At 55.2% G+C, this 68,790-nt stretch overlaps 1 protein-coding gene and 1 long non-coding RNA gene across 2 annotated transcripts; both read left to right on the plus strand.

The window, feature by feature from the left end:
* Nucleotides 1–22,809: 22,809 nt before the first annotated feature.
* Nucleotides 22,810–24,790, plus strand: LOC129737528 (uncharacterized). Its single transcript, XR_008735460.1, has 3 exons — nucleotides 22,810–23,782; nucleotides 24,026–24,178; nucleotides 24,690–24,790. It is a non-coding gene; the product is annotated as an uncharacterized LOC129737528 (long non-coding RNA).
* Nucleotides 24,791–36,075: 11,285 nt separating this feature from the next.
* On the plus strand, nucleotides 36,076–57,659 carry LOC106631255 (hydrocephalus-inducing protein-like). The gene is made up of 10 exons (XM_055728618.1): nucleotides 36,076–36,220; nucleotides 36,662–36,886; nucleotides 38,834–38,900; nucleotides 40,874–41,109; nucleotides 41,910–42,010; nucleotides 43,264–43,399; nucleotides 43,855–44,019; nucleotides 47,276–47,428; nucleotides 55,461–55,699; nucleotides 57,345–57,659. Exons 6-10 carry the CDS (start codon nucleotides 43,343–43,345, stop codon nucleotides 57,397–57,399), a joined length of 669 nt encoding a protein of 222 aa, XP_055584593.1. The 5' UTR covers nucleotides 36,076–36,220; nucleotides 36,662–36,886; nucleotides 38,834–38,900; nucleotides 40,874–41,109; nucleotides 41,910–42,010; nucleotides 43,264–43,342; the 3' UTR covers nucleotides 57,400–57,659.
* Nucleotides 57,660–68,790: the final 11,131 nt, after the last annotated feature.

Below are 68,790 nucleotides of genomic sequence, written 5' to 3' on the forward strand. Positions count from 1 at the left end.
TCTTTCGTGCCCTTCCATTTTACGATAAAAACTTTCGTGACCCCTTTTCCCGTTCAGGCACTGTTGCTAGTGTTTTTATAAGGGGGGAAAAAAAAAGCGTAAGCCTGGTCTCTCGAGTGATTTTTTTTTTTATTTTTTTTTTTTTTTTTTCTTTTTCGCTAGACTAGTGGAATCGAGAATGTTCGCTGCCAGAACTTCATCCACCGAGATGGGAAGCCAGGCAACCTCCTAACGGGCCGTGGGCAGAGTTCCCCTCTTGATGCCGTGCCTATATAATAAAGTGTGCAGTCCGTTAGCTAGACGGGCTGCAGTACCCAATTTTTTTCGCCAGGCGGCAGCACCGCGCCCCCCCCCGGCGGAGTAAGGGCAGCGCATGCGCAGACGCGGCTTGACGCCGAAGGGGGCGTGGCTTGCGGGCACGTCGCGGGCCGATGACGCAATCCGGCTTCGGCGCATGCGCAGAAGGGGTTTCTGGCAAAGTAAGGGCAGCGCATGCGCAGACGCGGCTTGACGCCGAAGGGGGCGGGGCTTCCGGCTTCGTCGCAGCCCGATGACGCAACACGCCTCGGCGCATGCGCAGAAGGGCTTTCTGGCAAACTAAGGGCAGCGCATGCGCAGACGCGGCTTGACGCCGAAGGGGCGGGGCTTCCGGCCTCGGGCGTACGGGCAGATGACGCAATCCCGCTTTGGCGCATGCGCAGAAGCCTTTCTGGCCGACGGAGGGCGGCGCATGCGCAGAAGCGGCTTTGACCCCCCCCTCCCAGGGGCGGGGCTTCCGGCCTCGTGCGTAGGGGCAGATGGCGCATCCGGCCCGGGAAAGGCGGGTTCACTCCCGGCCCGCGCGGCGCGCTGGAGCGGCCGTGGAGGTACGGAGCCTTCGCCGGGAGCCCGGAAGACTTTCGGGCCGGGACGTGCGGCGGCGCGCTCGGGCTGAAGGGCGGCCGGGGGCCGGCGGGCAGCGGCCCGGTCGGGGGGGGGATGTGGCGGCCCGGCGCTCGGCCGCGGCAGGGAGCGCCTGGTGCCGGCGGCGGGCGGGCTGAGGCAGGCGGGCGGCCCGGCCCGGGACCGGCGGGGCTGCCGCCGGTTCTCGTCTCCCCGGCAGGGACGGTGGTCAGCGGGCTCCTCACGGGGCTGCCCTTTTCTGGGTGGGTGGTTTTTTGTTTGTTTGGGTTTTTTTGTTTGTTTTTTTTTTTTTTTCTCTCGGAGCCGCGCCGCTACCTCGGCGAGGAGCGGCGGCGGGGCGGCCCCGGTGCTCGCTCGTGGCGGCGGCGCCCGGGAGAGGGGTCGGCCCGCGCCGCCCCGCCGCCCACCCGCCGCCGCCTGCGGGCTGCCCGGGCAGCCGCCGCAGCCCTGCGCGGGGCTTTGTCTTTCCCCCAGCCGCTGGCCTGAGCCGTGGCAGCCGGCTGGGGCCGCCGGCCCCCGCGGGCCGCAGAGAGGCTGCCTCGGGGCCTGCGGTAACGCTGTCGCGGGGGGGGGGTGGGGGGGGGGGGGGGGTGGGGGGGGCGGGTGTGTGTGGCTCAGGAGCCTCTTCCCGCCCCTGCGAGCGGGCCAGAGCAAGAAAAGGCAGCCGGCAGCGGAATCCCCAGCCGTCGCCCCCGACTGCTGCTTTCTCCGCAAGCCTTTTAACTGCCGGGGAGGGCTGGGAGGCAGCGGCAGCTCAGGTGTCTGGCTGATCTTGTGTCGTGACAGTCAGCTCCGGGGCCGGAGCAGCCGAGGGGAAGAGGCCTTTTGGTTTGCTTCCCCGCGAAACCGGGGCCTTTTGTTTTCCCTTTGTCCCTAGGTTCGTCCGGAAGCGTCCGTCGACAAGTCAAGGGGAGCGGAACCGAAGGTCGCTCGAGATGTTACTTCGCCACGCGTGCCTCGTGCTTGCGAGTCGGACTGCTGACTACGGAGGGATCCCTTTTGTAGCCGCCGAGGGCCCGCGAGGCTCCGTGTGCCCGCCGCTGCCGAGTGCTGCGCTGCGGCTCGGGCAACGGCCGGGGAGGAATTGTCGGTCCCTCGTGGTAACGCAGCCGGGCCTGCTAGGCGCTTAGAGCAGCGCGTCCGGCCGGGCAGTATTGTTTCCCGAGGCTGTAAAGGAGCCCGAGGTATAAACCCGCTTGACGTTTCCGTACGGCGGTGCGCTTTGTCGGAGAGCTGGGCCCTACTGACGGAGCTGGCACAGGGTTCCCGCGGGACTCCGGCTTTGCCCGTCTCGTGGAAAGGCTCCAGAGCCTGCTTGGGAAGCCGCTTGACAAGGCACGGTTTTGCCGTGATTTTTACGCCGGAATTCCGACGGTAACGCCAATGCCACGTGTTAGCCTTTCTCCAGCAGCTCCTCAAAGCAGAGTGAGCCTTAAGAATCGGATTGCCTTTTAACGAAATTCGAAACAAAGCGGCGGGGTGAAGCGGCTGGAAGCGTCCTGCCAGTCTGCCGTGGGTATCGCTGCCGTGCGTGTTACCTGCCTGTCTGCCGATCGCTCCTGCCTCTTGTGGTGCCCCGGTAATTCCTCTGGGGAAGGCGTTGGGCTCTGACCGCAGCGCACCCCGACTCCCTCCTGACCCCGGCGAGACGTGATCGGTGTTTGCCTTCCTCCCCTTTCACAGGGCCTCGGCTGTTGCGTGCAGAGAAGCTGTCAGCCTTGTGAGAGAGCACGCCGCCGGCAAGCGCATCGTGGTGCTTCGGTACCGAGCTGAGGCCGCAGGCGTCCGTCTTTTGTTTGCGAAAAGGGATCGCGAGGAAAGGTGCTGGCCTCGGAGGGGGAGAGGTGGCGGGGGAACAGGTAGGAGGCAGCTCTTTCAGCCCGTTTTAGGCTTAACTCCTGGGTGCCTGAGCACGGTTCTGGGCTTCGGGGGGGTTGGCTTTCGGCTTTTCGCCTTCAGCGCGTCCTCCGTCACCGCTGTCGGCGCGCGCTGAGCTGCGGCTCAGGGGACTGCGGCGATACAGGCCGTGTGCGTGCCAGCCGTCCTCGAGGCTAGAGCTGTATTCTGCTTGTTACCCTGATGAAAGCGTTTCTTTTTTTCTAGGGGGCGTTCCCACAAGGCAGTGGTGTGGAGCCGAAGGGGACTGCGATGGAACGGTGACGGAGCCGTTTGGACCGAGTCTTGAAGATAGATCGCTCGGGTTTTTGTCCGAGGAAACTTCGTCTCGAGACGGTCCTATCGCTCGCTGGCAACGTGGTAGGAAACTGCTTTGTTGATCTTGACGGCGCAGTGTGTTGGGAGTATTAAGATTCCTCGAGAGATCAGAAGCGAGTAGGTTGTTTCTCTAAGGGAAAGGGGAATAGGCCTGTATCGTTAAAGGAAAGACTCAGAGTGGGTTTTGTTTCTCTCAAGTACAAAGCGCCCCATCTCAAGGGATTGCAAAGTCTGAAACGATGGTTCAAAAGCAGACTTGTGCTGTTTGCAAAGCGTCTGTTGCACTGCTCAAAGACAAAAGACGCTCACCCGAGAAAGTTTTTGGAAACCGATGTCCGAGAGGCACGGGGAAAGAGCTGCAGAGGTTTACGTATCGTCTGTCGAATTCTGTTCTCTTTCGTGCCCTTCCATTTTACGATAAAAACTTTCGTGACCCCTTTTCCCGTTCAGGCACTGTTGCTAGTGTTTTTATAAGGGGGGAAAAAAAAGCGTAAGCCTGGTCTCTCGAGTGATTTTTTTTTTTATTTTTTTTTTTTTTTTTTCTTTTTCGCTAGACTAGTGGAATCGAGAATGTTCGCTGCCAGAACTTCATCCACCGAGATGGGAAGCCAGGCAACCTCCTAACGGGCCGTGGGCAGAGTTCCCCTCTTGATGCCGTGCCTATATAATAAAGTGTGCAGTCCGTTAGCTAGACGGGCTGCAGTACCCAATTTTTTTCGCCAGGCGGCAGCACCGCGCCCCCCCCCGGCGGAGTAAGGGCAGCGCATGCGCAGACGCGGCTTGACGCCGAAGGGGGCGTGGCTTGCGGGCACGTCGCGGGCCGATGACGCAATCCGGCTTCGGCGCATGCGCAGAAGGGGTTTCTGGCAAAGTAAGGGCAGCGCATGCGCAGACGCGGCTTGACGCCGAAGGGGGCGGGGCTTCCGGCCTCGTCGCAGCCCGATGACGCAACACGCCTCGGCGCATGCGCAGAAGGGCTTTCTGGCAAACTAAGGGCAGCGCATGCGCAGACGCGGCTTGACGCCGAAGGGGCGGGGCTTCCGGCCTCGGGCGTACGGGCAGATGACGCAATCCCGCTTTGGCGCATGCGCAGAAGCCTTTCTGGCCGACCGAGGGCGGCGCATGCGCAGAAGCGGCTTTGACCCCCCCCCCTAGGGGCGGGGCTTCCGGCCTCGTGCGTAGGGGCAGATGGCGCATCCGGCCCGGGAAAGGCGGGTTCACTCCCGGCCCGCGCGGCGCGCTGGAGCGGCCGTGGAGGTACGGAGCCTTCGCCGGGAGCCCGGAAGACTTTCGGGCCGGGACGTGCGGCGGCGCGCTCGGGCTGAAGGGCGGCCGGGGGCCGGCGGGCAGCGGCCCGGTCGGGGGGGGGATGTGGCGGCCCGGCGCTCGGCCGCGGCAGGGAGCGCCTGGTGCCGGCGGCGGGCGGGCTGAGGCAGGCGGGCGGCCCGGCGCGGGACCGGCGGGGCTGCCGCCGGTTCTCGTCTCCCCGGCAGGGACGGTGGTCAGCGGGCTCCTCACGGGGCTGCCCTTTTCTGGGTGGGTGGTTTTTTGTTTGTTTGGGTTTTTTTGTTTGTTTTTTTTTTTTTTTTCTCTCGGAGCCGCGCCGCTACCTCGGCGAGGAGCGGCGGCGGGGCGGCCCCGGTGCTCGCTCGTGGCGGCGGCGCCCGGGAGAGGGGTCGGCCCGCGCCGCCCCGCCGCCCACCCGCCGCCGCCTGCGGGCTGCCCGGGCAGCCGCCGCAGCCCTGCGCGGGGCTTTGTCTTTCCCCCAGCCGCTGGCCTGAGCCGTGGCAGCCGGCTGGGGCCGCCGGCCCCCGCGGGCCGCAGAGAGGCTGCCTCGGGGCCTGCGGTAACGCTGTCGCGGGGGGGGGGTGGGGGGGGGGGGGGTGGGGGGGGCGGGTGTGTGTGGCTCAGGAGCCTCTTCCCGCCCCTGCGAGCGGGCCAGAGCAAGAAAAGGCAGCCGGCAGCGGAATCCCCAGCCGTCGCCCCCGACTGCTGCTTTCTCCGCAAGCCTTTTAACTGCCGGGGAGGGCTGGGAGGCAGCGGCAGCTCAGGTGTCTGGCTGATCTTGTGTCGTGACAGTCAGCTCCGGGGCCGGAGCAGCCGAGGGGAAGAGGCCTTTTGGTTTGCTTCCCCGCGAAACCGGGGCCTTTTGTTTTCCCTTTGTCCCTAGGTTCGTCCGGAAGCGTCCGTCGACAAGTCAAGGGGAGCGGAACCGAAGGTCGCTCGAGATGTTACTTCGCCACGCGTGCCTCGTGCTTGCGAGTCGGACTGCTGACTACGGAGGGATCCCTTTTGTAGCCGCCGAGGGCCCGCGAGGCTCCGTGTGCCCGCCGCTGCCGAGTGCTGCGCTGCGGCTCGGGCAACGGCCGGGGAGGAATTGTCGGTCCCTCGTGGTAACGCAGCCGGGCCTGCTAGGCGCTTAGAGCAGCGCGTCCGGCCGGGCAGTATTGTTTCCCGAGGCTGTAAAGGAGCCCGAGGTATAAACCCGCTTGACGTTTCCGTACGGCGGTGCGCTTTGTCGGAGAGCTGGGCCCTACTGACGGAGCTGGCACAGGGTTCCCGCGGGACTCCGGCTTTGCCCGTCTCGTGGAAAGGCTCCAGAGCCTGCTTGGGAAGCCGCTTGACAAGGCACGGTTTTGCCGTGATTTTTACGCCGGAATTCCGACGGTAACGCCAATGCCACGTGTTAGCCTTTCTCCAGCAGCTCCTCAAAGCAGAGTGAGCCTTAAGAATCGGATTGCCTTTTAACGAAATTCGAAACAAAGCGGCGGGGTGAAGCGGCTGGAAGCGTCCTGCCAGTCTGCCGTGGGTATCGCTGCCGTGCGTGTTACCTGCCTGTCTGCCGATCGCTCCTGCCTCTTGTGGTGCCCCGGTAATTCCTCTGGGGAAGGCGTTGGGCTCTGACCGCAGCGCACCCCGACTCCCTCCTGACCCCGGCGAGACGTGATCGGTGTTTGCCTTCCTCCCCTTTCACAGGGCCTCGGCTGTTGCGTGCAGAGAAGCTGTCAGCCTTGTGAGAGAGCACGCCGCCGGCAAGCGCATCGTGGTGCTTCGGTACCGAGCTGAGGCCGCAGGCGTCCGTCTTTTGTTTGCGAAAAGGGATCGCGAGGAAAGGTGCTGGCCTCGGAGGGGGAGAGGTGGCGGGGGAACAGGTAGGAGGCAGCTCTTTCAGCCCGTTTTAGGCTTAACTCCTGGGTGCCTGAGCACGGTTCTGGGCTTCGGGGGGGTTGGCTTTCGGCTTTTCGCCTTCAGCGCGTCCTCCGTCACCGCTGTCGGCGCGCGCTGAGCTGCGGCTCAGGGGACTGCGGCGATACAGGCCGTGTGCGTGCCAGCCGTCCTCGAGGCTAGAGCTGTATTCTGCTTGTTACCCTGATGAAAGCGTTTCTTTTTTTCTAGGGGGCGTTCCCACAAGGCAGTGGTGTGGAGCCGAAGGGGACTGCGATGGAACGGTGACGGAGCCGTTTGGACCGAGTCTTGAAGATAGATCGCTCGGGTTTTTGTCCGAGGAAACTTCGTCTCGAGACGGTCCTATCGCTCGCTGGCAACGTGGTAGGAAACTGCTTTGTTGATCTTGACGGCGCAGTGTGTTGGGAGTATTAAGATTCCTCGAGAGATCAGAAGCGAGTAGGTTGTTTCTCTAAGGGAAAGGGGAATAGGCCTGTATCGTTAAAGGAAAGACTCAGAGTGGGTTTTGTTTCTCTCAAGTACAAAGCGCCCCATCTCAAGGGATTGCAAAGTCTGAAACGATGGTTCAAAAGCAGACTTGTGCTGTTTGCAAAGCGTCTGTTGCACTGCTCAAAGACAAAAGACGCTCACCCGAGAAAGTTTTTGGAAACCGATGTCCGAGAGGCACGGGGAAAGAGCTGCAGAGGTTTACGTATCGTCTGTCGAATTCTGTTCTCTTTCGTGCCCTTCCATTTTACGATAAAAACTTTCGTGACCCCTTTTCCCGTTCAGGCACTGTTGCTAGTGTTTTTATAAGGGGGGAAAAAAAAGCGTAAGCCTGGTCTCTCGAGTGATTTTTTTTTTTTTTTTTTTTTTTTTTTTTTCTTTTTCGCTAGACTAGTGGAATCGAGAATGTTCGCTGCCAGAACTTCATCCACCGAGATGGGAAGCCAGGCAACTTCCTAACGGGCCGTGGGCAGAGTTCCCCTCTTGATGCCGTGCCTATATAATAAAGTGTGCAGTCCGTTAGCTAGACGGGCTGCAGTACCCAATTTTTTTCGCCAGGCGGCAGCACCGCGCCCCCCCCCGGCGGAGTAAGGGCAGCGCATGCGCAGACGCGGCTTGACGCCGAAGGGGGCGTGGCTTGCGGGCACGTCGCGGGCCGATGACGCAATCCGGCTTCGGCGCATGCGCAGAAGGGGTTTCTGGCAAAGTAAGGGCAGCGCATGCGCAGACGCGGCTTGACGCCGAAGGGGGCGGGGCTTCCGGCCTCGTCGCAGCCCGATGACGCAACACGCCTCGGCGCATGCGCAGAAGGGCTTTCTGGCAAACTAAGGGCAGCGCATGCGCAGACGCGGCTTGACGCCGAAGGGGCGGGGCTTCCGGCCTCGGGCGTACGGGCAGATGACGCAATCCCGCTTTGGCGCATGCGCAGAAGCCTTTCTGGCCGACCGAGGGCGGCGCATGCGCAGAAGCGGCTTTGACCCCCCCCCCTAGGGGCGGGGCTTCCGGCCTCGTGCGTAGGGGCAGATGGCGCATCCGGCCCGGGAAAGGCGGGTTCACTCCCGGCCCGCGCGGCGCGCTGGAGCGGCCGTGGAGGTACGGAGCCTTCGCCGGGAGCCCGGAAGACTTTCGGGCCGGGACGTGCGGCGGCGCGCTCGGGCTGAAGGGCGGCCGGGGGCCGGCGGGCAGCGGCCCGGTCGGGGGGGGGATGTGGCGGCCCGGCGCTCGGCCGCGGCAGGGAGCGCCTGGTGCCGGCGGCGGGCGGGCTGAGGCAGGCGGGCGGCCCGGCGCGGGACCGGCGGGGCTGCCGCCGGTTCTCGTCTCCCCGGCAGGGACGGTGGTCAGCGGGCTCCTCACGGGGCTGCCCTTTTCTGGGTGGGTGGTTTTTTGTTTGTTTGGGTTTTTTTGTTTGTTTTTTTTTTTTTTTCTCTCGGAGCCGCGCCGCTACCTCGGCGAGGAGCGGCGGCGGGGCGGCCCCGGTGCTCGCTCGTGGCGGCGGCGCCCGGGAGAGGGGTCGGCCCGCGCCGCCCCGCCGCCCACCCGCCGCCGCCTGCGGGCTGCCCGGGCAGCCGCCGCAGCCCTGCGCGGGGCTTTGTCTTTCCCCCAGCCGCTGGCCTGAGCCGTGGCAGCCGGCTGGGGCCGCCGGCCCCCGCGGGCCGCAGAGAGGCTGCCTCGGGGCCTGCGGTAACGCTGTCGCGGGGGGGGGGGTGGGGGGGGGGGGGTGGGGGGGGCGGGTGTGTGTGGCTCAGGAGCCTCTTCCCGCCCCTGCGAGCGGGCCAGAGCAAGAAAAGGCAGCCGGCAGCGGAATCCCCAGCCGTCGCCCCCGACTGCTGCTTTCTCCGCAAGCCTTTTAACTGCCGGGGAGGGCTGGGAGGCAGCGGCAGCTCAGGTGTCTGGCTGATCTTGTGTCGTGACAGTCAGCTCCGGGGCCGGAGCAGCCGAGGGGAAGAGGCCTTTTGGTTTGCTTCCCCGCGAAACCGGGGCCTTTTGTTTTCCCTTTGTCCCTAGGTTCGTCCGGAAGCGTCCGTCGACAAGTCAAGGGGAGCGGAACCGAAGGTCGCTCGAGATGTTACTTCGCCACGCGTGCCTCGTGCTTGCGAGTCGGACTGCTGACTACGGAGGGATCCCTTTTGTAGCCGCCGAGGGCCCGCGAGGCTCCGTGTGCCCGCCGCTGCCGAGTGCTGCGCTGCGGCTCGGGCAACGGCCGGGGAGGAATTGTCGGTCCCTCGTGGTAACGCAGCCGGGCCTGCTAGGCGCTTAGAGCAGCGCGTCCGGCCGGGCAGTATTGTTTCCCGAGGCTGTAAAGGAGCCCGAGGTATAAACCCGCTTGACGTTTCCGTACGGCGGTGCGCTTTGTCGGAGAGCTGGGCCCTACTGACGGAGCTGGCACAGGGTTCCCGCGGGACTCCGGCTTTGCCCGTCTCGTGGAAAGGCTCCAGAGCCTGCTTGGGAAGCCGCTTGACAAGGCACGGTTTTGCCGTGATTTTTACGCCGGAATTCCGACGGTAACGCCAATGCCACGTGTTAGCCTTTCTCCAGCAGCTCCTCAAAGCAGAGTGAGCCTTAAGAATCGGATTGCCTTTTAACGAAATTCGAAACAAAGCGGCGGGGTGAAGCGGCTGGAAGCGTCCTGCCAGTCTGCCGTGGGTATCGCTGCCGTGCGTGTTACCTGCCTGTCTGCCGATCGCTCCTGCCTCTTGTGGTGCCCCGGTAATTCCTCTGGGGAAGGCGTTGGGCTCTGACCGCAGCGCACCCCGACTCCCTCCTGACCCCGGCGAGACGTGATCGGTGTTTGCCTTCCTCCCCTTTCACAGGGCCTCGGCTGTTGCGTGCAGAGAAGCTGTCAGCCTTGTGAGAGAGCACGCCGCCGGCAAGCGCATCGTGGTGCTTCGGTACCGAGCTGAGGCCGCAGGCGTCCGTCTTTTGTTTGCGAAAAGGGATCGCGAGGAAAGGTGCTGGCCTCGGAGGGGGAGAGGTGGCGGGGGAACAGGTAGGAGGCAGCTCTTTCAGCCCGTTTTAGGCTTAACTCCTGGGTGCCTGAGCACGGTTCTGGGCTTCGGGGGGGTTGGCTTTCGGCTTTTCGCCTTCAGCGCGTCCTCCGTCACCGCTGTCGGCGCGCGCTGAGCTGCGGCTCAGGGGACTGCGGCGATACAGGCCGTGTGCGTGCCAGCCGTCCTCGAGGCTAGAGCTGTATTCTGCTTGTTACCCTGATGAAAGCGTTTCTTTTTTTCTAGGGGGCGTTCCCACAAGGCAGTGGTGTGGAGCCGAAGGGGACTGCGATGGAACGGTGACGGAGCCGTTTGGACCGAGTCTTGAAGATAGATCGCTCGGGTTTTTGTCCGAGGAAACTTCGTCTCGAGACGGTCCTATCGCTCGCTGGCAACGTGGTAGGAAACTGCTTTGTTGATCTTGACGGCGCAGTGTGTTGGGAGTATTAAGATTCCTCGAGAGATCAGAAGCGAGTAGGTTGTTTCTCTAAGGGAAAGGGGAATAGGCCTGTATCGTTAAAGGAAAGACTCAGAGTGGGTTTTGTTTCTCTCAAGTACAAAGCGCCCCATCTCAAGGGATTGCAAAGTCTGAAACGATGGTTCAAAAGCAGACTTGTGCTGTTTGCAAAGCGTCTGTTGCACTGCTCAAAGACAAAAGACGCTCACCCGAGAAAGTTTTTGGAAACCGATGTCCGAGAGGCACGGGGAAAGAGCTGCAGAGGTTTACGTATCGTCTGTCGAATTCTGTTCTCTTTCGTGCCCTTCCATTTTACGATAAAAACTTTCGTGACCCCTTTTCCCGTTCAGGCACTGTTGCTAGTGTTTTTATAAGGGGGGAAAAAAAAGCGTAAGCCTGGTCTCTCGAGTGATTTTTTTTTTTTTTTTTTTTTTTTTTTTTTCTTTTTCGCTAGACTAGTGGAATCGAGAATGTTCGCTGCCAGAACTTCATCCACCGAGATGGGAAGCCAGGCAACTTCCTAACGGGCCGTGGGCAGAGTTCCCCTCTTGATGCCGTGCCTATATAATAAAGTGTGCAGTCCGTTAGCTAGACGGGCTGCAGTACCCAATTTTTTTCGCCAGGCGGCAGCACCGCGCCCCCCCCCCGGCGGAGTAAGGGCAGCGCATGCGCAGACGCGGCTTGACGCCGAAGGGGGCGTGGCTTGCGGGCACGTCGCGGGCCGATGACGCAATCCGGCTTCGGCGCATGCGCAGAAGGGGTTTCTGGCAAAGTAAGGGCAGCGCATGCGCAGACGCGGCTTGACGCCGAAGGGGGCGGGGCTTCCGGCTTCGTCGCAGCCCGATGACGCAACACGCCTCGGCGCATGCGCAGAAGGGCTTTCTGGCAAACTAAGGGCAGCGCATGCGCAGACGCGGCTTGACGCCGAAGGGGCGGGGCTTCCGGCCTCGGGCGTACGGGCAGATGACGCAATCCCGCTTTGGCGCATGCGCAGAAGCCTTTCTGGCCGACCGAGGGCGGCGCATGCGCAGAAGCGGCTTTGACCCCCTAGGGGCGGGGCTTCCGGCCTCGTGCGTAGGGGCAGATGGCGCATCCGGCCCGGGAAAGGCGGGTTCACTCCCGGCCCGCGCGGCGCGCTGGAGCGGCCGTGGAGGTACGGAGCCTTCGCCGGGAGCCCGGAAGACTTTCGGGCCGGGACGTGCGGCGGCGCGCTCGGGCTGAAGGGCGGCCGGGGGCCGGCGGGCAGCGGCCCGGTCGGGGGGGGGATGTGGCGGCCCGGCGCTCGGCCGCGGCAGGGAGCGCCTGGTGCCGGCGGCGGGCGGGCTGAGGCAGGCGGGCGGCCCGGCCCGGGACCGGCGGGGCTGCCGCCGGTTCTCGTCTCCCCGGCAGGGACGGTGGTCAGCGGGCTCCTCACGGGGCTGCCCTTTTCTGGGTGGGTGGTTTTTTGTTTGTTTGGGTTTTTTTGTTTGTTTTTTTTTTTTTTTTCTCTCGGAGCCGCGCCGCTACCTCGGCGAGGAGCGGCGGCGGGGCGGCCCCGGTGCTCGCTCGTGGCGGCGGCGCCCGGGAGAGGGGTCGGCCCGCGCCGCCCCGCCGCCCACCCGCCGCCGCCTGCGGGCTGCCCGGGCAGCCGCCGCAGCCCTGCGCGGGGCTTTGTCTTTCCCCCAGCCGCTGGCCTGAGCCGTGGCAGCCGGCTGGGGCCGCCGGCCCCCGCGGGCCGCAGAGAGGCTGCCTCGGGGCCTGCGGTAACGCTGTCGCGGGGGGGGGGGTGGGGGGGGGGGGGTGGGGGGGGGCGGGTGTGTGTGGCTCAGGAGCCTCTTCCCGCCCCTGCGAGCGGGCCAGAGCAAGAAAAGGCAGCCGGCAGCGGAATCCCCAGCCGTCGCCCCCGACTGCTGCTTTCTCCGCAAGCCTTTTAACTGCCGGGGAGGGCTGGGAGGCAGCGGCAGCTCAGGTGTCTGGCTGATCTTGTGTCGTGACAGTCAGCTCCGGGGCCGGAGCAGCCGAGGGGAAGAGGCCTTTTGGTTTGCTTCCCCGCGAAACCGGGGCCTTTTGTTTTCCCTTTGTCCCTAGGTTCGTCCGGAAGCGTCCGTCGACAAGTCAAGGGGAGCGGAACCGAAGGTCGCTCGAGATGTTACTTCGCCACGCGTGCCTCGTGCTTGCGAGTCGGACTGCTGACTACGGAGGGATCCCTTTTGTAGCCGCCGAGGGCCCGCGAGGCTCCGTGTGCCCGCCGCTGCCGAGTGCTGCGCTGCGGCTCGGGCAACGGCCGGGGAGGAATTGTCGGTCCCTCGTGGTAACGCAGCCGGGCCTGCTAGGCGCTTAGAGCAGCGCGTCCGGCCGGGCAGTATTGTTTCCCGAGGCTGTAAAGGAGCCCGAGGTATAAACCCGCTTGACGTTTCCGTACGGCGGTGCGCTTTGTCGGAGAGCTGGGCCCTACTGACGGAGCTGGCACAGGGTTCCCGCGGGACTCCGGCTTTGCCCGTCTCGTGGAAAGGCTCCAGAGCCTGCTTGGGAAGCCGCTTGACAAGGCACGGCTTTGCCGTGATTTTTACGCCGGAATTCCGACGGTAACGCCAATGCCACGTGTTAGCCTTTCTCCAGCAGCTCCTCAAAGCAGAGTGAGCCTTAAGAATCGGATTGCCTTTTAACGAAATTCGAAACAAAGCGGCGGGGTGAAGCGGCTGGAAGCGTCCTGCCAGTCTGCCGTGGGTATCGCTGCCGTGCGTGTTACCTGCCTGTCTGCCGATCGCTCCTGCCTCTTGTGGTGCCCCGGTAATTCCTCTGGGGAAGGCGTTGGGCTCTGACCGCAGCGCACCCCGACTCCCTCCTGACCCCGGCGAGACGTGATCGGTGTTTGCCTTCCTCCCCTTTCACAGGGCCTCGGCTGTTGCGTGCAGAGAAGCTGTCAGCCTTGTGAGAGAGCACGCCGCCGGCAAGCGCATCGTGGTGCTTCGGTACCGAGCTGAGGCCGCAGGCGTCCGTCTTTTGTTTGCGAAAAGGGATCGCGAGGAAAGGTGCTGGCCTCGGAGGGGGAGAGGTGGCGGGGGAACAGGTAGGAGGCAGCTCTTTCAGCCCGTTTTAGGCTTAACTCCTGGGTGCCTGAGCACGGTTCTGGGCTTCGGGGGGGTTGGCTTTCGGCTTTTCGCCTTCAGCGCGTCCTCCGTCACCGCTGTCGGCGCGCGCTGAGCTGCGGCTCAGGGGACTGCGGCGATACAGGCCGTGTGCGTGCCAGCCGTCCTCGAGGCTAGAGCTGTATTCTGCTTGTTACCCTGATGAAAGCGTTTCTTTTTTTCTAGGGGGCGTTCCCACAAGGCAGTGGTGTGGAGCCGAAGGGGACTGCGATGGAACGGTGACGGAGCCGTTTGGACCGAGTCTTGAAGATAGATCGCTCGGGTTTTTGTCCGAGGAAACTTCGTCTCGAGACGGTCCTATCGCTCGCTGGCAACGTGGTAGGAAACTGCTTTGTTGATCTTGACGGCGCAGTGTGTTGGGAGTATTAAGATTCCTCGAGAGATCAGAAGCGAGTAGGTTGTTTCTCTAAGGGAAAGGGGAATAGGCCTGTATCGTTAAAGGAAAGACTCAGAGTGGGTTTTGTTTCTCTCAAGTACAAAGCGCCCCATCTCAAGGGATTGCAAAGTCTGAAACGATGGTTCAAAAGCAGACTTGTGCTGTTTGCAAAGCGTCTGTTGCACTGCTCAAAGACAAAAGACGCTCACCCGAGAAAGTTTTTGGAAACCGATGTCCGAGAGGCACGGGGAAAGAGCTGCAGAGGTTTACGTATCGTCTGTCGAATTCTGTTCTCTTTCGTGCCCTTCCATTTTACGATAAAAACTTTCGTGACCCCTTTTCCCGTTCAGGCACTGTTGCTAGTGTTTTTATAAGGGGGGAAAAAAAAGCGTAAGCCTGGTCTCTCGAGTGATTTTTTTTTTTTTTTTTTTTTTTTTTTTTTCTTTTTCGCTAGACTAGTGGAATCGAGAATGTTCGCTGCCAGAACTTCATCCACCGAGATGGGAAGCCAGGCAACTTCCTAACGGGCCGTGGGCAGAGTTCCCCTCTTGATGCCGTGCCTATATAATAAAGTGTGCAGTCCGTTAGCTAGACGGGCTGCAGTACCCAATTTTTTTCGCCAGGCGGCAGCACCGCGCCCCCCCCCCGGCGGAGTAAGGGCAGCGCATGCGCAGACGCGGCTTGACGCCGAAGGGGGCGTGGCTTCCGGGCACGTCGCGGGCCGATGACGCAATCCGGCTTCGGCGCATGCGCAGAAGGGGTTTCTGGCAAAGTAAGGGCAGCGCATGCGCAGACGCGGCTTGACGCCGAAGGGGGCGGGGCTTCCGGCTTCGTCGCAGCCCGATGACGCAACACGCCTCGGCGCATGCGCAGAAGGGCTTTCTGGCAAACTAAGGGCAGCGCATGCGCAGACGCGGCTTGACGCCGAAGGGGCGGGGCTTCCGGCCTCGGGCGTACGGGCAGATGACGCAATCCCGCTTTGGCGCATGCGCAGAAGCCTTTCTGGCCGACCGAGGGCGGCGCATGCGCAGAAGCGGCTTTGACCCCCTAGGGGCGGGGCTTCCGGCCTCGTGCGTAGGGGCAGATGGCGCATCCGGCCCGGGAAAGGCGGGTTCACTCCCGGCCCGCGCGGCGCGCTGGAGCGGCCGTGGAGGTACGGAGCCTTCGCCGGGAGCCCGGAAGACTTTCGGGCCGGGACGTGCGGCGGCGCGCTCGGGCTGAAGGGCGGCCGGGGGCCGGCGGGCAGCGGCCCGGTCGGGGGGGGGATGTGGCGGCCCGGCGCTCGGCCGCGGCAGGGAGCGCCTGGTGCCGGCGGCGGGCGGGCTGAGGCAGGCGGGCGGCCCGGCCCGGGACCGGCGGGGCTGCCGCCGGTTCTCGTCTCCCCGGCAGGGACGGTGGTCAGCGGGCTCCTCACGGGGCTGCCCTTTTCTGGGTGGGTGGTTTTTTGTTTGTTTGGGTTTTTTTGTTTGTTTTTTTTTTTTTTTTCTCTCGGAGCCGCGCCGCTACCTCGGCGAGGAGCGGCGGCGGGGCGGCCCCGGTGCTCGCTCGTGGCGGCGGCGCCCGGGAGAGGGGTCGGCCCGCGCCGCCCCGCCGCCCACCCGCCGCCGCCTGCGGGCTGCCCGGGCAGCCGCCGCAGCCCTGCGCGGGGCTTTGTCTTTCCCCCAGCCGCTGGCCTGAGCCGTGGCAGCCGGCTGGGGCCGCCGGCCCCCGCGGGCCGCAGAGAGGCTGCCTCGGGGCCTGCGGTAACGCTGTCGCGGGGGGGGGGGTGGGGGGGGGGGGGGTGGGGGGGGCGGGTGTGTGTGGCTCAGGAGCCTCTTCCCGCCCCTGCGAGCGGGCCAGAGCAAGAAAAGGCAGCCGGCAGCGGAATCCCCAGCCGTCGCCCCCGACTGCTGCTTTCTCCGCAAGCCTTTTAACTGCCGGGGAGGGCTGGGAGGCAGCGGCAGCTCAGGTGTCTGGCTGATCTTGTGTCGTGACAGTCAGCTCCGGGGCCGGAGCAGCCGAGGGGAAGAGGCCTTTTGGTTTGCTTCCCCGCGAAACCGGGGCCTTTTGTTTTCCCTTTGTCCCTAGGTTCGTCCGGAAGCGTCCGTCGACAAGTCAAGGGGAGCGGAACCGAAGGTCGCTCGAGATGTTACTTCGCCACGCGTGCCTCGTGCTTGCGAGTCGGACTGCTGACTACGGAGGGATCCCTTTTGTAGCCGCCGAGGGCCCGCGAGGCTCCGTGTGCCCGCCGCTGCCGAGTGCTGCGCTGCGGCTCGGGCAACGGCCGGGGAGGAATTGTCGGTCCCTCGTGGTAACGCAGCCGGGCCTGCTAGGCGCTTAGAGCAGCGCGTCCGGCCGGGCAGTATTGTTTCCCGAGGCTGTAAAGGAGCCCGAGGTATAAACCCGCTTGACGTTTCCGTACGGCGGTGCGCTTTGTCGGAGAGCTGGGCCCTACTGACGGAGCTGGCACAGGGTTCCCGCGGGACTCCGGCTTTGCCCGTCTCGTGGAAAGGCTCCAGAGCCTGCTTGGGAAGCCGCTTGACAAGGCACGGCTTTGCCGTGATTTTTACGCCGGAATTCCGACGGTAACGCCAATGCCACGTGTTAGCCTTTCTCCAGCAGCTCCTCAAAGCAGAGTGAGCCTTAAGAATCGGATTGCCTTTTAACGAAATTCGAAACAAAGCGGCGGGGTGAAGCGGCTGGAAGCGTCCTGCCAGTCTGCCGTGGGTATCGCTGCCGTGCGTGTTACCTGCCTGTCTGCCGATCGCTCCTGCCTCTTGTGGTGCCCCGGTAATTCCTCTGGGGAAGGCGTTGGGCTCTGACCGCAGCGCACCCCGACTCCCTCCTGACCCCGGCGAGACGTGATCGGTGTTTGCCTTCCTCCCCTTTCACAGGGCCTCGGCTGTTGCGTGCAGAGAAGCTGTCAGCCTTGTGAGAGAGCACGCCGCCGGCAAGCGCATCGTGGTGCTTCGGTACCGAGCTGAGGCCGCAGGCGTCTGTCTTTTGTTTGCGAAAAGGGATCGCGAGGAAAGGTGCTGGCCTCGGAGGGGGAGAGGTGGCGGGGGAACAGGTAGGAGGCAGCTCTTTCAGCCCGTTTTAGGCTTAACTCCTGGGTGCCTGAGCACGGTTCTGGGCTTCGGGGGGGTTGGCTTTCGGCTTTTCGCCTTCAGCGCGTCCTCCGTCACCGCTGTCGGCGCGCGCTGAGCTGCGGCTCAGGGGACTGCGGCGATACAGGCCGTGTGCGTGCCAGCCGTCCTCGAGGCTAGAGCTGTATTCTGCTTGTTACCCTGATGAAAGCGTTTCTTTTTTTCTAGGGGGCGTTCCCACAAGGCAGTGGTGTGGAGCCGAAGGGGACTGCGATGGAACGGTGACGGAGCCGTTTGGACCGAGTCTTGAAGATAGATCGCTCGGGTTTTTGTCCGAGGAAACTTCGTCTCGAGACGGTCCTATCGCTCGCTGGCAACGTGGTAGGAAACTGCTTTGTTGATCTTGACGGCGCAGTGTGTTGGGAGTATTAAGATTCCTCGAGAGATCAGAAGCGAGTAGGTTGTTTCTCTAAGGGAAAGGGGAATAGGCCTGTATCGTTAAAGGAAAGACTCAGAGTGGGTTTTGTTTCTCTCAAGTACAAAGCGCCCCATCTCAAGGGATTGCAAAGTCTGAAACGATGGTTCAAAAGCAGACTTGTGCTGTTTGCAAAGCGTCTGTTGCACTGCTCAAAGACAAAAGACGCTCACCCGAGAAAGTTTTTGGAAACCGATGTCCGAGAGGCACGGGGAAAGAGCTGCAGAGGTTTACGTATCGTCTGTCGAATTCTGTTCTCTTTCGTGCCCTTCCATTTTACGATAAAAACTTTCGTGACCCCTTTTCCCGTTCAGGCACTGTTGCTAGTGTTTTTATAAGGGGGGAAAAAAAAGCGTAAGCCTGGTCTCTCGAGTGATTTTTTTTTTTTTTTTTTTTTTTTTTTTTTTCTTTTTCGCTAGACTAGTGGAATCGAGAATGTTCGCTGCCAGAACTTCATCCACCGAGATGGGAAGCCAGGCAACTTCCTAACGGGCCGTGGGCAGAGTTCCCCTCTTGATGCCGTGCCTATATAATAAAGTGTGCAGTCCGTTAGCTAGACGGGCTGCAGTACCCAATTTTTTTCGCCAGGCGGCAGCACCGCGCCCCCCCCCCGGCGGAGTAAGGGCAGCGCATGCGCAGACGCGGCTTGACGCCGAAGGGGGCGTGGCTTCCGGGCACGTCGCGGGCCGATGACGCAATCCGGCTTCGGCGCATGCGCAGAAGGGGTTTCTGGCAAACTAAGGGCAGCGCATGCGCAGACGCGGCTTGACGCCGAAGGGGGCGGGGCTTCCGGCTTCGTCGCAGCCCGATGACGCAACACGCCTCGGCGCATGCGCAGAAGGGCTTTCTGGCAAACTAAGGGCAGCGCATGCGCAGACGCGGCTTGACGCCGAAGGGGCGGGGCTTCCGGCCTCGGGCGTACGGGCAGATGACGCAATCCCGCTTTGGCGCATGCGCAGAAGCCTTTCTGGCCGACCGAGGGCGGCGCATGCGCAGAAGCGGCTTTGACCCCCTAGGGGCGGGGCTTCCGGCCTCGTGCGTAGGGGCAGATGGCGCATCCGGCCCGGGAAAGGCGGGTTCACTCCCGGCCCGCGCGGCGCGCTGGAGCGGCCGTGGAGGTACGGAGCCTTCGCCGGGAGCCCGGAAGACTTTCGGGCCGGGACGTGCGGCGGCGCGCTCGGGCTGAAGGGCGGCCGGGGGCCGGCGGGCAGCGGCCCGGTCGGGGGGGGGATGTGGCGGCCCGGCGCTCGGCCGCGGCAGGGAGCGCCTGGTGCCGGCGGCGGGCGGGCTGAGGCAGGCGGGCGGCCCGGCCCGGGACCGGCGGGGCTGCCGCCGGTTCTCGTCTCCCCGGCAGGGACGGTGGTCAGCGGGCTCCTCACGGGGCTGCCCTTTTCTGGGTGGGTGGTTTTTTGTTTGTTTGGGTTTTTTTGTTTGTTTTTTTTTTTTTTTCTCTCGGAGCCGCGCCGCTACCTCGGCGAGGAGCGGCGGCGGGGCGGCCCCGGTGCTCGCTCGTGGCGGCGGCGCCCGGGAGAGGGGTCGGCCCGCGCCGCCCCGCCGCCCACCCGCCGCCGCCTGCGGGCTGCCCGGGCAGCCGCCGCAGCCCTGCGCGGGGCTTTGTCTTTCCCCCAGCCGCTGGCCTGAGCCGTGGCAGCCGGCTGGGGCCGCCGGCCCCCGCGGGCCGCAGAGAGGCTGCCTCGGGGCCTGCGGTAACGCTGTCGCGGGGGGGGGGGTGGGGGGGGGGGGGTGGGGGGGGGCGGGTGTGTGTGGCTCAGGAGCCTCTTCCCGCCCCTGCGAGCGGGCCAGAGCAAGAAAAGGCAGCCGGCAGCGGAATCCCCAGCCGTCGCCCCCGACTGCTGCTTTCTCCGCAAGCCTTTTAACTGCCGGGGAGGGCTGGGAGGCAGCGGCAGCTCAGGTGTCTGGCTGATCTTGTGTCGTGACAGTCAGCTCCGGGGCCGGAGCAGCCGAGGGGAAGAGGCCTTTTGGTTTGCTTCCCCGCGAAACCGGGGCCTTTTGTTTTCCCTTTGTCCCTAGGTTCGTCCGGAAGCGTCCGTCGACAAGTCAAGGGGAGCGGAACCGAAGGTCGCTCGAGATGTTACTTCGCCACGCGTGCCTCGTGCTTGCGAGTCGGACTGCTGACTACGGAGGGATCCCTTTTGTAGCCGCCGAGGGCCCGCGAGGCTCCGTGTGCCCGCCGCTGCCGAGTGCTGCGCTGCGGCTCGGGCAACGGCCGGGGAGGAATTGTCGGTCCCTCGTGGTAACGCAGCCGGGCCTGCTAGGCGCTTAGAGCAGCGCGTCCGGCCGGGCAGTATTGTTTCCCGAGGCTGTAAAGGAGCCCGAGGTATAAACCCGCTTGACGTTTCCGTACGGCGGTGCGCTTTGTCGGAGAGCTGGGCCCTACTGACGGAGCTGGCACAGGGTTCCCGCGGGACTCCGGCTTTGCCCGTCTCGTGGAAAGGCTCCAGAGCCTGCTTGGGAAGCCGCTTGACAAGGCACGGCTTTGCCGTGATTTTTACGCCGGAATTCCGACGGTAACGCCAATGCCACGTGTTAGCCTTTCTCCAGCAGCTCCTCAAAGCAGAGTGAGCCTTAAGAATCGGATTGCCTTTTAACGAAATTCGAAACAAAGCGGCGGGGTGAAGCGGCTGGAAGCGTCCTGCCAGTCTGCCGTGGGTATCGCTGCCGTGCGTGTTACCTGCCTGTCTGCCGATCGCTCCTGCCTCTTGTGGTGCCCCGGTAATTCCTCTGGGGAAGGCGTTGGGCTCTGACCGCAGCGCACCCCGACTCCCTCCTGACCCCGGCGAGACGTGATGGGTGTTTGCCTTCCTCCCCTTTCACAGGGCCTCGGCTGTTGCGTGCAGAGAAGCTGTCAGCCTTGTGAGAGAGCACGCCGCCGGCAAGCGCATCGTGGTGCTTCGGTACCGAGCTGAGGCCGCAGGCGTCCGTCTTTTGTTTGCGAAAAGGGATCGCGAGGAAAGGTGCTGGCCTCGGAGGGGGAGAGGTGGCGGGGGAACAGGTAGGAGGCAGCTCTTTCAGCCGGTTTTAGGCTTAACTCCTGGGTGCCTGAGCACGGTTCTGGGCTTCGGGGGGTTGGCTTTCGGCTTTTCGCCTTCAGCGCGTCCTCCGTCACCGCTGTCGGCGCGCGCTGAGCTGCGGCTCAGGGGACTGCGGCGATACAGGCCGTGTGCGTGCCAGCCGTCCTCGAGGCTAGAGCTGTATTCTGCTTGTTACCCTGATGAAAGCGTTTCTTTTTTTCTAGGGGGCGTTCCCACAAGGCAGTGGTGTGGAGCCGAAGGGGACTGCGACGGAACGGTGACGGAGCCGTTTGGACCGAGTCTTGAAGATAGATCGCTCTGTTTTTTGTCCGAGGAAACTTCGTCTCGAGACGGTCCTATCGCTCGCTGGCAACGTGGTAGGAAACTGCTTTGTTGATCTTGACGGCGCAGTGTGTTGGGAGTATTAAGATTCCTCGAGAGATCAGAAGCGAGTAGGTTGTTTCTCTAAGGGAAAGGGGAATAGGCCTGTATCGTTAAAGGAAAGACTCAGAGTGGGTTTTGTTTCTCTCAAGTACAAAGCGCCCCATCTCGAGGGATTGCAAAGTCTGAAACGATGGTTCAAAAGCAGACTTGTGCTGTTTGCAAAGCGTCTGTTGCACTGCTCAAAGACAAAAGACGCTCACCCGAGAAAGTTTTTGGAAACCGATGTCCGAGAGGCACGGGGAAAGAGCTGCAGAGGTTTACGTATCGTCTGTCGAATTCTGTTCTCTTTCGTGCCCTTCCATTTTACGATAAAAACTTTCGTGACCCCTTTTCCCGTTCAGGCACTGTTGCTAGTGTTTTTATAAGGGGGGGGAAAAAAAGCGTAAGCCTGGTCTCTCGAGTGATTTTTTTTTTTTTTTTTTTTTTTTTTTTCTTTTTCGCTAGACTAGTGGAATCGAGAATGTTCGCTGCCAGAACTTCATCCACCGAGATGGGACGCCAGGCAACTTCCTAACGGGCCGTGGGCAGAGTTCCCCTCTTGATGCCGTGCCTATATAATAAACTGTGCAGTCCGTTAGCTAGACGGGCTGCAGTACCCAATTTTTTTCGCCAGGCGGCAGCACCGCGCCCCCCCCCGGCAGAGTAAGGGCAGCGCATGCGCAGACGCGGCTTGACGCCGAAGGGGGCGTGGCTTCCGGGCACGTCGCGGGCCGATGACGCAATCCGGCTTCGGCGCATGCGCAGAAGGGGTTTCTGGCAAACTAAGGGCAGCGCATGCGCAGACGCGGCTTGACGCCGAAGGGGGCGGGGCTTCCGGCTTCGTCGCAGCCCGATGACGCAACACGCCTCGGCGCATGCGCAGAAGGGCTTTCTGGCAAACTAAGGGCAGCGCATGCGCAGACGCGGCTTGACGCCGAAGGGGCGGGGCTTCCGGCCTCGGGCGTACGGGCAGATGACGCAATCCCGCTTTGGCGCATGCGCAGAAGCCTTTCTGGCCGACCGAGGGCGGCGCATGCGCAGAAGCGGCTTTGACCCCCCCCCCCCCTAGGGGCGGGGCTTCCGGCCTCGTGCGTAGGGGCAGATGGCGCATCCGGCCCGGGAAAGGCGGGTTCACTCCCGGCCCGCGCGGCGCGCTGGAGCGGCCGTGGAGGTACGGAGCCTTCGCCGGGAGCCCGGAAGACTTTCGGGCCGGGACGTGCGGCGGCGCGCTCGGGCTGAAGGGCGGCCGGGGGCCGGCGGGCAGCGGCCCGGTCGGGGGGGGGATGTGGCGGCCCGGCGCTCGGCCGCGGCAGGGAGCGCCTGGTGCCGGCGGCGGGCGGGCTGAGGCAGGCGGGCGGCCCGGCCCGGGACCGGCGGGGCTGCCGCCGGTTCTCGTCTCCCCGGCAGGGACGGTGGTCAGCGGGCTCCTCACGGGGCTGCCCTTTTCTGGGTGGGTGGTTTTTTGTTTGTTTGGTTTTTTTTGTTTGTTTTTTTTTTTTTTTTCTCTCGGAGCCGCGCCGCTACCTCGGCGAGGAGCGGCGGCGGGGCGGCCCCGGTGCTCGCTCGTGGCGGCGGCGCCCGGGAGAGGGGTCGGCCCGCGCCGCCCCGCCGCCCACCCGCCGCCGCCGGCGGGCTGCCCGGGCAGCCGCCGCAGCCCTGCGCGGGGCTTTGTCTTTCCCCCAGCCGCTGGCCTGAGCCGTGGCAGCCGGCTGGGGCTGCCGGCCCCCGCGGGCCGCAGAGAGGCTGCCTCGGGGCCTGCGGTAACGCTGTCGCGGGGTGGGGGGGGGTGGGGGGGGGTGTGTGTGGCTCAGGAGCCTCTTCCCGCCCCTGCGAGCGGGCCAGAGCAAGAAAAGGCAGCCGGCAGCGGAATCCCCAGCCGTCGCCCCCGACTGCTGCTTTCTCCGCAAGCCTTTTTAACTGCCGGGGAGGGCTGGGAGGCAGCGGCAGCTCAGGTGTCTGGCTGATCTTGTGTCGTGACAGTCAGCTCCGGGGCCGGAGCAGCCGAGGGGAAGAGGCCTTTTGGTTTGCTTCCCCGCGAAACCGGGGCCTTTTGTTTTCCCTTTGTCCCTAGGTTCGTCCGGAAGCGTCCGTCGACAAGTCAAGGGGAGCGGAACCGAAGGTCGCTCGAGATGTTACTTCGCCACGCGTGCCTCGTGCTTGCGAGTCGGACTGCTGACTACGGAGGGATCCCTTTTGTAGCCGCCGAGGGCCCGCGAGGCTCCGTGTGCCCGCCGCTTCCGAGTGCTGCGCTGCGGCTCGGGCAACGGCCGGGGAGGAATTGTCGGTCCCTCGTGGTAACGCAGCCGGGCCTGCTAGGCGCTTAGAGCCGCGCGTCCGGCCGGGCAGTATTGTTTTCCGAGGCTGTAAAGGAGCCCGAGGTATAAACCCGCTTGACGTTTCCGTACGGCGGTGCGCTTTGTCGGAGAGCTGGGCCCTACTGACGGAGCTGGCACAGGGTTCCCGCGGGACTCCGGCTTTGCCCGTCTCGTGGAAAGGCTCCAGAGCCTGCTTGGGAAGCCGCTTGACAAGGCACGGCTTTGCCGTGATTTTTACGCCGGAATTCCGACGGTAACGCCAATGCCACGTGTTAGCCTTTCTCCAGCAGCTCCTCAAAGCAGAGTGAGCCTTAAGAATCGGATTGCCTTTTAACGAAATTCGAAACAAAGCGGCGGGGTGAAGCGGCTGGAAGCGTCCTGCCAGTCTGCCGTGGGTATCGCTGCCGTGCGTGTTACCTGCCTGTCTGCCGATCGCTCCTGCCTCTTGTGGTGCCCCGGTAATTCCTCTGGGGAAGGCGTTGGGCTCTGACCGCAGCGCACCCCGACTCCCTCCTGACCCCGGCGAGACGTGATGGGTGTTTGCCTTCCTCCCCTTTCACAGGGCCTCGGCTGTTGCGTGCAGAGAAGCTGTCAGCCTTGTGAGAGAGCACGCCGCCGGCAAGCGCATCGTGGTGCTTCGGTACCGAGCTGAGGCCGCAGGCGTCCGTCTTTTGTTTGCGAAAAGGGATCGCGAGGAAAGGTGCTGGCCTCGGAGGGGGAGAGGTGGCGGGGGAACAGGTAGGAGGCAGCTCTTTCAGCCGGTTTTAGGCTTAACTCCTGGGTGCCTGAGCACGGTTCTGGGCTTCGGGGGGTTGGCTTTCGGCTTTTCGCCTTCAGCGCGTCCTCCGTCACCGCTGTCGGCGCGCGCTGAGCTGCGGCTCAGGGGACTGCGGCGATACAGGCCGTGTGCGTGCCAGCCGTCCTCGAGGCTAGAGCTGTATTCTGCTTGTTACCCTGATGAAAGCGTTTCTTTTTTTCTAGGGGGCGTTCCCACAAGGCAGTGGTGTGGAGCCGAAGGGGACTGCGATGGAACGGTGACGGAGCCGTTTGGACCGAGTCTTGAAGATAGATCGCTCTGTTTTTTGTCCGAGGAAACTTCGTCTCGAGACGGTCCTATCGCTCGCTGGCAACGTGGTAGGAAACTGCTTTGTTGATCTTGACGGCGCAGTGTGTTGGGAGTATTAAGATTCCTCGAGAGATCAGAAGCGAGTAGGTTGTTTCTCTAAGGGAAAGGGGAATAGGCCTGTATCGTTAAAGGAAAGACTCAGAGTGGGTTTTGTTTCTCTCAAGTACAAAGCGCCCCATCTCGAGGGATTGCAAAGTCTGAAACGATGGTTCAAAAGCAGACTTGTGCTGTTTGCAAAGCGTCTGTTGCACTGCTCAAAGACAAAAGACGCTCACCCGAGAAAGTTTTTGGAAACCGATGTCCGAGAGGCACGGGGAAAGAGCTGCAGAGGTTTACGTATCGTCTGTCGAATTCTGTTCTCTTTCGTGCCCTTCCATTTTACGATAAAAACTTTCGTGACCCCTTTTCCCGTTCAGGCACTGTTGCTAGTGTTTTTATAAGGGGGGGGAAAAAAAGCGTAAGCCTGGTCTCTCGAGTGATTTTTTTTTTTTTTTTTTTTTTTTTTTTCTTTTTCGCTAGACTAGTGGAATCGAGAATGTTCGCTGCCAGAACTTCATCCACCGAGATGGGACGCCAGGCAACTTCCTAACGGGCCGTGGGCAGAGTTCCCCTCTTGATGCCGTGCCTATATAATAAACTGTGCAGTCCGTTAGCTAGACGGGCTGCAGTACCCAATTCTTTTCGCCAGGCGGCAGCACCGCGCCCCCCCCCGGCGGAGTAAGGGCAGCGCATGCGCAGACGCGGCTTGACGCCGAAGGGGGCGTGGCTTGCGGGCACGTCGCGGGCCGATGACGCAATCCGGCTTCGGCGCATGCGCAGAAGGGGTTTCTGGCAAAGTAAGGGCAGCGCATGCGCAGACGCGGCTTGACGCCGAAGGGGGCGGGGCTTCCGGCTTCGTCGCAGCCCGATGACGCAACACGCCTCGGCGCATGCGCAGAAGGGCTTTCTGGCAAACTAAGGGCAGCGCATGCGCAGACGCGGCTTGACGCCGAAGGGGCGGGGCTTCCGGCCTCGGGCGTACGGGCAGATGACGCAATCCCGCTTTGGCGCATGCGCAGAAGCCTTTCTGGCCGACCGAGGGCGGCGCATGCGCAGAAGCGGCTTTGACCCCCCCCCCTAGGGGCGGGGCTTCCGGCCTCGTGCGTAGGGGCAGATGGCGCATCCGGCCCGGGAAAGGCGGGTTCACTCCCGGCCCGCGCGGCGCGCTGGAGCGGCCGTGGAGGTACGGAGCCTTCGCCGGGAGCCCGGAAGACTTTCGGGCCGGGACGTGCGGCGGCGCGCTCGGGCTGAAGGGCGGCCGGGGGCCGGCGGGCAGCGGCCCGGTCGGGGGGGGGATGTGGCGGCCCGGCGCTCGGCCGCGGCAGGGAGCGCCTGGTGCCGGCGGCGGGCGGGCTGAGGCAGGCGGGCGGCCCGGCCCGGGACCGGCGGGGCTGCCGCCGGTTCTCGTCTCCCCGGCAGGGACGGTGGTCAGCGGGCTCCTCACGGGGCTGCCCTTTTCTGGGTGGGTGGTTTTTTGTTTGTTTGGTTTTTTTTGTTTGTTTTTTTTTTTTTTTCTCTCGGAGCCGCGCCGCTACCTCGGCGAGGAGCGGCGGCGGGGCGGCCCCGGTGCTCGCTCGTGGCGGCGGCGCCCGGGAGAGGGGTCGGCCCGCGCCGCCCCGCCGCCCACCCGCCGCCGCCGGCGGGCTGCCCGGGCAGCCGCCGCAGCCCTGCGCGGGGCTTTGTCTTTCCCCCAGCCGCTGGCCTGAGCCGTGGCAGCCGGCTGGGGCTGCCGGCCCCCGCGGGCCGCAGAGAGGCTGCCTCGGGGCCTGCGGTAACGCTGTCGCGGGGTGGGGGGGGGGTGGGGGGGGGGGGGTGTGGCTCAGGAGCCTCTTCCCGCCCCTGCGAGCGGGCCAGAGCAAGAAAAGGCAGCCGGCAGCGGAATCCCCAGCCGTCGCCCCCGACTGCTGCTTTCTCCGCAAGCCTTTTTAACTGCCGGGGAGGGCTGGGAGGCAGCGGCAGCTCAGGTGTCTGGCTGATCTTGTGTCGTGACAGTCAGCTCCGGGGCCGGAGCAGCCGAGGGGAAGAGGCCTTTTGGTTTGCTTCCCCGCGAAACCGGGGCCTTTTGTTTTCCCTTTGTCCCTAGGTTCGTCCGGAAGCGTCCGTCGACAAGTCAAGGGGAGCGGAACCGAAGGTCGCTCGAGATGTTACTTCGCCACGCGTGCCTCGTGCTTGCGAGTCGGACTGCTGACTACGGAGGGATCCCTTTTGTAGCCGCCGAGGGCCCGCGAGGCTCCGTGTGCCCGCCGCTTCCGAGTGCTGCGCTGCGGCTCGGGCAACGGCCGGGGAGGAATTGTCGGTCCCTCGTGGTAACGCAGCCGGGCCTGCTAGGCGCTTAGAGCCGCGCGTCCGGCCGGGCAGTATTGTTTTCCGAGGCTGTAAAGGAGCCCGAGGTATAAACCCGCTTGACGTTTCCGTACGGCGGTGCGCTTTGTCGGAGAGCTGGGCCCTACTGACGGAGCTGGCACAGGGTTCCCGCGGGACTCCGGCTTTGCCCGTCTCGTGGAAAGGCTCCAGAGCCTGCTTGGGAAGCCGCTTGACAAGGCACGGCTTTGCCGTGATTTTTACGCCGGAATTCCGACGGTAACGCCAATGCCACGTGTTAGCCTTTCTCCAGCAGCTCCTCAAAGCAGAGTGAGCCTTAAGAATCGGATTGCCTTTTAACGAAATTCGGAACAAATCGGCGGGGTGAAGCGGCTGGAAGCGTCCTGCCAGTCTGCCGTGGGTATCGCTGCCGTGCGTGTTACCTGCCTGTCTGCCGATCGCTCCTGCCTCTTGTTGTGGCCCGGTAATTCCTCTGGGGAAGGCGTTGGGCTCTGACCGCAGCGCACCCCGACTCCCTCCTGACCCCGGCGAGACGTGATGGGTGTTTGCCTTCCTCCCCTTTCACAGGGCCTCGGCTGTTGCGTGCAGAGAAGCTGTCAGCCTTGTGAGAGAGCACGCCGCCGGCAAGCGCATCGTGGTGCTTCGGTACCGAGCTGAGGCCGCAGGCGTCCGTCTTTTGTTTGCGAAAAGGGATCGCGAGGAAAGGTTGCTGGCCTCGGAGGGGGAGAGGTGGCGGGGGAACAGGTAGGAGGCAGCTCTTTCAACCGGTTTTAGGCTTAACTCCTGGGTGCCTGAGCACGGTTCTGGGCTTCGGGGGGTTGGCTTTCGGCTTTTCGCCTTCAGCGCGTCCTCCGTCACCGCTGTCGGCGCGCGCTGAGCTGCGGCTCAGGGGACTGCGGCGATACAGGCCGTGTGCGTGCCAGCCGTCCTCGAGGCTAGAGCTGTATTCTGCTTGTTACCCTGATGAAAGCGTTTCTTTTTTTCTAGGGGGCGTTCCCACAAGGCAGTGGTGTGGAGCCGAAGGGGACTGCGACGGAACGGTGACGGAGCCGTTTGGACCGAGTCTTGAAGATAGATCGCTCTGTTTTTTGTCCGAGGAAACTTCGTCTCGAGACGGTCCTATCGCTCGCTGGCAACGTGGTAGGAAACTGCTTTGTTGATCTTGACGGCGCAGTGTGTTGGGAGTATTAAGATTCCTCGAGAGATCAGAAGCGAGTAGGTTGTTTCTCTAAGGGAAAGGGGAATAGGCCTGTATCGTTAAAGGAAAGACTCAGAGTGGGTTTTGTTTCTCTCAAGTACAAAGCGCCCCATCTCGAGGGATTGCAAAGTCTGAAACGATGGTTCAAAAGCAGACTTGTGCTGTTTGCAAAGCGTCTGTTGCACTGCTCAAAGACAAAAGACGCTCACCCGAGAAAGTTTTTGGAAACCGATGTCCGATAGGCACGGGGAAAGAGCTGCAGAGGTTTACGTATCGTCTGTCGAATTCTGTTCTCTTTCGTGCCCTTCCATTTTACGATAAAAACTTTCGTGACCCCTTTTCCCGTTCAGGCACTGTTGCTAGTGTTTTTATAAGGGGGGGGAAAAAAAGCGTAAGCCTGGTCTCTCGAGTGATTTTTTTTTTTTTTTTTTTTTTTTTTTTCTTTTTCGCTAGACTAGTGGAATCGAGAATGTTCGCTGCCAGAACTTCATCCACCGAGATGGGACGCCAGGCAACTTCCTAACGGGCCGTGGGCAGAGTTCCCCTCTTGATGCCGTGCCTATATAATAAACTGTGCAGTCCGTTAGCTAGACGGGCTGCAGTACCCAATTTTTTTCGCCAGGCGGCAGCACCGCGCCCCCCCCCGGCGGAGTAAGGGCAGCGCATGCGCAGACGCGGCTTGACGCCGAAGGGGGCGTGGCTTGCGGGCACGTCGCGGGCCGATGACGCAATCCGGCTTCGGCGCATGCGCAGAAGGGGTTTCTGGCAAACTAAGGGCAGCGCATGCGCAGACGCGGCTTGACGCCGAAGGGGGCGGGGCTTCCGGCTTCGTCGCAGCCCGATGACGCAACACGCCTCGGCGCATGCGCAGAAGGGCTTTCTGGCAAACTAAGGGCAGCGCATGCGCAGACGCGGCTTGACGCCGAAGGGGCGGGGCTTCCGGCCTCGGGCGTACGGGCAGATGACGCAATCGCGCTTTGGCGCATGCGCAGAAGCCTTTCTGGCCGACCGAGGGCGGCGCATGCGCAGAAGCGGCTTTGACCCCCCCCCTAGGGGCGGGGCTTCCGGCCTCGTGCGTAGGGGCAGATGGCGCATCCGGCCCGGGAAAGGCGGGTTCACTCCCGGCCCGCGCGGCGCGCTGGAGCGGCCGTGGAGGTACGGAGCCTTCGCCGGGAGCCCGGAAGACTTTCGGGCCGGGACGTGCGGCGGCGCGCTCGGGCTGAAGGGCGGCCGGGGGCCGGCGGGCAGCGGCCCGGTCGGGGGGGGGATGTGGCGGCCCGGCGCTCGGCCGCGGCAGGGAGCGCCTGGTGCCGGCGGCGGGCGGGCTGAGGCAGGCGGGCGGCCCGGCCCGGGACCGGCGGGGCTGCCGCCGGTTCTCGTCTCCCCGGCAGGGACGGTGGTCAGCGGGCTCCTCACGGGGCTGCCCTTTTCTGGGTGGGTGGTTTTTTGTTTGTTTGGGTTTTTTTGTTTGTTTTTTTTTTTTTTTTTCTCTCGGAGCCGCGCCGCTACCTCGGCGAGGAGCGGCGGCAGGCAGGGCGGCCCCGGTGCTCGCTCGTGGCGGCGGCGCCCGGGAGAGGGGTCGGCCCGCGCCGCCCCGCCGCCCACCCGCCGCCGCCTGCGGGCTGCCCGGGCAGCCGCCGCAGCCCTGCGCGGGGCTTTGTCTTTCCCCCAGCCGCTGGCCTGAGCCGTGGCAGCCGGCTGGGGCTGCCGGCCCCCGCGGGCCGCAGAGAGGCTGCCTCGGGGCCTGCGGTAACGCTGTCGCGGGGGGGGGGGTGGGGGGGGGGTGGGGGGGGTGTGTGTGGCTCAGGAGCCTCTTCCCGCCCCTGCGAGCGGGTCAGAGCAAGAAAAGGCAGCCGGCAGCGGAATCCCCAGCCGTCACCCCCGACTGCTGCTTTCTCCGCAAGCCTTTTAACTGCCGGGGAGGGCTGGGAGGCAGCGGCAGCTCAGGTGTCTGGCTGATCTTGTGTCGTGACAGTCAGCTCCGGGGCCGGAGCAGCCGAGGGGAAGAGGCCTTTTGGTTTGCTTCCCCGCGAAACCGGGGCCTTTTGTTTTCCCTTTGTACCTAGGTTCGTCCGGAAGCGTCCGTCGACAAGTCAAGGGGAGCGGAACCGAAGGTCGCTCGAGATGTTACTTCGCCACGCGTGCCTCGTGCTTGCGAGTCGGACTGCTGACTACGGAGGGATCCCTTTTGTAGCCGCCGAGGGCCCGCGAGGCTCCGTGTGCCCGCCGCTTCCGAGTGCTGCGCTGCGGCTCGGGCAACGGCCGGGGAGGAATTGTCGGTCCCTCGTGGTAACGCAGCCGGGCCTGCTAGGCGCTTAGAGCAGCGCGTCCGGCCGGGCAGTATTGTTTTCCGAGGCTGTAAAGGAGCCCGAGGTATAAACCCGCTTGACGTTTCCGTACGGCGGTGCGCTTTGTCGGAGAGCTGGGCCCTACTGACGGAGCTGGCACAGGGTTCCCGCGGGACTCCGGCTTTGCCCGTCTCGTGGAAAGGCTCCAGAGCCTGCTTGGGAAGCCGCTTGACAAGGCACGGCTTTGCCGTGATTTTTACGCCGGAATTCCGACGGTAACGCCAATGCCACGTGTTAGCCTTTCTCCAGCAGCTCCTCAAAGCAGAGTGAGCCTTAAGAATCGGATTGCCTTTTAACGAAATTCGAAACAAAGCGGCGGGGTGAAGCGGCTGGAAGCGTCCTGCCAGTCTGCCGTGGGTATCGCTGCCGTGCGTGTTACCTGCCTGTCTGCCGATCGCTCCTGCCTCTTGTGGTGCCCCGGTAATTCCTCTGGGGAAGGCGTTGGGCTCTGACCGCAGCGCACCCCGACTCCCTCCTGACCCCGGCGAGACGTGATCGGTGTTTGCCTTCCTCCCCTTTCACAGGGCCTCGGCTGTTGCGTGCAGAGAAGCTGTCAGCCTTGTGAGAGAGCACGCCGCCGGCAAGCGCATCGTGGTGCTTCGGTACCGAGCTGAGGCCGCAGGCGTCCGTCTTTTGTTTGCGAAAAGGGATCGCGAGGAAAGGTGCTGGCCTCGGAGGGGGAGAGGTGGCGGGGGGAACAGGTAGGAGGCAGCTCTTTCAGCCGGTTTTAGGCTTAACTCCTGGGTGCCTGAGCACGGTTCTGGGCTTCGGGGGGGTTGGCTTTCGGCTTTTCGCCTTCAGCGCGTCCTCCGTCACCGCTGTCGGCGCGCCCTGAGCTGCGGCTCAGGGGACTGCGGCGATACAGGCCGTGTGCGTGCCAGCCGTCCTCGAGGCTAGAGCTGTATTCTGCTTGTTACCCTGATGAAAGCGTTTCTTTTTTTCTAGGGGGCGTTCCCACAAGGCAGTGGTGTGGAGCCGAAGGGGACTGCGACGGAACGGTGACGGAGCCGTTTGGACCGAGTCTTGAAGATAGATCGCTCTGTTTTTTGTCCGAGGAAACTTCGTCTCGAGACGGTCCTATCGCTCGCTGGCAACGTGGTAGGAAACTGCTTTGTTGATCTTGACGGCGCAGTGTGTTGGGAGTATTAAGATTCCTCGAGAGATCAGAAGCGAGTAGGTTGTTTCTCTAAGGGAAAGGGGAATAGGCCTGTATCGTTAAAGGAAAGACTCAGAGTGGGTTTTGTTTCTCTCAAGTACAAAGCGCCCCATCTCAAGGGATTGCAAAGTCTGAAACGATGGTTCAAAAGCAGACTTGTGCTGTTTGCAAAGCGTCTGTTGCGCTGCTCAAAGACAAAAGACGCTCACCCGAGAAAGTTTTTGGAAACCGATGTCCGATAGGCACGGGGAAAGAGCTGCAGAGGTTTACGTATCGTCTGTCGAATTCTGTTCTCTTTCGTGCCCTTCCATTTTACGATAAAAACTTTCGTGACCCCTTTTCCCGTTCAGGCACTGTTGCTAGTGTTTTTATAAGGGGGGAAAAAAAAGCGTAAGCCTGGTCTCTCGAGTGATTTTTTTTTTTTTTTTTTTTTTTTTTTTTCTTTTTCGCTAGACTAGTGGAATCGAGAATGTTCGCTGCCAGAACTTCATCCACCGAGATGGGAAGCCAGGCAACTTCCTAACGGGCCGTGGGCAGAGTTGCCTTATTGATTCCATTCCTATAATAAACTGTGCAGTCTGTTAGATGGACGGGCTGCAGTACCCAATTGTTTTCGCCAGGCGGCGGCACTGCCCCATGCGGAGTAAGGGCAGCGCATGCGCAGACGCGGCTTGACGCCGAAGGGGCGGGGCTTCCGGCCTCGGGCGTCTGGGCCGATGACGCAATCCGGGTTTGGCGCATGCGCAGAAGCCTTTCTGGCCGACCGAGGGCGGCGCATGCGCAGAAGCGGCTTTGACCCCCTAGGGGCGGGGCTTCCGGCCTCGTGCGTAGGGGCAGATGGCGCATCCGGCCCCGGACGGTCGGTTCACTCCCGGCCCGCGCGGCGCGCTGGAGCGGCCGTGGAGGTGCGGAGCCTTCGCCGGGAGCCTGGAAGACTTTCGGGCCGGGACGTGCGGCGGCGCGCTGGGTGAGCCTAACATTTATAGTGACAAAATGTTCGAAGGCACACCCCATGCACAACTCCACCGGGGCAGGTGCCAGAAAGGAGTTCTGTTGGTAGTTCTCACACTGTCCCGGTAGCCAGTGTAAAGACACAACAAAATTTGGGCTACCTGCTTTCTGGGCTGAGATGGGGAACCGCTGACTTTTGGACTCGGCCGGAGACAAAATGTTCCAAGGCACACTGCATGCACAACTCCACCGGGGAAGGTGCCAGGAAGGAATTCTGTTGGTAGTTCTCACACTGCCCTGGTAGCCAGAGGAAAGACACCAGAAAAGTTGTTCTACCTGCTTTCTGGGCTGAGATGGGGAACCGTTGATTTTTGAACTCAGCCGGAGACAAAATGTTCCAAGGCACACTGCATGCAAAACTCCACCGGGGAAGGTGACAGGAAGGAATTCTGTTGGTAGTTCTCACACTGCCCCGGTAGCCAGATGAAAGGCACCACAAAAATGGAGCTACCTGTTTTCTGGACTGAGATCCGGAACCGCTGACTTTTCTACTCGGCTGGAGACAAAATGTTCCAAGGCACACCCCATGCACAACTCCACTGGGGAAGGTGCCAGGAAGGAATTCTGTGGTAGTTCTTACACTGCCGCGGTAGCCAGAGGAAAGACACAACAAAAGTTGGGATACCTGCTTTCTGGGCTGAGATGGGGAACCGCTGACTTTTGCATACTTCATGCCCAACTCCAGCAGGGAAATGTGCCAGGAAGGAATTCCTTTGGTAGTTCTTACACTGCCCCGGTACCCTCCATCTAAACCTAGCAACCAATCAATAACTGTTGACCTTCCGTCAAACCCTAGCAACCAACCATCCAGTGTCGCCCCTCAGTGTACCCCTAGAACCATCCATCCAGTGTCACCCCTCCATCTAAACGAGAAACCAACCAACCAGTGTCGCCCCTCCGTCTACCCTAGCAACCAAACAACCAGCGTCGCCCCTCCGTCTGCCCCTAGAAACCAACCAACCAGTGTTGTCCCTCTGTCTACCCGTAGTAACCAACCAACCAGCGTCGCGTTTTCCGTCTACCTCTAGAAACCAACAAACCATCGTCACCCCTCTGTTTACCCCTAGCAACCAACCAACCAGTGTCGCCCCTCCATCTACTGTAGACGAATGCTGAACTCAAGAAAAGATCCAATTCTACAGCGTTGGTCTGGTGATAATCGTGATGCTGTTTTGGAGGGAGAATGGCAGGTGACCAGTTCGTTAGCTTGTCCAGTACTGATTAATAATCTTGATGCACATAACTGGGACATGATTTATGGAAGATTAATGATCAGATTTTAGTGATGGGAGTATTGCAGTCTGCTCTTCCACCTTTTTATGATGATCCCTCAGATTTGGCAAATTGTTGTGATAGACTTGAAAGACTGTTCTTTTTCACGATTCCCTTACACCCTGATGACACACAAAGAGACTTACTAACGGTGATTTGCAACTTTTCTGATCCTGGTTGCATGGCACCGAAGCCAACAGTCCTCAAACTTGTTCACCAGAACAGCAGGCTGCCCTGAAAGTTGTATCCCGCAAGATTCAGACTGACTGGTGTGGTCACCGAACGGCAAATCATCCATTATCTTTATTGGTTTGTAATGTTGCCACTTCACCTTTTGCCCTTATTTTGCAATGGCAAAAGAAAAAGGGGGAAAATATGGCGATCATTTTAGAGTGGTGGTTTTTGCCATTGCAACCCAGACATCATATTTTAAGTCGCCCTGAAGCAGTAGCGGCCTTGGTGAGAAAAGGAAGAGACAGGATTGTTGAAATTGATGGGACTGAACCAGCAGATATCAATATTCCAATCCGTGGTGATGATTATGAGTGGCTTCTGAGACATTCAACAGCCATACAGGAAGCCTTGATGGGTTATGCAGGTGTTGTACGCAACAACCAGCCAAAAGGACCTCTCTGGAAGATGTTAGAACATTATCAGTGGATTGTGAGACCGTTATGCTCAAAAAGATCAGTTGACAGGGCAACGGTGTTTACAGATGCAGGACAGAAGATGAAGAAGGCTGCGTGTGTTTGGCAATCTGATAATCAGTGGCAGAAACAAGTGATCACCGGTGAACCACGGGACAACCTTCAAACCTTAGAACTGAAAACAGTTGTTGTAGAGGGAAAACCGTACCCTGAAGGATTATCTTCAGAGACAGAAAGTATCGCAGGACATAGACGTAACTAAACAGTCGACTAAGGTGTTATTTACCTTAAACTATCTCTCCCTTACAGAGGATAGAGAGGGACCACCTGTTGTTATACATCACCAAACAGCACGAGGGAACCAAACAACTACAGTTCCTGGTTTGAATGTTCTGTATAAAAATATGGCTTCAGGTGTATGGGAAGGACCTAATCCGGTGTTATTTATCGGTAGAGGTTATTTTTGTATCTCCACAGATAAAGGACTTATATGGGTCCCTAGCAAGTTTGTGCGACCTGTATGTCAAGATCAGAAGACAGAAGAGAAGACTCAGAGCGAGCAGACGGAATCAACTGTCTATGTTATAAGGGATGTAACCCACAGGTATTGTGCCGATGTATGCTGTGTGGGGTAAAACGGTTCTGTAAGCCAAAGCTTAAATGTAAATGGTGTAAAGAGTGTATGTGTTTGATTAGTAACTGGGCATGAAACAAGGGAAAGCATACGACTAGCGTAATACCATGCTGATTGGAGACAGCATACATCATCAGAATCTGTGAAAGCACAGATTTGTGGGGTGGAATGGAAAAAAAAAAGGGTGGAAATTGTAGGACTAAAGGTCAGGATCCAGAGGCTTTTGTTTCAGCCCTAGATGCACTGCGCCCTGGTACCCTGGCGGTTAAAAAGCAGCTGGAACAAACGTGTTGTGTTCCAACTCGAGTCCGTTGCAAACACCTTTCCGTGAAGCGCATCCTGCTGGTTCCTGGCGCCGGAGGGAAGCCGGCCAGCCTCCCCGCGCACAGCTGCCCGCGCAGGCACCGGGAGCGCTGTCCCTGCTGACCAGCCTCCTGCCACCCTTCAGACCTGGTGCCCCTCTGGCTCTATGAACAGAGCAGGGCAGTTCTGGAAATGAAGCAGAGGAGCTTTCTGCGTATTTGCCTCCCCCCGCCGATGGTGGCAAGTTTTCTCAAAAAAAAAAAAAAAAAAAAAAAAAAGATACAGACCTAGAAAATGAGGCAATACAACATGCCAGACACTTTCAAAAGCTTGACTGTTGCAGGGAAGGACACGTTAAGGTGTTTTCTTACCAAAATATTGTGCGCTGTATGCATTTTTTAATGCTGATTCTTTATTGATTCTATATATATCAATGTATTGGTTTCATTACTGGAGAAAATGTGAATAAGTAGATGATACTGTAAGTGCTGTATTAAGTAGCCAGACTGGAGGTAAACCTCAGTGTAGGATCCCTAAGTGCAATTTGTAATTAAGGTGTAAAACATATGAGTAGTTTCCAAGTTACCAGTGCAGAATTTGAATACAGGAATGTTTTCAACAGCAGCTGCAAAATTAAAAAAATAAGGGCTGTACCTCTGCTTCTGTCTCAGTTTTTCTGACAGGTTTTGCGAGGACAAAACTTAGGGAAAATAACTGCCAAGCAGGTAGATAAGTCCACAGAAATGGCCGGATTTCACCTGCAGCCTTCGGAAACTGTAGAGCTTTGCTTTGGGTAGGTTTGGTGACCACCAGTGTGCTGATACTCACAGGCAGGTGTGGGCATTTCTTGCTGAATCTCAGCAAATGCTGCAGGATTGTGTAGCTTGTTGGAACAGTAAATAATGGTAAATTAGTAGATCGTGGCTGTGAATATTTATGAAAGAGATTTTTTAGAACAGGTGGAGCTGCCATGCACCTCATTCTCATCCTTTCTTGACATATCTGGTTGAGCAAAGACAAAGAGACTCTCAGATTAAAGAAGAGAATAAAATGTGCCCCACTGACGTACCCTAGCAGAGTCGGGGAGTGCTGCTGAAGCTGGTTATAGGGCTGTCCCAAGGTATTTTCTACATCCAGTAAACTTGCTGGCTGTAACGGGAGCTGAATGTGTTTTGCCCTTGGCAGGACTGGGCTCATCTGGAGCAGGAGCAGTTAGGTGGCAATTCGCTGTAATGCTGCGACCGCCCTTTGCTGCTCTTTGGGGCAGGTCTGCATCGCCTTGGTGATGCTGAGCACATCAGCCCTGCAAGTCCAAGCGGACTGCTCTGTGTCAGTGGAATAAACCCAGAGTGACTCTGTTTATGTGAAGTTATCACTGGGGTTTTTTGCATGCAAAAACCCAAAGGCAGAAACTGTCCTGTTGTGTTTTCTTTGGCTTCAGCCAAGCAGCAGCACACAGCATCTTCTGCCTTTTGTAGGTGTTTAATTAGAAAACAAATCAGCTTTCTGTAAGGAAAGAAGATTCCTCATGTATTTTCATTTTGCTTCCTTGCTGCTGCAGGTGATCCTTTTTAACAAAGGAGTCATCGATGCCCCCTTCAGCTTGGTGCCTCCAGCGACCGCTCAGGGCTCCTGCTTCTCCTTTCTCCCCCAGGAGGGCATCATTTTCCCAGATGGCCTCCAAGTCATCCAGATCTCCTTCAGTTCCACCATCCTGGGGCAGTTCACAGAAGAATTCTGGTTCAGTGTGGATGGGTCCCCTGAGCCCGTGACCTTGACCCGTCAGGTGAGGAGGGTTATAGGAGCCTGGTGGGTGCCTCCACAGTAATTCCCACTGCAGACTCCTCTCCTCGAGATGGCATCTGCCTCCTTGCTTTCTGTCTTGCCTTTGTTTCGAGGATCCCTGTCCAGCCCTTATCTCTCATTCTCCAGCCCCACAACTCAAGCTGTTTGTTTCAAATGCTTTTGAGATGCCCACCCACCGGGGCAAGCTGAGCCTCCCTCTTCAGGGGGGTTGTGCACTGGATTTAGTTCTCCAGGGAGGAAAAACTCCCAGTTCTTTTGAGTGGAGATGAGCTGGCTGGTGGGACACGGGGCTGCAGAGGAAGGAACAGCGGTGGGAGTGCAGGTGGTTCCTCTCCTACCTTGTGCTCCTTCCTGCTCTGCAAGGACCCCGATCTCCCTTCAGAAGCACTATTGGAAGATGTGGCTGTTGCCATAAAGACTGCCCTCTTCCCCCGTTCTCTTGCAAGCTGCACTGTTACCGGCTGTAGCGCACAGGGCTCTGGGCTGGCTGCTTGGCCGAGCCCTCTGGGCAGTCCTTCAGGTCTGACTTCCTTGAGCACAGCTCCTGTGTGCTCAGCAGAAACGGCAGTTATTTCCCCCCTCGCTGCAAGGCTCACCCTTGGCAGTTTCCCAGTGTGAGACCCAGTTGTGGTTGGTTTGGAGGCAGTTTTCTATCATCTTTTGGCAAGTGCTGTTATGGAAAGCATGTCTGCTCCCTTTGCTCCATCCAGAGTAGGATGCTGGGGTTTGGGAGGTTAAGTCTGATTACGTGAGGTCCTTGGAGAGGGAACCTCATTGCCAGAAGGGATTTGCTACCTAACTTGTTCTCAGGAACTGATTCAGCTCCAGGAATCGAGAATTAGCATGGGGTTGAAACTCCTGAAAGTCAGATTTTGAGTGCTTTTTGATTGTGCAGTCAGAAGATGCCCAAACCATAGGTGATCACTCTTTACTCGGAAACAGACCTGACAAGGTCCTGAGCAATTATTCTTTTGCTATTTAGAAAGGGATGCTGGAACTGGGACACCACAGGTGAGTACAGGTCCCTCCTGCGGGAGGCTGGGGTCTGTTCATGTTTATGAGAGAGCCGGTGGCAGTCCTGTGAATAAAACTAGAAGGCACAGGTCACTGTGCTTCTTGATTTGTATTTGTTTTTTTAACCAAGAGGCAGAGCTTTCATTGATTGGCATCAACCATGAAATTAATGAATGTTGTGCAGCTTCAAGTGATGATTTCAGTGGATGTTGGTGAGTTTTGGAGTTTGGAACCTCTCTGAATTTAGGGATGGGCGAGCTGGTGTGGTGGCTTCAGGACACTCATGTTCGGTGGTGCAAATAGTCTTGCTCTTGGATGTGTCAGCTGGTGCACTGGTGACAAGCTGATACTTTCCTCCAAGATTCCACCATCCACTGTGTAGAACTTGTGCTACGTTTCTCAGTAGATGTCTGGGGCTCCTGTGGATTCGTGCCTCAAAATCCTGCACGCATAATGGTAGTGTGGAATAAGGTCTGAGGAAGATGTCCATCTAGCCCGTGGAAAGGCCAGTTCCAGCAAAGAGATACCAAAGCAGGGAACCTGTGGCTGAGAGGGCTAGTTACAATGAACCTGCTTCTGCATGGACAGCTCTGCCCGTCACATGACAGATGGGGAAACTGAGGCACAGAGCCATCACTTGTTCAGGGTCCTTCACTGGGCCAGCAGCAACCTGGGGGTGTACCCTGCCTGCCCTGGTGCCCTGAGCCACCTCAGCAGCTGCCACCTGCTGACCACGTTGCTTTGGCTGCCTCCTGTGCACAGGGATGCTGTGCCGAGCGCAGGGGTGACGGGTTGGTTTGAAACCCACCGTGCTGCTGAGACCAGCTTCTATCCGTCCCGGTGGTAACGAAAGCCGAACGCTTTGCAGTTCTTTTTGACCAAGCCAGTTCCTCCTCTGCCTTTGTCCTTACAGGGGCTGTGTCATCGGACCGACTTTCCCTTTCAATGCACCTTCCCTCCATTCGGCGACGTCTCCTTTGGTGAGTGTGCCCTGGGCTTGGACCGCCAGTGGGGAGGTCTGTGCCTTACTGAAATGAAGCGCTTTGGGAGCGTCTGTCGCTTGTGTTCCTCCACAGCAGCCTTCAGGGTGTTAGAACCAGGGCTGCTGCTTGCTCAGGTGGTATTTTGCTGCCATGAGATCAAACAGGACCAAAGGAATAGAAAGTCAGTATTTTTCTGGTGCCCTCAGAGCCTGCTCAGCCCCAACCTCCCAATCCTTGGCGGCAGAATGATGGTGAAAGCCCTTGTCCCAGAAGGGCCCAGGGGATGGGGCTGCAGGAGAAGGGAGTTGGAGCCACACGCTAGCCTGTGGCTGCTCAGGGTGAACGTTCCTGTTGCAAGGCGAGGACACCACTTACCCACTTGACCTTTGGTGTGAGCTGTTAATTTGTGCTGTGAGGGCTCCTCGTTATCACCTGCCCGGTAATAAGCCCAGGCAGTAGCTCGGCATTGGATTGGGCGGTGATGTCTCCAGAGGTGTGGGCTCCTTCTCCTTCCCCAGCCGAAGCACTGCTCCACTGACGGAGCCGGTGGCTGAGCACCCAGAGCATCTCCACTGAAATGCAGATTCTGATTCTCCATCTTGAGTCTCAGAGAAAAGGCTTTGTACTGAGATGATCTAAAGTTTAAATGTGAAATCAGTTGTGGATTGATTGAAGGGCCATGATCATTCTGTGCCCAGGATGCCTCTGTGTTTTCATGCTGTTCGTGGACTTTCTAGGAAAACTCAGTACTTTCCCTGAGCCACTTCTCCCTCTCCCTGCATCACCACTCGGCCACTTCTCTGCTTCCTTTTGAGTAAATAAACCCACAAGAAGCGCACCAGCAGAAATGCGGTTGTGTAATAGGAGATTCATCCTACTTTAATCTGATTTCGTTAACAAGGCCTTTTCAGCTGAAGGCAGCTATTGTATTTTTGCTTCTTGTCACTGTGCTGCTGGGTGTTGTCTGCATCTGGTGACTTCGGTCCCATTTGGGGCTGTGCAGTGGGTCAGTCGGTGCATGTCCTTTCTGTGCCCCACCCCCGCCTCCCTGCCGGAGTAATTGCTGGCGGTGGGCAATGGTCACTGCTGCTGGGCACAGAGGAACTATCTGCTGTGCCTGCAGGTGGTTTTCCTCCCTGTCTGTATTCAAATAGCACTTGGTAAGCAGGGCATGGGAGGTGTCTTCTGGCAGAGCTGGTGTCCGCTCCAGACCAAGCTGCGGGCTGGTGTCCTGCCTCTGCAGAACAGCCACCCCCTCACCCAGTGTGGTTGTACCACTGGTTTTCCGTTGTGGAAAGCAAGTGTCAGAGCTGAAGCGATGTCAGGCTTTGTGGGCCGTAATCAAAGGCAGTGTGGATGTGATGTCCCCATTTGTTAGGTAAGGTGAGACACAGTTCCTGCTCATTTCTAAGGAAGCATCAGGTTTGCCTGCAGTGAGGTGGGCTGAGTTGTCATGTGCTCAGTCTGGTTGCCCAAAACAGGAGATGCCTTAAGGGTCCTGCCTAGAGAAACTGCATTAGAGTGCAATGCATCATGTTGTAGTGCCCGGTCTCATCCTTTCTTTTCCTTACATGACAATGCCCTACTTTCATATATTGAAAACTGGGGGAATGTTCATGGAATTAATGCGGGATTTTACAGACTGAATTTTCAGAATAAATGCTCTGTCTGGATGCACACTGATCAGTGAGAAAAAGTTGGGGCTGGTTTGGGAGCAGGTGAGAGAGCTTCTCACAGGTAGAGACAGCTCTTCAGCACCAACGGCACTGCCCATTGCCAAGGAAGCAAGCTGTGCCATCCATGGAAAAAGCAACTTCAGTCACAACTCGCTCCTCCCTGAGCTTCTCCATTACCTCTCATTCACACTGAAAAGAGATAAACAACAAGCACCGGTCTATCCTAACAGGAGAGTCACACCAGGAATCACGGGATAGCTGGGGACTTAACTGATATTTGTCTCATCTTCCCAGGCTTTCCTCGCACCCTGCTGTGTCGCCTCACTAACACCTCCTTGGTTCCCATGACTTTCAACCTTCGCATCCCTGGTGATGGCTCAGGACACCGCAGCGTCACCAGTTTTGCTCAGATATCAGACAACACTTGCCCGTCCTGGAGAAAGGGAGCCCAATGTCACATCAAGCCAACTGAATTCACCATAATGCCCTGCAAGGGGACCATCCGCTCCCAAGGAGCCCTGGGTATCCAGGTATGGCACGAGCCCGGCCATACGTGCTTCAACAGGTGGAGCTGAAGCTTCACTGGTGCGCAGGAGGGCTGTAGTGCTGCTGGCTTTGGGCATAACGCAAGTAAGAGATCGGTGTTCGTGTTAGGTTTTTGTGAGCTGGGGTACTCTGGGGCGGAGCACCGTTTTGTTTCCAAAGTTGTAAGCCAAGGATGACGTACCCTACGGTCAAGCACAGAAGCCATGCGTGTGTGTCTGAGCTGCTTAGAGCAATTTGATTTAAAGTGGGCCGAGGAAGGATGGGGACAGAAGGTGACTGTTAAAAGAAAGATGTCATTGCATAAAGCAGTTTGCTATTCTTCCCGCTCTTATCTTTCCTCTCGTGTTGAGCAGAATGGTTGCATCCACTGCAGCGAGGACTGGAAAAGCTCCAGCAGCCGTGAGCTGCACAGCTGCTGCTGGGCCACGTCTTGCCCTCGGCTTCCCACTGTAAAGCTGGACTCATTCTGTGAAAGTCAACAGATTTCCTCTGGATTTATGTTATTGTAGTCGAGAGTAAAAATTGGTCCCAGTGGCAAGCAGAACATGAATTGTGCTTTAATTTAGCTTACATATGCCCTGGTATGCAAGGCGTACTTAATAAATCGGATATCGCCAGAAGAGTTTTGTTACTTGGAAAGACAGTGGTCTACACATGGACCAGCAGAAGAACTAAGGCAAAATATTGCTCCCTTGCCTGACCGTGGGTGAGAGCCAGAGGACACCACGCATGGCTGATGGCTTCTGGCAGTGATTAAGTATCTGACGCTCTTCTCCTCTACCAGGTCACCCTGTCTTCCAACACGGTGGGGCGATACGAGCTGGCGCTGGAGCTGGACGTGGATGGTGTTGGCTAGGAGGTGTTGGCGCTGCCTCTCACAGCCAGGTACCGGCGCTTTCCTTGCAGCTGGCCACCTTTCCCCGCGTACCCATGCCCAGCATGCTGCCTGGCGTGGGGTGTCCTGGCTTCAGCTCCAAATGAGAAATGTTGCTTAACGAGCTAGTTCTGCCCCGCTCGCTGTGAGCACAGCCGTGCTTTGAAAGCAGCCCATGTTGAGAAGCACCTGTGCTCAGTGCTCAGGGCCATGCCTCTATATTTTTTTTTATTTTATATTTTTTTAAGGGAACAGTGATTATATTCATTATTGGCCTGTTGTCTGGGACTTGAGGAGTAACGAATCTGCAAAGGGCTGCCCCTGCTTCTCCCTGCAAGCGGTGGGCTTGTGCTGGGTTGGCCCAAAATGCAGCATTTGTTTGGAAGGTGGCGAGCAGCCTGCTGAAAGCTGGGGTCTGGCTCAGTTAATGAAGGCGTGTGCAAATGGGAAAGGGGCTTACGGCAGGAGTGGTGAGGGGAAACTAGTCCTTAGTGTGGCAGGTGAGCTCAGGTTTCTCTGGTTCTCTTGAGCATGAATGTTCCCAGACTCAGGCCAAAAGCTGCTCTTGCTGCAGCCACGTTCAGTCCTGTTGCGCCGCAGCGGGTGCCAGTTTAATGACGAGAGGGACGCAGTTCGCTGGTGCTGTTCCCTCTCCCCGGCAGAGTCACCCACTCGGTGCCTGGGCTGCAATTTTGTAAAACGAGTGGGAATGGGAAGAGTCAGTGTGTGGGCTGGTGGGTGGAGGACCCAGGCAGCTGCAGGAGCTGGGAGAGGCTGGTCACCCACTGCGAGAGGCAGGCGGTGCTGGTGCCCTCCATCGCGGGGGCAAGCGGCTGAGGTTTCAGGCAGGGCGAGAGCGGTACGGGAGAGGAGGGAGTTGCTTTTACTGAGATGCGGGAGTCTTGTTTTCCTTGAGCTTTGGGGAGCGCTGGTCCTCAGCGGGAAGGCTCCCGCAGAGCTCGTGCCTTGCTGGGACTGTGGGAGGGTCCTTGCCGGCCTCCTGGGGCAAAGGAGGGGCAAAGCTTGATGAGAGAGCACTGGGGCAGGGCACTGGGCAGCCTCTGCCACGGGAGTCTGGGGCTGCCCCTCCTTTACAAGAGGCTGTTGAGTAAAAAGAAGTTAGAGGTGATCGATTGCCGTAGAGGTAGGAAATGTCTATCTGGCAGAGACAAATGCCTTGTGTCTGTTTCATGCTGTTTGGGGAGTAAACAACTTCTACATTCTCTCAGTGTCTCTAATTCCCTTTGGTCATCTCTTCACCCAGATGTGTCGTTCCTCCGCTGCACGTGCTCAGCCCTGTTCTGAGATTCGGACGGTGCTTTCTGAAATTCCCTTACGAGCGGATGCTGACCCTTGTGAACGACAGTGATCTTCCAGGCTGCTATGGAGTCCTTCCTCAGGTTTGGTTGTGTTTGCCTCCTGCCTTCAAACGTGATTATCGAGGGGTTTATTAGGAAAAAAACGTGGTTTGGATAAGACCTTGCTGTTTTATATTCAAACCTAAAGTTTTGGAGAGAATGGGAAGCTACCTGAATATGAACTTCAGGAGTGGTTTGAACTCTTCAAAAAGCAGTTTCGGTTCTAGTCTTTGGGGTGCTTTCATGCAGGAGGGTTGTGAAAAGCTGCTGCAAGGAGGCCGCCAGCACCGGAGTGGGTGTTTGTGGGTGCAGCAGCTTTTGGACCCTGTGAGGATGCTAATTAGGCCCATATAAATCTTGCACCTTGTGTTGCACCTTTCTGCTTTCTCCTAGGGATTTTTAAAAATGTGGGTGAATTGCTGTTGTGGTAGATGTTAAGGAGCTTGAAGTTTCCTCAGAGGTCACTCTGAAGTTGTCTTTGATTCTGTCCCTTATAGGAGCACAAGGAGGAGGATGCTGTGTGGTACTCCAGCCCTGTGCCGTGTGGGATTATCCAGCCTCACAGCTCGGTGGAGATCCCGTTTACGCTGGAAGCCCAGGCGATAGGAAGGCAGGACACTATGGCTAGTGTCTCAGTGTCTGGGAATGAAAGATCCCCGCTGGTGAGTGCTAGGCCAGATGCGTGCCTTTGTGTGACTCATCTTGGTGGGCATAAAGTGTACTGGGGTTCTGCCAGGGAAAAGGAGAACGTGACAATATGTGGCTGGTGCGGACACGGAAAGAAGGGATTCATGGCATAAGTAACAGCGAATGCCTAGAGAAGGGTGGTGTCCTCTTAGGGGGAAATCTGAGTGTCTGAGATGGTGTTTAATTACGGATGTGTGAGGCGGGATAACAAGCCCAGCCTGAAACCCGGAACAATTCATGGGTCTCTCGCTCTCCTGCATTATTAGATGAGCAGCAACTGCTGCTTCATTAGAACTCTTGTTCGGGAGCGCACGGGGACATCGCTGAATGCCGCTAAAGCAAGAGCGGTGTAGGGCGCCGTGCTGAAATGATGATTTCTGTAAAGCTGGATTTAAGCTTTCCTGAAAGTCAAGTCCATCCCGCCTGAGAAATATCCATCGTATCTCTTTGCCAAAAGCCTCAGCCAAAGACATATGAGACTCCACACTACTTGCATCTGGAGCGCAGACTTTTTTTTTTTTCTTTGTTTTTTTTTTCCCTACCAAGCTTGGAAAGGGGTGAGGCAAAGCATTCCTGGACTAAAGCCTCCTACAAGACATTTGCATTCAGGCATATACAGCAGCAACAACAAAGTGTGGACAAGAGAATGTTGTATGTGGTGTCCTGGCTTCCACTGGCTGAAACCGAGAACAAATTTAGTTAATTCAACTTTAATTTAAAAGGATATTAACTTTTGAAGCAGCTGTTTTAAAATGTCTTGTCCTCTCTCTGAGCACGAAAGGGGATATCAGAGGATTCCTGAGAACCTGAAGCTTTCTGTAACAGAAAGGAAGGCTGACATTTTGAAAGCAAATGCAGGGATATAAACTTTTTATAAAATGAATTGAAACGACGATGCCAAATCCCCTGGATGCCACTGATCATCTCAACCCAGGCTGCTGGGGATGTGCATGTAAACCAGTCAACAGCAAGGCCAGGCAATGCAGGCTTTGCAGGGAAGTCTTAAGTTTGACAAAAGAGTTGCTTGCAAACAGAAGGCATGCTTCCCTGAAAGAGGAGGGTTTCTCCCCACTGGAATAACCAGTCAGCTGGTTTTTGAACTACAGGTTCCTTGAAAAACTTTTACCCTTGGGCTAACAATTTATAAATTGAAAGTTGACCTTACCTTAATCTTTTCTATTTGGACGTGAGCGTGTCAATGTTTTGCCCAAAGGGCGAGCATTTCAGCTGGAGAAGCGTAGCTGTCCCTAAAGAAAGGACTAGATGCGTTGCATTTTCTATAGGTCTGTCTTCTGGTTGCAGTGCAGTTCCAGTAGTTCCCTGGTAGCTGACACACCCAAAGCTTTCTGGGCTGGCAGAAGAGCTGGCTGTCTTGTTACATGTCCTGCGCTGGTGGCAGATCCTACCCGTATGGCTGCAAGTCTGACCTTGGGAATTGCTGCAACGTGTTCCAATAGAAATTCAAAGCCAGTTCTTGCCTTAGGCTGGGGTGCCCAGTGTCGATGCCTGGTCTTTACCACCGTTTCAGGCGGAACGTGGTACAGATCTTTCATCCAGGTTGTGCAGAGTCCCTCCACAGCTCTGTTGTTGGGTATTTTGTTTGCAGGTGACCGCGTGCCAGCTCCAGTCTGGCGTGTGGCATCTGCATGAAGGAGCTGGTAAATCCTGGCGCTGGCGTTACTGGTGCAAGGCAGCCTCGTGTGCCGCAGGCAGGGGGTTTGGCAGCTGGCTGCTGTCGGAATAAGTGGGCACTCGAGCACAGCTGTCCGCCAGGGTCAGATGCTCTTCGTTCCTAAGTGATCAAATGTGACATGACCTACCTATTGACAAAGCCAGCGGTGCTGGGGGGGGGTGGCTGTGTCTGTAGCTGTGGCGATAATGCCGATGGCAGAGCTGCCATCGCTTCTTGCTGCCTTTCCCTGTGCCATGTTGCCTGTAACACTGTTGAATGGCATTTTCCTTGTCCCTTTTAGAATCCTGTAGATGAAGGGGTTGGGGTTTTTGAAGCCCTCTCCTTGGCGGTGAGGATGCGTCGTGTTAGTACACAGTCTGACAGAAGGCAGCTCTCCTGGGCACCCTCCAGATATTGTTCTGCTCATCTCCAAAGGGCTCTGCCCTGCTTTTTCTGCTGCTGTCCCGTTGTCACCGGGAAGCTGAGCTGGCTGGCGAGGTGCAGCTCTTCCCTGCAGCTCCTCCTTCCTGGGAGCTTTGGGCAGCATCGCCCAGACATGCATCATCGTGCATGGCTTCAGCTCCTTATTTTTGAGGCCCCAGCCTTGGTAGGTGATGTTTTTTGGCTCTTAGTTGCACACAGCAGTGCCCTGTCAAGGGATGAGCATTTCTGGATGCTGCTGCTTCTGGCTGAGTTGGGCTGGTGATTCTGACAGCTGTCAATACCACCTCCTTGAGCCAGACATCATTAAAGGTTTTACATCGTGGAGGCTGGTTTCTTTTTCGGTTAAATCGTACTCTGTGCCCTCCAGTGAATCATATGGTGTCTGGTCAGTGTTGGGAGTTCTATGCATTCAGATCCTGTTGAGGTGTTTGGAACCAGTGAAATCCACAGCAAGACTGGACAAATTCTCATTTTTAATGACGTGGGAAGGTGGTTTAGCAAAGGGATCTGTGTTCCTCCTCCAGTAGTCTGTGCCAGTTCTGCAAGGAGAAAGCTTTTGGGTCTGACTGTTAAGAGAAAAAATACCGCTTGAATGATGTAATTAATAATTAATGCCTGTTATTCATGTCATACCAGGAATACACCTAGGCACACATCAGAGGCAAGTAACTTGCACGATCTCTGCTCTGAAGAGCCTGATTCACTTCTGGCTTGTGCTGGTTTTCAGAGGTGCATTTTTGGGAATGTCAGAGAAGTAACTGTCCAAGTGTCGCTGTGCAGCAGCAGCGGTCAGGGAGGTTTGGGGCAAGGCTGAGCGGCAGAAGGAGCGGGAGCAGGCACAAGGCAGAGAAAGGAGAGCTAACTGTGGAGGAGGTCTGGAAAGGAGAGCGTGGGTCCCAGGGTTTCTCTGTCCCCTGAGAACGGGAGCTTGTGGCTTTCAGATGGGGTCACTCCCGAGCCTGCACTTGCCCCAGGCCTTCTGTTTCAGCCTTGCAACACTGAAAACTTCCAACAGCCGTACTTATCGCCCCGTCGAGGAGGACCCTTATAGCTGTCTCATATTTTTTAACTTCCCCTGTTTTTCTTTTTTCTTTCCTACCTGCTTCCTGGAGCAGAATGTCTGTTTAGTGAGCGTTGGAGAAGGACCGATTGTCTACGTGCATCCGAGTGAGATAAATTTCGGCAGTATTGAAGTTCTACAAGATGCGTCCAAAACTCTCCACCTCTCCAATCAGGCTGTCATCCCTGCATCCTTCTGTGTAGAGATGGTAAGTATCTGTGGGGCTGTTTCCCAATGAAAATTGTCTGGTCTGTAGCGGCCTGTGGCCTGATTTTTACATGCAACGTTTCCATATTGCTGTCTTGGAAAGAAAGCAAGATATTCCGTCCCAACGCAGCGAGAGAAGCCTGGCTCTGGGGGCAGTTTTAGCTGGGGCACCCCTCAGTAAAATAGACAGCTTGCATAGACGTTTGTGCAGAAATGAGTCTGGATCATCTTTACAAGTTTTCCCTTTGTTTTTTGGATGGTATTTAACGGAGAGTCGTGTCTTTGGAGCTCTGAGATCAAGAGGCCCCTGTGGCCCTTTGCTCCTGGAAGGGCATGGATTTCCCAACACTTTCCCCATTAGGTCTGTGTTTGCTTTGTGTCAAACTGCTGTTTGTGACAGAGTCTGGGGTGTGAAGTTTGTCCTCAACCTGCTTGTGGTGAGGTGAGTTTCACATCTGCTGGGGGCCCAACCAGCTGTGGTGTTGCACAAAAATATAACTGTAAGGGTTGTGTAGCTACGGAGTCTGTGGGCTGTGTCGCATTGCAGAGCATCTCCAGAGGCCAGCCGCAGGGAAAGGCTGTTTAACTGATGGAGGCTGCAGCTGACAAGCTGCGTGTCAGGAGGAGGTTGGGTCGCTGCCCTGGCGGGGGGGGCAGGGCTGGTGCAGCCAGGGAGGGCTCCATGTGGAGGCTGGGTGGGATGTGCTGCTCACTGGAGGTAGGATCTGTGAGGGGCTTAAGAACAGGGTTGGGAGGAGGTTTGTTCTGCTCCACGCTAGGTGGGCTGGATTTGTGGAGCTGGTTCACCCAGGCCTGGCTCTGTGGGCTTGGTTGGGTCTGCGGGTAAAGCATCAGGCAGCGTGCGATAGGCCAGGCTCAGCCTCCTGGGCCAAGGAGGAGCGGGGCAAATTTCTCCCTTGCTGCTCTTCCAGCTGTTTGGGGGACAAAGGTAACCCCCAAGTTGGGGAGGGATTCCCAGGGCAGCTTTCTTTGAATCCACCATGAAAACCCGCTTTCCATCTGTGGCGAGAGCAAGCCACCAGGGATGGCTGGTACTGGTGTTGAAATGATGGGTTTGCATGCCTGTCGCAGGCAGTGACCCGCAGAGCTGTTCGGGTGCTGCTGCCCCGGTGCAATGCCTCCCTCCTCCCCGGGCAGCTCGCGGTGTAGCCGGGGGGCTTGCAGGGTACATCTGCCCCTCCGTTGCCTCAGGGCCCTAACCCATGGGACTGGGCAATAAAGCCTGTCGTGCTTCACCGCCATCTCTGCCAGTCCTGGGGCTGATCAGTCACTAGAGCAGTAATACGAGGCGGCTCAGGGACGGTTTCTTTCCCTGCAATAAAGACGGGCTCTGCTTGAGCAGTGGCTTGGACCAGATGATCTCCAGAGGTCTCGCCAGCCCCAGCCGCTCTGTGACTGTGTGTGTGTGATGATCCCCCCTGCTGACTCCACGGGGCTGAGTTCCCCCATGGTGAGCATCTCTGCTTTTCAGGGCAGCTGCTGCTCTCATGGAGACGTGCCAGGAGGCAGGTCCTGGGAACCTGCTCCATCAGCCGCTTCACCAAAGGCTCTTCAGACAGACTCCGGGCACGGTGCTGCTGAGGCTGCCTGATGGGAGCAGCGCGGGCGTGGGCGAGATGTGCCCGAGCTGCGCCCTGGCCCTCAGCAGCTGCCTGCTCTGCTGCTCTTTTGCTGCCCCAGTTGAAGTTTTGCCCTTGGCTGCCTTACGCTGCCTGGCAGCTCCTTGACGGGAAGCAGAGGGGACTGAATAATTGTGGAGATAAAGCCTGAGATGCAGTCGGGCGTCAGGGTGACGTGCACGTGTCCACCTGAGAGCGGAGCAGGCTGCGCTGTGCCTTAGCCCAGCTGATGGGTGACACGGGCATCCTTCATTCCCCCGTGTCCCTGAACCCAAGCCTTGTGTCCTCTAAAGCGCCAAAGCCGCTGCTCTGATTCCTGCTTGGAGGTTGCTGCAGGGTGGTGAGCCGTCATTTCCCTGTCTCCCATTTGTTGGCCAATCTGCAAACGGTGGCTGTGAGGCTCAGAGATCATGGTCTCCACTTGAAAGAGCGAGTTATTGACTGAAATCTTCACAGGAGCGTTGCATCGGGAATGTTATGCTCGCTGACCGGCAGCTTGACAAACTGAATGAGGTTAATTTAAGGGGCAGCAACTGGGCAAATGAAAGGCTGGTGTCTTGTTTGAAACAGAAAAGGAAAATGCTGTAATGCAGGTGGCCGTGCTGCCACCTCAATGGTACTCTTAACCGTCAAGTGAAAATTGCTCTTCCTGTTAAGGCAAGCTTGCTGCTCGCTTTGGGGGAGACAAGATCATTACCTGAGCACGCCAGGATGATTTGTGGTGAACTTCACTTTGGGATAGTGACTTCAGGAATTACTTGCAGTTCCCCTCAGGCACCAGCTTCCCTCTCCTCTCTGCTGGGTGAGTTGTGTCTGTTCTATTCTCAGTTGCAGGGAGCAGCAGGGAGCATCTCTGCCACCAGAAGAAAATAAGTAAAAACCTGCCAAATCTGTCTGTTGAGATGGGGCTTTTTGGGTTGGAAGAGGGGTGTAGGGACTGCATACCTGCGTCCTCGGTTGGCTTATCCCTGCTTGCCAGGGTGTCTGCAGATCTGCGACCCTTGGGACCAGTGTGTTGTCCTGTGCTCACACTGTCAAATCCTGTGTCTGTCGGGTGTGATTTTCCCTGTCAGATTTCTTTCCCAGCTGCCATCCTCTGGATCCAGCAAGGGGAGGATTTGTGTCTGTCTTGGGTAAAAAAAGACTGGAGGAATGGGTCAACATGAAGAAGCTGTTGCAGCTTAGCTGAAGGCTGATGTAACCTGCTGACAAAAGTGGCTGTTTCTCCTCCTTGCTCCACTGTCATCTTCTTTTCCTGCCTCCCTAAGTGTCTGATTTTTGCCATATTGACAAGTGCCAAAGGCTTGTTATGGACTGATGGAAGTGTTTGCTCTCCCTGCAGAAAGGAAAAAGCATCATTTTTAGATCATTTCCTACTTTTTCTTTGTCATGCTGTCTTCTCGGAGATCTTTTATGTGGCTGCTAAGGTTGACATCTCTTGGCATCACAGAAGGCAGCTGCATGTCACGTCTCTGTGATCAGGAAAGAAAAGACAGGCCTAGGGTGTAATTTTTCTCAATCAGTGGCAGCTTTCTTCTGCCTGCATAACCCCCGTGCTGGGTCTGTTGTGTGCTGCCACAGGGCGCAAATGGTTTCCCAGCGCCTTGTAACGAGGGAGGAGGCAGAAGACCTTCCTTGGGATTTCCTCTTCTCATGACAGTCATAATGCGGGGTCCTGTCTCCTTCAGCCTGGTCCCTGACCTGCCTGATCCAGAGCCCTGTGCTCCAGGTGAAGCTCGCTGCTGCCTGGTTTCCAGCAGCGGTCGTACAGCCAGCTGCGTCGTCTTCAGGAGGGTGCCTGGTGGCTCAGTGCAGATCCCCTTCGGCGTTCCCAGGGATGCGCTGCTGCCACATTCAACTGGAGCTGACCTTGCAGAAGAGACCAAGTTTTGTTTGTTTTTTAAAAAAAGAAAAAAAAGCTGTAACTATTTATCTTGTCACTGGGATTCACAGCAGATAACTGATTTTTCAGGCAATGTATAAAGGCTCTTGGTCAGGTGTGGTGTAAGCAAGGGCAGAACACGCAGTTCCCATTCCCATACTGGCTTCTCCCCTCTAGCACACAATTTTTTTCATTTACTAATTTAATTGTTTATTACCTCAAGCTTTTGGCAACACTGCCTTTATTAACAAAACAGCCATATGGAGAGACAGCAAAACATGGAGGAGATAAACTTAAAACCAGTGCCGATGAGGGGATGCTGCTTTAGTGGTTCTGTTCCTTGTTCTGGCTGATGGACGATTCTGTTGCTCTCTGAGCAAACCGTGCAGGCTGGGGGCAGTGAAGGCTTTGAAGAGCATGTCAGCATTGACTGCAGTTCTCCCCAGCTGCTCTCACTGAAGTCTGAGCAGACTTGAATTGGCAAGAGGGTGGTTTTTAAATCTACTGCAAATTACCCCCACCACCACCCCCAAAGCAGCTGAATAATTAGCCAGCAGGTCAGTGTTTGCTCATAGTGAGACAGAGGCAGACAGTGCTGTGCCCTTCAAATGGTATCTGCAGTGCTATTTAGAAATTAGGGTTAAATTAACCTTCCAGGGTACGGGCAGCGCTAGCCCTGCATATGTGGCCTCTTCCAAGGTGAGCAGAAGTTTTGAAGATGGATCGGCTTAACTCTTTCCTGAGCTGTCCCACCAGAGCCTCATGGTGCTCCAACAGCTGACCTTTAGAATTAAACCCTTGGTTTGGGTTTAAAGGCTGTGTTGCTTATACAGCAGTACCAGTTTCTGATTTCCACCTGGTTTGGTTTTGCCAGAGCTGTAGGGAGCTAAAGGTTTGGAGGAGACCTTGGAAAAGGTGCCTGAAACTTGGCCACAAGGAAGAGTGGCCAAGTTTTTATCGTGTCCGGTATCTTCTACGAGTTCATGGTCTTTCAAAATTGCTGTGTTTCAGTAATCAAAGAAATTGTTATTCTGCTCATCTAGGAAAATGAAACTTGTCGTGCTGTGCTGCACCTGCTGGCCCACAGCATTAAAGAAGGGTAGAAGTCTTCAAGGCAGTTATGCTGCTACAAGCAAGAGTGACTCAGCTGAGCTCTCTTCCCAAAGGCAAAGCAGGAGGATTTTGGTTATTAAATATTGCGCTTGGCAGCAGCTGGCCAAGCTGTGGCCATGTCCTGGCTGGAGAGCCCCTGTGTGCAGAGTGGTGGCACTGGTCTCCCCAGCCCAGAGGGGAGGGCAGATGGGATCTGGAGGGCTGAGCGATGGCCAGGGGACACAAATGGAGACAAACTTCATCAGCTCACTGAGCAGCCTGCTGTTAGCTGAACCAAGGGTGACAAATTAGGCTCTGCTGTCAGTGGCAGTGAGTGCCACACTTCTATTTCTCTCTCTCTCTCTTTTTTTTTTTTTTTTTTTTTTTTTTTTTAATGGCTTTAAAGGCTCTGCCTTGATTTCATAAAACATCTCCTTGATGGTGCTCTGGGGCAGAGGCTCAACCAAAGTAGTGCCCCTGCTTTTGCCGAGGAGATGCTGGTGCCGAGGTGCCAGGAGGAGGCTGGTTGCTGGTGGGAGCATCCATCCAGCCTTGTGCTCTGATCCCCACCCTGTGGGCCTTAGGGTGCTTCTGGGCTCTTTCTGCCACTGGCAGTTTGTGCGGATGAAGAGTAACTTTGCTAATGAAGAACACCGGTTCCTGCCCCTTAGGACAGCTAAGCCACCTGGGACAAGGCACAGTGCACAGCCGATGTGGCAGGGGGTTATTGCCCCTTCGTGCATGACCTCCGCAAGGCGCGGTGGATCCACCTGACCGGGTGTGAGCGTTGTCTCGCTAGAGCTATGGCTTGGTAAGTACAGCTGCATTTTTAATGTTGAGTTCTGCTGCTTCTTTCCTTGCATTCTGTGCAAGGCCAGAATGACCAGATCACTTCAATTAACTAGCTTTAAGTAACTTCAAGATGGCAGTGTGGTCGCCTCTCAGTCATCCCTTAAAGCAACCACCCCTTTAGCCATCCATCTCTGATGCATGCTGATGTCTGCTAGAAACCAGCTTTGGCAGCTCTTATTCACAGTGAAAGTCTGTCCCAGGAGAAGCTAACAGTCTCAGCGCTGAACTTCTCGAAGCGGTTGATGCCATCCCTTGCCTGGCGCTTGGATCTGGCGTCCAGCGGTGCAAGCTCCTGCAGGGACAGAAATAGCCGCTGTCTTTGTCTGCCCAGTGCGTGCAGCTATTGCATCGTGTTCTGGAGCATTCAAGCCTAAGCAAGGAGCAGGGATGTTATCAGAAGTTAGGTTTTGGTCTTCAGAGCTGGGGAATGGATTTCTTGTCTCTGGGACACAGCCTGGACTGGTGTAGGCAGAAGCTGACCTAAAAACCTGAGCAGAGCTGGTCCAGCAGAGCCTTTTGGTCCTGGCAGGTCTCCAGTGGTGCACTGTGCTGCCCCTTGGACCCATCCCAAATGCTAATGGAAACAATGAGGAACGATGCAAATTGTGCTCCTCCGGAGTGGGCTGTTGGCCTGGCAGGGCACGGTGGGTCTGCGCTGGGTCACCCTGGGACACTGAGAGTCTGGCTCCATCAAGACAGCCTGTCATTATTCCTCAGTAATAGTTCCTTGGGTACAATTTACTGCCCGGCTTGTTGCCAAGGTGTGATAAATGGGCTTTGGCAGATAACAGACTTGCATTTCACCTCTGGAGCAGAGCTATCGGGTCTCCTTTTGAAGCAAGCTACCCTGTGTCAGCGTGAATCGGAGGAAAAGTTGTACATTAATGTCAGTGAAAACCTAATGCCCACTGTCTCAGTGTGAATGTGCTGGCTGCGTAGCCCTTGGCTGGCGGCAGCGCAGCCGATGCCCCCGAGACCAGCGACCAGCTGCGCATGGGCTTCAGGGACCACAGGGGAGGGTTGGTGGAACTCCTGCGTGGTCAGTGAGGGCCCCAGTGTTTACCCCGTGCCAGCCACCTGCCTCCATCCCAGTCTCATCTTGATTTTTGCTTCTTTTTATTTTTTTAAGACTTTCTTTTAAAGCCCTAGAGGACAAATTAAATGGAGCTGAGCGTATTAGTTTTGCCAGTGCTCAGAAACATTTTGATGCCTTTGGCATGCTCTATTATGGGATGCAGGTATGCAGCCCTGACCTGCTCTACACGGAGGGCACAGCCAGCCTAAGGAGTTATCATAGCTGGGGCACCTACGCTTGCTGCTGGGACCTTGAATGCTCAGCAAATTATTGCTTCCCTGACTTTCAACTAGCCTTAACCTTGTCAGCAGAGGTCATTTTTGGGGGGTATTTTAAATGCTTCCCGTGACTTTGAAGTGCTGCTTGGTTTGCTCTTCTCCCTTGGGCTGGCTGGTGTCCTGTTAGAGCTGTTAGTGCTGCCAGCCTGATGGACAGAAACATGAGCTAACTTCACCTGGATCAAGCACTTGCTTTCATCATGTCAGGCCTCCAAGCACGCTGTTGTTTTCTATTTTTAAAAAAATAAAATAGGGAAACAAACCCTCTTCTCTTACAATACTGTAGAGTTTTGGATGAGTGGTGCCTGTTGTCCCAAACACAGCACTGAACTGCAATGCGTGTCGCACTGACACTGTGGTGGACACTTCGAAGCCATGTGTCTGCCTCCTAGTGCATTTCCTGCTGGCCAGGGAGCATTGCGTGCATTTTTCTTCTGCAAGCTTGCACCTTGTGCATGTGGCTTTGGATGGGCTGGAAGGGTCCAGCACCTTTATTGCATCATCTGTAGAGGGAGGCCCAAGGAACTGGAGGAAAAGAGTGCTTGGGAAGCCCAGGCCATGCCCACAGGGCACGTCTTGTGGTTTTCTTTCTGCTTATTGTTTTACTGCCCTGCTATGAACATTTACAGCTGACTTTGCCAAAGCAGAGGGCCTTGGGGCACCTCACTGCGGGTGATGATCAGTGGGAACCAGAGTGCTTCATCCCTTCAGGGGCTGTTGGGAAGCACTACCTGACTCTTGGAAAAGAAGACTTCGGGGTTTTGATCAGCTGCTTTTGCAGAGTTATTCTTCAGGGTCTCAGCAGTATTCCCCAGCCGTGTGGCTGCTGTGGGCGGACTGGAGCAGTCCTGGCTTCCTCTGGCCTTGAGCCTTTATGGCAGAGCCGGCCACCGTTGTCGGGAAGCCAGGGGATATAAAGTAGCTTCCCTTGGTGTGCGCTCCAAGAGGGAGGCTGGAGGGACAGTAGCATTCTCCTGGGGGTGAGCATCCCTTGGGTCAGACAAAGCTGGGTTAACAAAGTGAGTCTGTTGAGGGAGGGTAAAATAGAGGCTGTATGAGCTCCTGCACGGGTGCTGTTACCAGGCACTGCAGCTTAGAGTTAGGGAAATTAAGCCTTTATGGTTTTACCCTTGTCTCTTTAGTCCTTTCTGCATCCCACAAGAGACCAGGGCCCATGGTTTCCATCCTAAGTTACTCTTTGGCTCATCTTACAGGCTGGCAAACGCTCGTGCTGGAGGATTGAACACAGTAAAGGAGTGATCCCCCCTGAGAGTGAGGTGTCTGTGGCCGTCATAGCGAACTTGGACAATGCTGAGAAATTCAAGGATGAGGTGAAGGTGTTCATAGAAAACAGCCACACCTACATCATCCCCATCCAGGCTGTCGGCACTGGCACAACAATTGTCATCAACAAACCTCTTGCTCCAGAGCTCAGCTGGGGACCCCGCTTCAGGTACGGATCTCTCAGCTCCCGCTTCCCACGTGGGCTCGGCAAGGAGGAGTTTTGCTGTAGTCCTTCAGGTTACTTCTTCTTGAGTGCTCAAGGTCCTGGCTGTGCTTCACTGAAGCCACAGAAATTCCTTTAGGAATATTTTATGGCCTATTGAAAGTCATTAGATACCCTCAGAAGACACCAAAATGGAAACCAGTTGCTAGATTGTCACTGAATTGTCTTTAGTTGGAATATATTTATTTCCTTACTTTATCAAGTAAAAATTTGGAGGAAAACAGCAGGTCCCAGAAGCCTCCTGCTGGAAAATGCTACGTTACAAGTATAAACATATTTCTGCTTGCAATAACGCTGCTTGCTTTTCCATTCGCTATGGAATATTATCTCACAACAGCAGAAAACCTTGGTGGTAGCTTGTTAGGAACTCCGACTAAATCAATGGTGCTGGTTTATTTCCCTTCTGCCTGGGAGTCCTGGAGGAGCTGCAGTTTCTTTGCCCTGTATCATCCATCACTTTGCTCGTCTTCCCCGGTTCCCCTGCCAGACTGCTCTTTATTAGAGGCAGTCGCTCTTTCCTCGTTTCCTCTGCCTGCTTGCCTTGCTGTCTCTGCTGTTAGTGCCATGGCGGCAGCCCAAGGCACAAGCAAGCGAGGGTGCCTGCAGGACCAGCTCTGAGTGGGAGAGGAGGAGAAGCTGGCTGAGGTTGGGTGGGATAAATTGAATGGGCTGTGTGAAAGAGCTTAGCTTGAAAGACGGGATTCGCGGATCCTGATGCATGTGTCTGAAAGTGGCCACGTTCTTATAAATGGGAGAAAAAAATAAGGCTTTTTAAAGTGCTGTTGATGTCAGAGACCTCTTGGGATGAGAATAATATGTTTCTCCAGGTGCCTGTTCCTTTTGCTGGCTGCAAAGAGGGTCCACAGTGCTCTGATACCCAAATTTTGGGGTAGAAAGAGCAAGTTTCTTAATGCCTACCTTAAGCATTTAGGCTAGATTAGCAGGGAGTTACATATGCACCCACAAGCCATCCAGCACCTGCAGGTCTCGCTGCATCAGGCACTAAGCTGGTCTGCCCTGGCTGCAGGTGGGCGCAGGAACAGCGTGCTGCAGCACACGTGCATTCTCTCTATTTCAGACACTAGGTAATATATTGCCATGCTTTTTTTCTTTTGTTTATTCACCTTTATTATTAAAAATGGAAATCGATGAACCACTCGGGGGGGGGGGGGGGGGGAACAAAAAAACCACACACAGCCCCCGACCCCACTTTGGATCAGCTTTCTCTTTTGAAGATAATTATGAGAGGGAAAGCAGTTCTGAAACAATGGACGGCAAAGTGTAATGCTTATAACTACAGGGCACAACATACTTTTCCACCCCACGGTTCAATATTGCAATATTCCTCTTCTCTTCTGTTTTCTACTTCATGTACAAAACATGCTTCCAAAATCAATTTTTTTTGCTCTGAACCGCTGCAATGCACAGCAGGATGCCTGTCAGAGTAAAGCATCACTAACAGAGGATACCTCAGAGGATCCAGATAGCAAGAGGAGTTCAGACTGCAACAAGTCTGGAGTGAGAACGCAGTGCCTGAACCCTGGCTGGTTCAGCCACGCAGGGCAGCTCCCATCTCCCCTTTTCTTCACAGGAATGGCCTTGTTCCCTGCCTGGGCAGGTGCGCCAAGAGGATTGCGGTTCTCTGAAGGCAGTGTTGGAGGATGAAGAGCAGCTTCGTTCTCATACTGTACCTGCAAGATGTTGGGGACTCTGACCCTAATGCACCAGAACCAGCACACCGCTTTGGACCAGCCATGTACAGAAAACCCGCAGAGGTGCTACACTGCCCACATAGACTGAGTGCAAATTTGCTCTGCATGTAACTTTTAACTACTGCAGCTGACAATTAATGTGTAAAGGCGTGATTCCCATGTTCCATTTGCAGAAATAAAATTGTCAAAATTAAACATTAAGGCAGGTCTTTTAACTTAAAGATGAAGAATATTTCCTATGGAGCTGCTCAAAATAGTAAACAGCACTCATCCTGTCCTGCAGACCATGCAAGGCAAGAGGAAAGCTCTTCTGGACTGAGCAGTGTTGAGGTCTGTTTCAATCTCTCACAATCACTGGACAACATACTCAATAAATTCAACTATCTTTTAAAAACACAAAGGGACACCACAGAAAAACACCTGGCAAACAAGGGCTCAAGCCCCTTCACACACACTAGTCTAACACGTGAGTTCACTGTGTCATCACTTAATTCATTAGATTTTGAATTCACAGCTTATCCAATTCATACCTGGCAATCTGTAACTCGTAACTTGTGCATGTTCTGCATGCAGAGCTTGCTTTGTCTGAGCAAAACAGCTATCGAGCCAATGGTGACAGTGCTCATCCACCCTCCTCCGTCACGGTGCTGGTGTCCACCGGGTACACCAGGATGCACCAAAGCCTCAGTAGCCCAGCTCCTCTCTTGGAGCCACTTCAAAAACTTACCTTTCACTGTTCCAGGGTGACCACATGCTTTATGCAGGACCTTCGCTGATGTTGGGAATAAACCCTTTAACTCCAACATACCATTAAGAAGCAGGCTTTCTCTTCATTGCAGCGCGGGATGCACGGGGGAATCACTCCACCCAACATGCACTGTATTGCACTTGAGCAACCCACTGAGCTGGTCATGGGTATGCATTATATGCGGTAAGTGTATCTTATTTTATTATAATTACTGCAGTAATTTCCATAGTGCATTACATGGTCATTTTACTGACAGGATCGGGGGACCCATGGAGAGGGGACCCCATACTGGAGCAGATTTCCTGGCAGGACTTGGGACACCATGGGGATCCCATGCTGGAGCAGTCTGTTCCTGAAGGACTGCATCCTGTGGAAGGCACCCACACTGGAGCCAGGGAAGAGCGTGAGGAGGCCTCCTGGTGAGGAAGAAGAAGAAACAATGTGTCATCAACTGATTGTAACTGTCATTCCCTGTATGCTGGGGGTGGAGGGAGACAGGGAAAATGGGAGTAAAGTTAAGCCCGACAGAAGTGAGGGCTGAGGATAAGATGTTTTGAAGATTTGCTTTTAGTTCTTATTCTTCTGCCACGATTGAGAGATGGGACACAGCTTGATGCAAGCAAATGTCACTTAATTAGCCTAGTAGCATGATTATATACACATGAGCAATTGTTACATCTTATTCTGATTGGTCCAAAAACTTACTTATGCTATAACTATGTGGCAACTCCCGCAAAGATCTCACGCTAGCTATTTAGCAATTCAGCAATAGTTAAAGACAATGTCTGCAGCTTTTGCACCACATCCTTGAGCAAGCTGACAAATCGACCACCTTATTCCTTGTATAGTCTCAACTTGATACTTAGTCCCTGTTTCTATACCCTTCAGTAATTTCTCATGTCCCTTATCACCAGGGCTTGTGGCCCACAAGCTGGAGCACATTCCTTTCAACTAACTGTTTGTTATTTGTGGTCCTGCTTCCCAGGCCCCCTCCTGCATTCTCCTACTCTGATTTGACTGCTAAACAGTTGAAATGATTTCTCAAGTTCAGCCTCAAGTTTTCCCCGTTACAGTAATTGCTGAGTGATCTCCCCATCCTTACCTCAACTCATTAGATTTTCATTATATTTTCTCTCCCCTGTCCAGAAGAGTGATTAGAACAGCATTGGTCCAGCCAGGGTCAACCAACAACACCAAAATAAACCTCACAGCAACACAGGAAAGAGAAGGGGCCAAAGGAGGGGCAGGGAAGGCCTAGGACACACAGGAGGAGATACAGGGCTCCAAGGACCCAGGACTCACTGCAAATCTTACTCTTGGCACAGCTGAGAGAATTTGACAGTTCAGAGGACTTCTTCTCCCCTCCCTTCCTCCTCTGTAACTAACCCTGACAACAACCCCAAACCTAAGTGTTGCACAACAGGGCTTGGGCTACCTTCTTTCTGAGCCAAGGGAACAGCCTCGGCACAACTCCTGCCTGGTGCCTCGCCTGCGGGACCAGGGGACAGACATTCCCATCTGTGGCCAGGGTGCCCCTGGTAGAGATGAGAACACACTGGGGCCATTCCCTCGGCTCAGAAAGCAGGTAGCCCAAGTTTCCCTGGGTCCCTCCTGGCATGGTAAGAGCCAGCAAGAAAGTTCCTTCCTGGCACCCTCTCTCGGGGAGAAGTGGCTGGACATTTCCAATGTGGCCAACAGGCTCCTTCAGAGTGGGAAAATGAGGTATCTTGAAGCGGAGAGCTACCATAGTATTTATGGAAGGTCTGCTTTATTTCTGGAAGATTGTACTGCATACTGCATAATATTTGGGTACTTTTTTGACAAATAAAAAAACCCCACAAATCCAAACACATAGTTTTATAGCAGATGAGGTGCACGAGATCAGGCATCCTTATACTATATGCAGGCAGATGCCTGTCTTCCTCTCTCAGCTCTGGATTTGACACCATAAGGAAGGCAGACATAAGAGCTGGGATCAGCTTCCCTTACTTAACTATGCTGAAAGGGACTTCTGACACTGAATATTGTATGGAAATATTTTCCAGTCATGTCTTTAAAAGACTGGGAGTTGCACTGCTGAAATTTATCTGTCTCTGTGCTGAGATGCAGTTACCTGTTCAGCAAATGTTCCTCTAGGGCATTCAGGTATGGACTTTCTTTCTATTCTTGTGTGAGAGACCATATGTCAAACTGACTGTCTCAAAGCTTGTTTGCTGAGCTCCTGCAAGACTTAACAGTTGTGAACAGATAAGGAGCCAACAGCTGCCTGACATCAGTTTTCAACCAGGGTCAAGGAAAGGCCATGCCACTGTGAGGGATGTGCCTAGACATGGATGATCACCCCTACCTATGCAGTAATCACATGTGCCCCATGGAGGGATGCAGTACATGCCATTGTCTGGGAAATGACCCTCCTGAACACCCTATAAAAGACTGTGCCACCAAACACTAAGTGGTGATCCAGAGACCCCCACCACTGACATGAAGGGCGATTGAGGACCAGAGGGATGCCGCAGGATCCATGGTGGTGACTATCTCTTGCAACTCTATCCCGACTGCTTGCTAGATTTCCTTCTTTCCTATCTTTCCCTCTCCTTCCTCTCACTATTTTCTTACCACAACACATGGATGTTTTGTTTATATAAGCGCACAATAAATTTACTTAATTAGTGGCATTTGACCTCATTTGTGTTTCAGTCTCACTTTGGGCATAACAAAGAATCTTCCTGGCTTGAGTCTTCCCACACTGGAACATCTTCCGACACAAAATAGGTTTGCTTGATGCTATTTAGTGTGCACCATTCTGCTCTCAGCTATTGATTTGGAGAAGGGCCGAAGAGTAATTTTCCAGCAGGTCAGGTAAAGAGAGATGAGATAATTTGATTTTAATGCTGGCCTCAAATGACTGGTTTCCATTTATCCTTCTCCTTGAATGCCTGGCAATTATTTATTACAAAACAAGGAAGGGAAAAAATGAATCGAGGTACAGTATCTGCAGGCCAAATGTGTGACTGAAGATGAGGTTTTCAGACATGACATGAGACTTTTAATGCGATTCCATTAGTATATTTAGCTGGAGTGGATCATAAGCCACATGCTGCCTCTCAGAGTACTACAAGGTGCTTTGGTAGTGGGGGAGAGAGAGCTGCAGCTTGTTAGCAATGAATTGCCATCCTTGGAGGTACATGAGAGCTTTCAGCATAGAAATAAGGAAACCAAGCTAGTCTGAGCCACAGGCAAGGCAAACTAAATTAACTGGCTTCATTCATCTGTGCTCTGATTCAGTCCTGGGAGTAAGCCTTCAGCCTGTTTGTCAGTCCCACTGAGTTTGGACTGAAGATTCTTATTCTCTGCCTTAAATTTATCCTTAATAAAAAGTTAGCATACTTCTGACTAGGAGCAGCTGCATTTCAGTAGTGAGATGTACAGGATTACAGTGAGTCAATTTGTTCTATTTTGTATGTGAATGCATTGTTTTCAAAAAGTCTGTTTGAAGTGATGAGTCACTGCAGAAGGGGGGTGAAGGCACAAAGCAAGTTGAAGGAAGTAAAAAGTTAACTGTGGTGCCAGGTTTTGCACAGGTGTTCAGTATAACAATAATGAGCAATCAGGCATCCAGCAGAGACCAGAGCTTTGCTATAAAAAGAGCTTCAGGGACACAGCAAATGTTTTAGTAAATCAGATCTTTTTGGCTTTGGAGAGTGGAAGGTCACTCAAACTGAGGGTTTGTTCATAGAGATTTGTCAAGTTTTATTTCATTTCTTTTAAAGTGGTCTTGTTAAAGCATGAAGAAGAAAAGAAGCATTTTGAGGTGTGAAAATTTCATTAATCAGCTGCTAATTCTGGATGTGGCTTGATGGCCTTTCCATTGGAGACTACGGTAATTGAAAAGCTCATTTATAGTATGTGGTTATGTTATTTAATTATGTACAGACTGGGGGTCAATGGCCACTCTAGGTGTTGCAGGAATTGCTAGGAGGAGAGAGAGATGGGATGAGTGTGCCTGTGAAGGCTTGATTACTGGTCTGGGACAGTAGGGTTTGGAGTTACAGTGCAACTGGTAATGGGATTTCAGCTTGCAAAGCCTACCTAATCATCATCTTCCAAGTGTTTTCCAGAAAGATTTTGGGAGAAAGGACCCTCCCAGTGTGTCAGCAATCTTGAGTTTCTTTCTGGATGGTCCATGGGAGATCAGTGAAAGCTTATCCATAATTCTTACTCATTTCTAATAGGCTTTGGATCAGGATTGTGTGCTCTGTTTTGTGGCCTCACTGAGTCATTGCATCATTTGTTGACATTGTTGTGTGTGAATTCCTGTGTCCTGCAAGTATGAAACCTGGAGGAGGTTGCTTGCTTTGGCAGCGTGTTAGTGAATATATGTAACCTGTTCCTATTCTGTACCTGAAGTTGCTCTGACTAGAGTATCGTGATCACTTTGTGAAAGGCAAATATAGGACAGCTGTGATGCTGAAGGGGGAGAAATGCAGCTTCCGGAGCAATTGCTTATGAAGCGGATCATACTGAGACCCTCAACCAGGGTCATCAGTATAGTTCCCCTGGGCGTGAAGAGAGTTACTCCATACACGCTGCAGCTGAGCATGAAGCCCAGCCTAAAAACATTTCCCAACACCAACATTTTCTAGACAAAAGGCTTTCATATTACCAAAGCAGCAGGGCCTTAAAATGAAGGCAACAGTCCAAGCTCAGCAAATGACTTGCCCCATCAAGCTATGTAAAATGTTTGTGAGGGAGGGAAATGTTAGGCAGGGGATGAGTTGAGGTCCTTTAGTTTCCCCCAGCTACTTTCAGCTTCTTTGGAGCCAAGGGTTTGGGTGGTGTTCATGGCATTTATAACAAAGTTGTCAGTTGGGGCAGCAATTTGTTGTGGACCTACACTTCTTCAAAAGATCATGTCCCTCCTTCCTCGGCAATGTCACAGCAGTGCAAAGGAGCCCCCATGCATCAGCCTCATTGGAGGATCCCTTTCCTAAGTGACAGCTTTAACATGGAGGCTGGGTTTGGCCAGGTTATTTAATTCCAAGCTGTAGTCGTTCAGGCCTGGCAGGTCAGCATGGATGTGGGGGGTACGGGAGCACAGCCAAGGCACTGGGCTGCCTCAGTCTGGAGCAGTTTTAGAAGCACAAAAAGCAGTTTAGCACCCAGAGCTCTTTCTGCCCTGGCCTTCTCCTTAGTCTTATGGGCAGGTGAGACTGTGGTGAAAGGAGCACCTGGAGAGCTTTTTTAAACATAATATAGCTTTTTGCCCCATCTAGTGGGTATGCTATGTATTGAGCCTGAAGTTGTGTTTTAATTCTAGCATTCAACTTACCTAGTGCAGCTCTCGGCCCCTAATCTTAGTTTTGCCTTCTGGCTGTTTGAGCAATACTTGTACATGTTAAATACACAGAGAAAGTTACTTCTCACACAGAGAAATAGATTAAACATTAGTTATTGAAAGGAAGCAGTGAGTGAATAGGACACATTTTTTGCAGAATGAGATTACAAAAAGAGCAGCTTGGAAAATGTCAAGGTTTTCTAGGTGAGAGCATGGGGTTAAGAGGATAGGCATTCAGCAATGGGAAAGAACAAAACAAAACTTAAAGAATAGAAAACATGTCAATCTGAAACCCAACACATTTCTAAGGAAGAGTTCTCTCGGGTGGATTTTTTAATCAAGAATGTTCAAATGGCAAATTCTTGGTGGCTGTGGTTATAACCTTGCCAGGGTGGCAACACTCTGGTGTGTACCACATTTGTATGTGTTCTGCTTTTGAAGAAATAAGGGTTTGCTGTGCCTCAGAGTGGAAGGCAAGACAAGGTGAGGAAAACAGGGACTTACTGTAGACATGAAAAGCGTATTACATGTCTTTCCCTGCCCTCCTGCTTGCAGGGGAGATGAGAACTGCGACCATGAGGCCGAGACTCCTGGATTTTGGCCAAGAGGGTGAACAAGCAGGGTGTGTGGAAACCTTTCCATGTTGCTGACCTCTGCCCAACTGTGAAAGAAGTGCAGCTGAGCTCTGATGCTCCCTTGGCCTTGGTAGATGTCATGTGTGACATGACAGTCCTGTTTATTTACTACAAGTATGCGGCTTGTTGAGGAGGAGCTAGTAAGTCCCAGGAGACCCTAGTGAAGGACAGAAAGGGGAGAGGACAAGGTAGCTGTTCCTGGGCTGGTTTTTGTATCAGTGCTGCATGTTCTCCCTAGTGTGATGGATTGGAGAAGTCTTTCCCCTTCCTCGCTCCTTTGCCAGAACAACAATTTCTCACATGGAGAAGCTCCCTTCCTTGAAAAGCTAATGCTAAGGTCTTATTCATGTTGCAGTTTTAAATGGCACAAGGGGACTCTTCAGGATGCGATATAGCAGATTCTATGGCATATATGAGAATAAGAATAAAATGGTTTTCTTAATTGTTAAGCAAATTCACTTGGATCTGACATGAGGTATTAAAATGCTGGCACAAAATCAGCCTTGCTTTCTTGGGGGTGCCACAACTGTGCTTAATGTCTGAGATACCTATCTGACTTCAACATTGTTTGGTATTTTTCAATACCATTATGGAACTGACATCTGAGACCTGAAGGCTCCTCCTTATCTTCTGCATCACTGACTCCCTCTAAACTTCTCTGTGAAGCTTGTAATGGTCCTGTGCTCCAGGAAACCCCTGGCAGGGCCAGCCTGTAGCAGTGCCAAGATGTGAATTGTATGGCAGCTCTGCCATCTGCCAGGAGGGAGAAATAAATTTCAGACCTCAGTAGAGAGCAAGATATTTTGTAAGAAATTTTGTTGACACGTTTAGCTACTAGGCCAAAGAAGGCAGTTTGTAGTAAAGGGACATCTGGTTTGAGGATCAGTAGAAGGGTTTAGATAGAAGAAACTGCATAATCAGTGTGGTACAAGAGTTGAGGGTAGTGACTGTCTTATAGGTGGCTGTGGGTTAGGAGTACAGCTTCACTTCGAAATGCATGTTAAGGACACCACTATCACTGGATAGTAACATGAACTGCAAGGTCTCAAGACATTCTGAGAACAGAACTGAAGCTCCTAGTTCAGCTGTGTGCTTTCCAAAGTGTCTCTGCTCTGCTAATGGCTCAGTAACACTTGCAAATTTGGCATATTTCCTACCCAGCAGAGTGCATAGAGGATGTAGTGTTGTGTACAGTGGCCAACTCTTTGTGTCTTGACTCCGAGTGGGATTATCTCCTACCTGGTAGATATTGAGTCCTAATTTAATACATGTAAATTATTATTACAGTTCTTGGATTTACAAGTCAGAATAGTAAGGGAACAATTATTATTTCATTTACTCTAATATGCTAAAAGAGATAAGTTTTCTTCCAGGCTCACTTTTAATCTGGTTACGTATTGGACACAACACACCATAAGGGTAATAACAGTGTTTCAACAGGAAAAAGCTGGAGGAATGAGAATTTACTATTATAAAATGCAGTAACTCTGAATTTGTTCTGGTTATGTTAATCATTCCTTGCTGCTTAGGTCACTGCCTTCTCAGCTTTAGAAAGCTGCAATTTTTCTGCTTTCTAAAAAAAAAAAATAAATCTGAAACTGTTTCAAAACCATGATCTGTCCTAAAACTAGTATTTTCTATTGTTGCCAACAGGAATAGGGAACGGAAATAACAACGTAAGGTCTTTAGAGGGCGAGACAAATTTATACGTAGATGCTGGACATGTCCTGCTTTTCCCTTCTCAGACCCTGTGCTCAATTTTCAGTTGCCCGAAGGCTGATTGTTGGGAAGGCATGCTGAACATATAGCCAGAGCGTTTCCCGCCCCCCCCCCCCCCCCCTTCACTGCAAAAGTGACATAAAACTTGCACAGCATCCAGCTTTCTACTTGATAGGGTGGAGAACAAGATCAAATGGGAGATGAGCAGCACAGAGAGAAGTGTTGTGTTTTACAGGGACCTCAGGAACAGCCTTGAAAAACCATTCTCCTGGAGCTTGGACCATGCCCTGAGCTGCTCCAGCTTGAAGGAGGTGACATATACCTCCCATTGTGGTGTTAGTTGGCAGTGGAGTAAAGGAGAGTGGGACTGCTTCCATTTGATGGCATATAGTTTCTTACTTGGTGAGAGGGACTTTGTCAGATTCCTTATATGCTTATTTGTGACTGTGCCATGTGTTTTCCTTGCATCTCCAGGTATGTACAAAGTACTTTGTACTTTGGTTGCCTACCTTGCAGGGGTCTGAGAGTGATGATTAATAAGTGATTGCAAAGTGCTTTGAGATCTCTGGATGGAAGGAACTATAGACATGCAAACTATTATTATTTTCTTATATTTATATTATTGTGTATATATATATAATATTTATATTATTGTAGACAAGTAATTTTCTTTTTCTATTTTATCCTTGCAAATGAATGTGAACAGAAGACAGCAGCAATTACATTGATGGGATGGAAAAAGTCTTTCCAACTTCTCTTGGACTATCTCTTATCTTCATTTTATATTCACTTTGAATTTCCTTTGTGGTGGCAAGTTCAGTTTTAACCTGGTGTAACCTCTGTCTGAGAAAATCCCTGAAGTGTCTGCATCCACAGCTGGAAAGACAAAGCATGGAAAGATCTCTCTGTACATATCCTGTTCTTCTATTTTTCCCTGACACCATGGTCATACAGGACACTTGGACTAGATGGGCTATTGATCTGATGTGCATGGTATCTCTTCCATGTACACACCAGCACACGTTTGCCTGCATTCTGTCTCTTGGGAGGGGCAGATGCAGCATCTGATCTGGGCTGCCTTCAGATGAAACAACCTTAATTCTTTGGTCAGATATCTTCCATGTAAACCTAACTCTTTTTCCTGTATTGGAAGTTTGAGGAGGAAAAATTTATGCTGTCTTAAGATTGCTTAGCAGTAGCTGGTGGTGTCTGTTAGAATGTGTTACAAACTGTTCACATGTCTATTGTGAACATCATCTATTGGAAAAGGTGATAAACATCTATGGTTGTCTGGAATCAAAGAATGACAGGTTGCTTAAAAAATCCTGAGGTTTTATCACTTTCTTCTATCCAGATGTGAGACTAAGCCATGATTTTTAGAAAACTATCATAGGGAAATGAGACTCCTCAAACAAAGCAGCTGCTGGCCCAGTGGGCCAGGTTCTCACCTGGGATGCAAAAGGCTCCAAGTCTGGGTCAGAAAACAGATCTGAAGTTGAGTGTTGCATTTTCCAAATAACAGAATCAATCACAGGGGTGTTTGGCTGGTTAGGGGTCAGTGTCTCCCTGAGACTATGCTCCATCCCATGATTTGGTCCCAATAGAGCATATCCAACACAACGTTCTTCACAATTATATTTTTTTTTCTGACAAACTAGTATTTCTCAATGAAAAATGTAATAAAAAAATCCATACCAGCTGCAACAGCTACTGCCAACTGTGTATTGCCGTGGTAGTTTTGATGATAGGGACACAGCTGCTAACAGAAAACAAACAAAAAAAAATCCACAGAGGCTTGACTGTTCATTTACATTTACCTGGAGTCTGGAACTGTAATTCTGGATTTAAACCAGTTCTCATATGTTCGTGGACAATGGCATTCAGGTCACTAAAGATATGTTTTTGGATTTACAAAGTATTTGGTGTATCTTTTTTTGTCCTTAGACATTCTTTTGAATCTGGGCAGTTGCAGGGGGCATAAAATCAAACAGCAAAGAAGGTTACAATAATAATTACAAAACTCTCTTTGTTTCATGGTCTGATAAAACATACAAGATTCAAGGGATCTCCTTGATCAAAGTTCAGTGCCTTACACTTATAGTCAACTCTAGGACAGAGGTGTAGTTCAGAAGGCTCCACAGAATTTCTGGTTCATTCCTCATCAGTCACAAAATATTCCTAACAAACTGAAGAATTTCAGTAAAGGTGTGACAAATCACAATCATAAAGCACTGCACACAAAAAAAGAAAAAGGAGGAAATCAATGCTATTGCCAATGTCCTAAGGTCTTTCCGTTGATTGTGTATGCATTAAATAAAGCTCCCAGATTATCACAAGTACTGGAGCATGGTCTTAGATAAAGAGATGTCATTAACACAATACTGAAATAGTATACCTATGGTCTGTACAACCAGCTATATTGAAAGCCTGTGAACTTGAAGAAAACAACAGAAATGGTGGAAATTAATTCTGTGCTTCAGAACATGGCAGATGGGTCACCTCTGTTGTAGGTCGTTTCTCACATTTGTGGCCAGCATGAAGCAGGCTTGGAAATGTCAGTGTGAGGTACCTGCAAAACTGTTGCATGCAACCACAAATTCTTTTTTCACAAATGTTACAGGTTTTCACTCTGTTATCTGAGATTGGAGATCCATTGTAACAGGTTTCCTTGCAGTGTGTAACAAAAGATATTGTCTCTTCTCAGGAAGGTGAATATAAATAGCTCAGCAAGTGGTAGGCATAGCAGAAGCAATAGCCTTCAGTTACTGATGGATGGATGAGGAACATGGAGGTAGCTAAGGGCTGCCATTTGAAAGATATAGCTGTAGATACCTTTAAAGCATGGTGCTCTAGGATTTATTCAAGGTCATGCAAGGAGTTTGTAGCAG

The sequence above is a fragment of the Falco cherrug genome, chromosome 17, assembly GCF_023634085.1.
Source record: "Falco cherrug isolate bFalChe1 chromosome 17, bFalChe1.pri, whole genome shotgun sequence".
NCBI classification, from domain to species: domain Eukaryota; kingdom Metazoa; phylum Chordata; class Aves; order Falconiformes; family Falconidae; genus Falco; species Falco cherrug.

Excerpts from the sequence above, each read along its gene's own strand:
- LOC106631255 (XM_055728618.1), top strand. The coding sequence starts at position 43,343 with ATGCTGACCCTTGTGAACGACAGTGATCTTCCAGGCTGCTATGGAGTC. Across the intron at positions 43,400-43,854 it reads GCTATGGAGTCCTTCCTCAG|GAGCACAAGGAGGAGGATGC; the intron begins GTTTGGTTGTGT and ends TGTCCCTTATAG. Across the intron at positions 55,700-57,344 it reads AGCTGGGGACCCCGCTTCAG|GAATGGCCTTGTTCCCTGCC; the intron begins GTACGGATCTCT and ends TTTTCTTCACAG.